The sequence below is a fragment of the Quercus robur genome, chromosome 8 (assembly GCF_932294415.1).
Source record: "Quercus robur chromosome 8, dhQueRobu3.1, whole genome shotgun sequence".
NCBI classification, from domain to species: Eukaryota; Viridiplantae; Streptophyta; class Magnoliopsida; order Fagales; family Fagaceae; genus Quercus; species Quercus robur.
Genome location: NC_065541.1, coordinates 33,189,167 through 33,261,255, shown reverse-complemented (window position 1 = coordinate 33,261,255; position 72,089 = coordinate 33,189,167). Strand labels below are relative to the sequence as shown.

General features: G+C 36.7%; 1 protein-coding gene and 1 pseudogene across 1 annotated transcript; both read left to right on the top strand.

The window, feature by feature from the left end:
* Positions 1-21,578: 21,578 nt before the first annotated feature.
* On the top strand, positions 21,579-24,793 carry LOC126696188 (triacylglycerol lipase 2-like; annotated as a pseudogene).
* Positions 24,794-40,305: 15,512 nt separating this feature from the next.
* LOC126695259 (protein disulfide isomerase-like 2-3) lies at positions 40,306-45,843 on the top strand. The gene is made up of 9 exons (XM_050391934.1): positions 40,306-40,554; positions 41,480-41,638; positions 42,104-42,217; positions 43,523-43,680; positions 43,844-43,943; positions 44,639-44,815; positions 44,895-45,040; positions 45,262-45,408; positions 45,486-45,843. Exons 1-9 carry the CDS (start codon positions 40,429-40,431, stop codon positions 45,658-45,660), a joined length of 1,302 nt encoding a protein of 433 aa, XP_050247891.1. The 5' UTR covers positions 40,306-40,428; the 3' UTR covers positions 45,661-45,843.
* Positions 45,844-72,089: the final 26,246 nt, after the last annotated feature.

The following is a 72,089-nucleotide window of genomic DNA, read 5'->3' as shown; positions in this document are numbered from 1 at the left end:
TTTTTTCCATGTGTATATATTCATATGTGCTGTGATTTTTTTCTTTTAGTTTTAATTATTTTGTAATACTTATAAATTTGGATAGTTTATAGATGTGGTGATTGCTTGAGGCTTAAAACGCAATGTAATTTAAGGCATTACTCAAGTTGAATAAATCAGGGTGTTATATATATATATATATACTAGCCTCATCACATGCGCTTCACATGTGATGAGGCTATTTTTTATTTTCTATTTTGATTTAGTGTCATAATGTTTAAAAGTGAGATAAAAATAGTGTCCAAATTTTTAGGATCATTTTCTACATGAATTTTTTCTTTTCTAATTAGTTATTTGTATTTGAGTTAGTGGCTTATAAAAGTTTGAAATTTTGAATTTAGAATAAAATGTGGTAATTTAGATTGGAGAAGAGAAATTAAATGCTTAAAATTTAGGATTTTTAAAAAAAATAGTAAATTACTCTTTTAACCAATTTGTTTTTTAAATTTTAAAATTAGGATAAACTACAAGTTTGGTCCTTGACTACTTTTACATTGTATGTCAATTTGGTCCCTAACATTTCACAAGTGTCAATTTAGTCCCTAATCATTTGATATTGTGTCAAAACAGTCCTTACCGTTAAGTGATGAATGGAAAAAACTAATATAGTTAATAGTTAAAATAAAATATTATTTTTATGCCACATAGATTGCCACTTGTATTGCCACATCATCATAAACTTTAAAAAGATAAAATAAGAAAAAAAATAAATAGTGAGGACTAAAAAATCTAGAATTTTCTTTTCCTTTGCTTTCTTGGGGACCATTTTGAGGTTAAAAACCCAAAATTGAAACTCAACTTCATTAATTTTCCCATATTTTCCCAACAACCAAACGTGGAAAAAAACAGAACTTCAAAGCTCATGGAACTGTTCTTAAATTCCCATTCCCAGATTAAGCAATAAAACTTAGTGAAGATGGTAAAATGGATGTAGACGGTCTCATTCTACTGAACTAGTCACGAGCAATGGTACCTTTAACTCGTGATCAAGATGATGGAAGAAGACAGGGGGCGTGTACACAAGAGGACGGACTCTCCATGGTGGATGAATAAGAAACTTCAAAAGGAAATATCTTGTGCCTCACGATTAACCCTAATCAACAAAATCGTTATATGGAAAGGATCCCGTAAAATACATACTTTTATGAGGATCTTCCTTATAAGGAAAAATTAATCTTCCCTAAGGAAGAAAAAAGTTAGTTCTACACTACTATAAAAACCCCCAAAGCACTCCCAAACCAAGGTATGCATAATTTCCCCAACTTCGGCACTTTAGAGTTGTGAAAGTTCTCTAACTTAACCTTTGGAGGGTCTTTGGCCAGTACCACACTGGTACTCTCTTAAGGTCTTCTTTTTCTATGTTGCACAGGTATTATCTTGAGCACGTGAGGGCTATGTGACTCACTGACGATTTTTGGTATCATCAGTTGGCGCCGTTTGTAGGGAGAGAAGGTACGACTTGTAAGCCATACTACCGCTTCCCAAACGAAGAGTTGCATGGTGCCTACTCGCTCGATGGCGACCACCAACAATGTTCAAGGAGACGAACCACCTACCACCCACGAGAGACAGGTTCAAACTCCTACTACTGCCGTAGAATGCCTCACTAAGCAAAACCATGATCTAGAGGAGCAACTGCGTTAAAAGAACGTGGGGCTGAACACTCAGGAGGAGGATCAAGAGGGCATCAACGTTGAGAGAAGGGACCAAGAGGGGCCGAAAGGTAGCAATACCCCAAGCAAACCAAAGTGACAAGACATGGTTATGGAGATGTAGATGATGAAGGAATAGATGGACCTCATGATGAACGCTCTCAAAGGACGGTTGTCTAGCAACCTTGATGACTTGGTCCATCGAACGGATTCACCATTCACCGCACTTGTCACTTCATTCCCCTTTCCACCAAAGTTCCTTATGCCGCAGGTGGAGAGCTACGACTAATCTAAGGATCCCCTAGATCACTTGGAGTCTTTCAAGACCTTGATGCACCTACAAGGAGTGGTAGACGAGATCATGTGTAGAGCCTTCCCCACTACACTAAAAGGCCCTGCGAGAGTTTGGTTCAGCAGGTTGACACTCAACTCTATTGGTACCTTTAAGGAATCGAGCGCCTAGTTTACCTCACACTTTATCGGGGGACACAGGTATAAAAAGTCCACTGCCTGCTTGATGAGCATTACACAACAGGAGGATGAGACACTGAGATCTTACATAGCCCGCTTTAACAAAGAGGCCCTCTCAATCGATGAAGTTGACGATAAGATCCTCGTGGCCTTATTCATAAATGGGCTCCAGAAGGGTATGTTTCTATTTTCTTTATACAAAAATCACCCAAAGACTATGTCGGATGTACTCTACAGGGCTACTAAGTACATGAACGCAGAAGACGCCTTGCTAGCTCGCAAAGAGAAACCTAAGAAGAGAGAAAGACAGGAGGAAGCACAGCGGGAAAGGGGACGAAAGATAGCTAAGACAGGAGATAGAAGGGAAGATAAACCATCCAAGCCTCCCTCCGAAAGATTCACAAGTTTCACCCTTCTAAACACCCCAATTGATCAAGTCTTGATGCAGATCAAGGACGAAAGAGCCTTGATATTCCCTGGCAAGTTGAAGGGAGACCTTAGCAAGAGGTCTAGAGACAAGTATTGTCGTTTCCACCGTAATCACAATCATGATACATCTGATTGCTATGACTTAAAGCAGCGGATAAAAGCTTTTATCAGGCAAGAGAAGTTACAGAGGTTCATCGGTAAGGAAGGGACGAACTAACCTCAAGAGCAGCCTGCCCAGAGAGAAAACGAGCATCCTAGACCCTCACTGGGAGACATAAGGATGATCGTAGAGGGAACCTCAGCATCTGGCTCGTCCAAGAAGGCCCGCAAAACCTACCTATGGATGGTTCTGAACGTCCAATTGACGTGCTTCGTCCTGAAAATGGCACAAATTGACAACCTTGTAATTGGGTTCACAAAGGAAGATGCCAAGCATCTCCACCACCCACACGACGATGTGCTCGTGGTTAGCATACGGGTAGGGGACTATAACACCCACCAAGTCCTTGTGGATAATGGGAGCTTTGCTGACATTCTCTACTACCTAGCGTTCCAGCAGATAAAGATTGATAGAGAACGACTGATTCTAGTTAACGCGCCACTCGTCGGATTTGGAAGGACAAGAGTACACCCTTTAGGAGCAATCACTCTGCCTGTAACAGTCAAAGATTACCCACAACAGGTCACCAAGGATGTTACGTTCCTATTTGTTGATTGTTCATCTGCTTACAATGCCATATTGGATTGCCCCTCTTCAACTTACCATTTGATGATCAAGTTCCCCACCTAGTACGGAGTAGGAGAAGTAAGAGGTGATCAAGTGGCGGCGTGCGAATGCTACATCGCCATGCTGGAAATGGACGATCATTTGCAAACTATGTGCATAAAGGAATAGCGGAGGGTGGCAAAACCGGTGGAAGGACTAGAAGAAGTACTCCTTGACGATTCTAGGCCTAACCAAATGACCAGGATCGGCACTCTGGCAAGCCCGCCAATCCGTCTGGCACTCACAACATTCCTAAGGGAAAACCAGGACGTATTCGCCTGGAGCCATGAGGACATGCCTGGAATTAATCCGTCGATTGTAGTCCATAAGTTAAATGTACCACCCTCTTTCCCTCCCATCCAGCAGAAAAAATGGGTATTCACACAAGAGCTAGACAAAGCCATAGCAGATAAGGTGCGTAAGTTACAGGAAACAAATTTCATACGAGAAGTGTACAACCCCAACTAGCTGGCCAATGTGGTGATGGTCAAGAAAGCCAACGGAAAGTGGAGGATGTGCATAGACTTCTTCGACCTAAACAGGGCCTATCCGAAGGACAGTTATCCTCTCTCATTGATTGACATCTTGGTGGACTCAACAGCAAGACATCAGCTGCTAAGTTTCATGAACGCATTCTCTGGTTACAACTAGATTAAGCTGGACAAAGCCGATCAAGAGAAAACTTCATTTGTCACCAGCCAGGGTCTCTTCTGCTACAAAGTAATGCCATTCGGACTCAAAAATGTGGGAGCCATGTATCAAAGGCTGATGAACAAAATGTTCGCACATCAGATTGGGAGGAATGTGCAAGTTTTACGTGGACGACATGCTGGTAAAAAGCATACGAGATGATGACCATTTGAGTGACCTCTGAGAGACCTTCGACACCCTTCGGTCTTATAACATGAAATTGAATCCAAGCAAGTGTGTGTTCAGGGTGACAACAGGAAAATTCCTGGGGTTTATGGTATCCCAAAGAGGTATTGAGGTTAACTTGGATAAGATACAAGCCATAATGGAGTTAACCCCACCGAAGACCATTAAGGAGGTACAGAGCCTAAATGGTAAGATAGCTACACTGAATAGGTTCATCTCAAGAGTAATGGATAAGTGCTTGCCTTTCTTCTACACATTGAAAAAGTCCTTTGAATGGACAACTGAGTGTCAGCAAGCATTCGAAGACCTGAAAGCATATCTTTCCTACCCGCCACTACTCAGCTCGTTAAACCAGGGGAAATATTGTTCCTATACCTGGTCGTCTCCCCAGCCGCTATTAGTGCGGCTTTAGTCAGAGAAGAGAACGGGGTGCAGAAACCTATGTACTTTACCAGCTGAGTACTCCAAGGAGCGGAAGAGAGATACCCCCCAATGGAAAAGCTTGTTTTCGCCTTAGTAACTAAAGCGAGAAAGCTCAAGCCATATTTCCAGGCACACACTATAATCGTTATAACAGACAAGCCCCTGCAAAAGGCAATGAGCAGCCCTGAAGCTACAAGACGGATGACATTATGGGCAATTGAGTTGAGCGAGTTCAACATACAGTATCAACCAAGTACGGCTATAAAGGGGCAAGTGATCGCTTACTTCATTGCAGAGTTCACTCTCATGGAAGGCCAGAGGGCAGAATTGAGGCCACAATGGAGCATCCACATGGATGGATCTTCCAACAAGCAAGCAAGTGAAGCTGGTGTGGTATTCCATAGCTCAGAAGGGGATAAGGTCGAATGCATGGTTTTTCTTGATTTCCCTATGACCAATAATGAGGCAGAATATGAAGCTTTGATAGTGGAATTGGATCTCTCCAAAGTGGCAGGAGCTGCAAATATGGTTTGGTACTGCAATTCCTAGGTAGTGACCAGTCAAGTTAATGGCGACTATGACTGTAAGAACGAACGAATGAAGAAGTACCTTGAGCAAGTGACGAATCGAGTAAGCAACATCCAAGTGAAATTTGTTTTGATACCAAGGGAGGAGAACGAGAACGCCGACCATCTTGCAAAAGCTGCATCAGTGGAGCATATGCTCATCCTCAGTCAGGTGCTATCCTTCGTTCAAATCTCACCATTAATAAACGACATCAGTGTGCAGGATGTAGGTTCCGGGAACTATTGGACGACACCAATAACCTCCTACCTGAAGGACGGTGTGCTGCCTGACGACAAGGAAGCTGCAAGGAAGTTGAAGGTTCAAGCAACACGTTTTATTCTAATTAAAGACGTTCTATACAAAAGGGGTTTCTCCCGACTGTATTTGAGGTGTCTTATCCTTGAGAAAGCAGACTATGTCATGCGAGAAGTCCATGAAGGAATCTACGAGAACCGTTCTGGGTCACAATCATTAGTGCACAAACTCATCCGGGCATAATACTATTAGCCTACCATGCAGAAGGATGCCATTGCTTACGTTAAAACATGTGACAAGTGCCAAAGGTTTGCCAACCTCATCTGGTGGCTGTCAGAAGAACTCACTCCAATGATGGCACCATGGCCTTTTGCACAATGGGGATTGGACATCATGGGCCCGTTCCCGACAGCAATTCGACAGCTAAAATTTTTAGTGGTTGGTATAGACTACTTCACCAAGTGAGTGGAAGCCGAAGCACTAGCCACCATCATGGAGAAAAATGTGCGAAGCTTCGTATGGAAGAACATCGTCTTCAAGTACGGTATACCCAGAGTGCTAGTCTTAGACAACGGGAAGCAGTTCGACAACGATGCATTTAAAGAATTTTGCTCACAACTAAGGATAAAGAATCACTACTCATCTCCCACCCACCCTCAGGCCAATGGACAAGTTGAGGTCACGAACCGATCCTTACTCAAAATCATCAAGACCCAGCTCAAGCGGGTAAAGGGTATATGGCCAGAGGAATTACCAAGCATCTTATGGGCGTACAGGACGATGGCAAGGACACCTACAAGAGAGACACTGTTTCGACTAGCAGATGGAAGTGACGCGGTCATTCCAGCTAAGGTAGAGCTTACACGCTATAGAGTAGGAAACTATGTCGAGGGTAGAAATGATGAAGCAATGTGCCTGAAACTTGATCTGGTGGACGAGGTCAGAGCAAAGGCTGTGCAAAGGTTAGCACGATACCAAAACCTCATGGCCAAGTATTACAACTTCACTATCAAACATAAGGACTTCCAAGTTGGGGATCTAGTCCTGAGAAGGGTAACAGGCACAATGAAAGACACCTCCTAAGGGAAGTTAGGACCTAATTGGGAAGGACCTTACAGGATCGCATCATGGCACAGGAAGGGAACTTACCACTTAGAAACACTATACGGGCAGAAGTTGCACTACCCCTGGAACACAGAGCACCTAAAGAAGTACTACCAGTAGACGGTAGCATGGATGACAATACTCCTCATTTCCATTTTATTGATTTTTAGTTAAATTTTTATTTCTTTTAAGCCTGAAGGGCAGATTTTTCATTTTCCAAAAAACAATTTCTATACGCTTATTTATCACACAATAAGAGGAGTTATTCAGAAATGCCATAAGTATGCTATCTACATTTTTATATAATCATTATCAAGTCCATAAAAAGGACGGGCTCAAGTTTATCTAGTCCACAAAGTCGACGGGTTTCATCCTTAAGAGATGACTTATAACAAGTCCATAAAGTGGACGGGCTCAAGTTTATCTAGTCCACAAAGTGGACAAGTTTGATCCCTAAAAGATGACTTATAAGAAGTCCATAAAGTGGACAGGTGCAAGTTTATCCAGTTCGCAAAGTGAACGGGTTCATCCTAAGGTGATGACTTATAACAAGTCCATAGAATGGATGGGTTCAAGTTTATCCAGTCCACAAAATGGACGGGTTTCATCCCTAAAATATGACTTATAAGAAGTCCATAAAGTGGACGGGTGCAAGTGTATCCAATCCGCAAAGTGGACGGGTTCATCCTAAAGTGATGACTTATAACAATTCCATAGAATGGACGGGTTCATTCCAAAGGGATAAGTCAAATATATTCAGTCTAATAAAGGGACAGGTTTATACTATACAGATGACTTGTATTCGTAGCAATCCATAAAGTGGACGGATTCATCTTGAAGGGATGACTCAAATTTATCAAGTCCATAAAGTGGACGGATTAACCTTGAAGGGATGACTCATGAAACCCAGTAACTGGATGGGCTAAATGGTTGACTTATAATTGCTTAGTCTACAAAGTGGATGGACTCATTCTAACCAATGCCTTGCATTTATTAAAGTTCACAAGAGGGTTCATCGCAAGAGTTGGTCTGCAAACATTTAGTCCAAAATAGACAAATATCTTGCACAAATATCTATATTGTTAAGCATCTAATCAAAATATTATAAAGGCCTATAAAGGGAAATGTATACATGCAAAAGCAATAAGCAATGGTTAAATTAAACATAAATACCGTTCTTCCAAAAGATATTTACACTTAAGAAAGCTAAGTAAAAAGAAAAATGAAAAAACTATTGTTGGACGGTGGGGGTCACTTCATTCTTCTCTTCAATAATCTACACATCTTCAGGCTGACGGGTACCATCCTCAACGGATTTCTCTTTATCACCAGGAACGGCCTCCCCGTCACCTTGAAGGTCGATGGTCATGTCCTCAACAAAGAGCTTGTCGGTTCCTTCTGAATTAGCTGGACGGGCTAGAGTCTGGCCTTCGACGTCAATTGAGATGTGGGAAAGGTCCAAGTCCGAAAAAGAGGCTTTGACCTACTAGAAGCAGTCATCAAAACCGTCAGCAAAGGAGCCGCTAAGCTTCCTTAGGAGGTCATCGGAATCACGATATTCCTTAATCATGTCCTCCTTTTTCTGACAGAGTTGACCCTTTACCTCCGTGATCCCGCCCTCTTTGTCCTTCAAAATTTTCTTCAATGCTTCAACTTGTGCCTCTGACTCCTTTAAGAGCTGTTTGGTTAAGTCAAGCTTCCCTACTTGGACGTCCTTCCAGGCCAACAACTCTTGTACCTCCATCTCCTTAGCACCTAGCTTCTCCTTTAGACGGCTTATGACCATCTCATGAGATATACAACGACCCATCAGCCCCTTCATCATAACCACCCCTGTAGAAATCAAGGACAAAGTTTAGACAAAATAGCATTGGAGAAAAACCAACACAAGTGGACGGAAAGATGTACCAGTGCCAAGCTAAAAAGACCTGTCTCCCCCATGGCCTCTGTAGCATGATTGCCCAAGTCTGAATAGTCATTGTCCTTGATAATGGATGAGAGCTGCTTGAAGGCATAGCTTGAGTCTTCACGAAGAAGGACAGGGTGCTCCTTAGTGGTAGGAACCTGACCCTTCATCAGTCTTTTCCCTTTACCGGGACTAGGCTTAGGGGGCAGCTTGCTGATAGCAGGGGTCTCACCAACAGTTGACCCCGACCCAACCTTTGGTTTCTTGGGTGGACGGTTTACCTTTTCTGATGGTTTCCTCTTGGTGGACGAATTAGCCTGACTTGTCTTAGGGGGTTGACTACACTCCATCTTCTTCCTAGCAGCAACCTGCTACTTGATGAAGGTTCTCCTCTTGCTATTTTCCATTTCTACATAAAAATGGACCGATTAAAAAATAAGCTACTAAAATGCAAAAAGGCAAGTATTAGGAGATGGACTTACGTTGATGGACTCGTGAATCGTAACGACGGGCAGCCTCAATTGGTTCAGGACCGTCGTAGTACTAGTGGAAGGTATCCAAGGTATCCAACTTCAACCATGACCTCTCCGACAGCTTAATGGTTGTAAAGATCCTTTCTGGAAAGCTCCACTCTTCAAGGGTGACTTCTAGACAATCTCGAGTTAAAAACAGAGATGGTTAGAATATCAAACGAAATAAATAGTTGTAAATGAAGACTTGAGACAAACGAATATATACCGGATTGGGGCATTATACCCCAGGTTTTGTCCACAGGCATATACTCCTGATCCCCAGGATGACACATCCAGTCATCCCTTTGAATGAAAAAATAACGACTCTTCCAGTTTCTATTCAAATCAAGAGTGTTACATACTAACCTAAGCAGCGGACTCCTAGGCACAAAACTGTACATGCCCCCTAATTGGGTGATCTCAGACGGACAATAACAATGAAAAAAGTCTTCCACCTTCATCCTTTGTGCCCCGTCGGACATAACCCTGTATAGAACTTCCGCGCCTAAGAAGACTCTCCAATCGTTTAGAGAGATTTGGGTGACAGATAGTCCAAGGTACAGAAGAAGATGACGGTGAAGGGCATTAAGAGGGAATCTCAGGCCTGCTTTCAGCATCTACTCATACACACCGACGTCATCCAGACCTTCGTAATAACACTTTTCACGTTTAGAGGGTAGACAGATTGGTATGTTGACGGGTATCTGGTATTTCTCCCTGAGTGTATTAAAGTGTGTTTGCTTGATGAAAGAGTTGAAGTCATTAATTGTCCACAATGGAATTATGATAAACTCCCTAAACCCATCGGGGCCTATGACAGATTGAATGGGGGATTCGACACCAGCTAAGTCATCATTGGAATCATTCCCTGACTCGTCCACATCCAGGTCCTCATCCTCCCCCACAGAAGGAGAGTTGGTTGACGGAACCCTTTCACTGTTGGAGGTGCTGGGGTCACCTTGACCTGTGGAAACACCTCATTGTAGCCCTCTCCTTCGCAGACCCACAATTGATCACTCAACGCCTCACTAGACATCAATCACCTACACGTGATGGATAAAAACCCTAAGACTCTACAGGTGTATATAGGTGACGGGCATGCAATATTTAAGAAAAAAATTGAAAAAAAGGGGGAAGTTAAGTATGAGAATAAGGGTACTTACAAATTGAACAGTGCAAAGCGAGGGGACAGATGAATTATAACAAACAACCACTCTAGTTGGACGGTACAAAGGCTTGCTGAAGATGACGGTAGCTCTCTGATCAAAAAATTGGTTGCGAAAAGTGAAAGGAACGAGCAACATATATATAGGGGGAACAGCATGGAAGACGAAAGGATGCTTTGGTTTGAGCAATTAACCGCTAAAAATATGACACGTGCCCCTATTGCATTAATGACCCTAGGCTATCCTATCAATTAGAATGCATCTCCCAAAGTTAAAATTAGACCTACACTCCACGGATCCGTCCTAACATTATGCAATAAACAGACCCGTAGAGTGAGGGGGCAACTGAAGAGGGTAAAATGGACGTAGACGGTCTCATTCTATTGACCTAGTCATAAGCGACAATACCTTTAACTCATGAAGACGGGGGGCATGTACATAAGAGGACGGACTCTCCATGGCGGACAGATGAGAAAGCAGACAGATACAAAGTGGAAGGTGGCAAGGTCACATGGCATCCATATGGTTTAAGTAGTTCTCAAGAAATTTCAAAAGGAAATATCTTACGCCTCACGATTAACCCTAATCAACAAAATCGTTATATGGAAAGGATCTCATAAAATATGTACTTTTATGAGGATCTTCCTTATAAGGAAAAGTTCCTCTTCCCCAAGGAAGAAAAAAGTTGGTTCTACATTACTATAAAAACCCTAAAGCACTCCCAAACTAATGTACGCATAATTTCCCCAACTTTGGCACTCTAGAGTTGTGAAAGTTTTCTAATTTAAGCTTCGGAGGCTCTTTGGCCAGTACCACATCGGTACTCTCTTAAGGTCTTCTTTTTCTGTGTTACGCAAGTATTGTCATGAGCACATGAGGGTTGTGTGACTTACTGATGATTTTCGGTATCATCACTTAGCAAGTGGTGGAGTGGAGAGCGGCAACAAGATTTCTCTCCCTAGTCCCTACTATCTCTATTCAATGGCTAGTAACTCATATGGAGGAATTTTGTTGGAAATCTACGGCTTTTAATTGATATTTGAGTGGGGTCACTTGCTAATGAGAGCTATTGTTTCCACCTAGCTAATAATTCATATACAAACTACAAACTATGTATAGCTACCCAAAGCCACAACACCAAAAACATGTTTTCGATTCTTTGATGCAGCAAAAACGAAAGCCAAAACCATGTTTTCAATTCTTTGACAAATCACCTCCCCAAACTCCCTCGCAATCCTAATTTCGATTTTCTCAACAACAAGACTTTCCTAGAAATGGAAAAACATCGTCAATGAGGCCCTTCCCCACCATCCACACATGTTTGGTTGATGGGAAATATGGGAAAATGAAGGAAGTTGAATTTTAAGTTCTAACCCCAATTTGGTTCCCCAGAAAGCAAAAGGGGGAAAAAAAATTTATGAGTTTTTAGTGTCTAACTCTTTTATATAAATTTTTTATGATGATGTGGTAGTATATGTGGCATGAAAATATAATTTTATTTTGATTGCTAGCCACGTCAGTATTTTCCATCCATTACTTATTGGTAAGGACCATTTTGACACAATACCAAAAGGTTAAGAACTAATTGATGCAAGTGAAATATTAGAGACCAAATTGACATCAGCCTAAAGGATAGGGACCAAACTCCTAATTTACCCTTAAAATTATTTAACTGAAATATAAGGGTATTTTAGAGAATTTAAGAATTTGTGAGGATATTTTAGCACATAAAATGATGAAACCTAAACAAGAAATCCTGTTATTAGCAATGTGTGTGTGTGTGTGTGTGTGAGTTGGGTGCAAATTACACCTGGTGTAACTTTAAGCAATGTTACACCACCCAATAACTTGTTATTGAATTCATATTTTTAAAATTCCATTGTTGAATTATATGTTCTATCTGTTCTTAACATGCATACTAATATTCATGCCAATCAGTTATTATTTACCATTTGATCCATAAACTCATCTTTTATTCATTATTTTAAATTACAAAAATTTGAATTTAAACAATTGATTGATAACATGACTATTGATATTTAATCATCTTGAAATTTTGCAAGAATGGAGAATGCATGAAGATAATGTAATCCAACGATGAATTTGTTAAAATTCGCATTCAATTAAAAAATACTGAGTGATGTAACATTGTTTAAAATTATACTAGGTGCAACTTATACCTCTCTCTCTCTCTCTCTCTCTCTCTCTCTCTAACTATATATATTCCTTTTCTTTTATTAGTAAGTTAGAATGTTATACGTTGATACCACATATGTAGGTTTAATGATAGGTTAAGAGGGTGATATAACTATTTGAATAAAATCAAAACTACAAGTCTACAACAAATGATATTTCTTTTAGGTGTACAAATACAATTGATTTTTTTTATCTTAAATTTGGAATTAATTCTTTTAGGACAACCTTATTCATGCAAGTATTAGAAAATATTTTATTGCGAGAGTTCAAATTCCCCTCTTGATTAATAAATATGGAGTTATAAAAAAATTAGAAAATTTTTTATTGATCATTTTAATTAGAGATGTTATTTAAAAGGAAAAATATATAAAACTATGCATTTTGGAAGCAAACAATAAAAGATCATTTAAATATTATTTCTAAAAAATATATAGAGAAAATTTATGACCATAACTGTGCAATTCAAGGTACTTTCACTAGTATAGTGCTATAAAAAGTTAAAATCGAAGATAAATGAATTACCAAGAAAGTACGTTGATATCAACAAAATTACAAAATGAGAAAAATCATAAAATGAAAAAGAAAAAAAAAGTTGATATTAGTGATCGAGCTTTTGAATTTATCAAATTGATAAATTTGATAAGAACAATTATGATTTTGTGTTTATCTAAAAATAACTTCAATTTAGTACAACCACTTGGAACATCCATGGCTTCTATGCCTATCTAAAAATTACTGCAATTAGGTTTAGCTACTTGATGCATCTACGACTTTTAAGCCCAACAAACACACACACATCTAATTTGAATCCCCACCTATAATCAGATATGTGTATTTGGAATCTTTCTATTAAAAAAATAAATCTATTAACATTTGTAATTTATTACGGTACTATATTACATATATCTAGCACATTTTAAAACATTCTTTTTAGGTTGCCCCTAAAAAAATTGCATTTTAAGTTAATTAGGAAAAAAAATTAAGGGAAAAAGAAATTGAAAAAAAAATTATGGAGTATTTAAAGGAGCTTATAGTGAATATTTACTCTTATAAAGTAATGCTACAGCCACAAACTGTTTTACAACATTTTTACAGAATGTTGATGTAACCAACTTCTTATTGATTTTCATCTAGACCCACCATTAATATCACTTTTTCATTTACCAATAACACTCACCATATTAACAGTTTGACAAATTTTTTGTAAAAAAAATTGTATCACTAGCATTATGCTTTATTATAATGATAGAATTTATAGTGTGCATTCAATGACTTTTTTATTAACTTTTTTTTATTTACTGTTGGCATATGGCAAAAATAATTACATGTACCAATAATTATCTGACATGTGGCATTAATTTTCCATATCATACCAAATTGACGAAGAAAGTTGCAAAAGATGAGATGTGTCATTGTTTATATGCATTGTCAAAGGGACACATATAATTATTGTGTGCGTCAACAAATTTTGGGATCAACTTTTATAATATAATAATTGTGATACTACATTACACATATTTAGCACATTTTAAAACATGTCTTTTAAGTTACTTTTGAAAAAAAATTAATGGGGAAAGAAAAGGGAAAATAATTGATGGAGTTTTTAAAGAAGCTTATTGTGGATATTTATTATCATGGTAGAATTTATAGTATGCCTTTAATGAAATTTTAATTTTTTTTTAATTTTTATTTATTGTTGGTAGATGGCAAAAGGATTTACATGTACCAATAATTATTTGCCACATGGCATTAATTTTCCATATCATACCAAACTGATGAAGGAAGTTACAAAAATGAGATGTGTCATTGTTTTATACATAGTCAAAGGAGCACGTGTCATCATTGTGCGCATCCACTAGTTTTCGGATCAAACTTTTTTAATATATATTATATATTATGGTACTACATTACACATATTCAACACATTGTAAAACATGCCGTTTAGGTTGCCTAGGGAAATTAGACTTACCCTCTAAACTATACCCCCTTGTACATTTAACCCCTTTAAACTATGAGAAATCACGTTTTACCCCCTCTAAATTATTACCCACATAACACTTCCCACCACCACCCCCCCCCCCCCCCCCCGCGCGGGCGGCGCCTAAACCATTTTCATAGTTTAAAGGAGTAAGTGAAAAACGGATCATAGTTTAAGAGGGTAAAGTGTAATTTTTCAGGTTGCCTTCTAAAAGGAAAAACTATCTTTTAGATTACTTCGAGAAAAGAATTAAGGGAGAAAGAAAAGCAAAAAAATTGATAGAGTATTTAAAAGAGCTTATAGTGGATATTTATTATAATTGTAGAATTTAGTGTGCACTTAAGGACATTTTATTTTTTAAAATTTTTATTTACTATTCACACATAAGATAAAGATCTACATGTACCTATAATTATCTGTCACATGACGTTAATTTTCCATATCTTTTTCTTTTTTTTTTTTTTTTTTTTTTTTTTGAAGCCGGAACCAAATGAATATCATTAATGAAGAATACTAGAATCCAAATACAGAGCATCAACTGCTGGTGGAGGATCCTCCTCTAACCATATAGTTTCATTATCAAATAATCTAGCAAATCTAGCCAATGCATGAGCAACACCATTGGCACTACGCCTAACACAATTGACTGAAAAGGATCTAAAACCTGCAATCAAACGCCAAATATCTTCATAATAAACCCAAGCCAAGCTAGATCTGGTTGAGCCTGTGCCACTGTCTTCAATACCCTTGTGTTGTCACCTTCCAAAATCACCTCCATAAACCCAGCATCTATAGCAAATTCAAGAGCTTTACGGCAAACCATCACCTCCACCTCTTCACTATCCCTCACAGCCCCACCTTTAGCCGATATAGCCGCCATCACTTCACCATTCCCATTGCGAATCACAGCCCCATAACCCGAATTAGCTCCATTATTAAAACATGCTCCATCAAAGTTCAGCTTGAAGAAATCTCCTTGTGGTGGTTGCCATTGCTGACTTACTGAAATCGGAACTGTCACAGGTACACTCAGATGCTCCTACACCTTATGAAACTCTCTCAAATAATCCAAAGCCCGCTGGTATGACCATGATGGATGTTGAAAAGCTCCCCCATGCAAGACCGAGTTCCGCCGAAGCCAGATTTGCCAACAAATCACCCAAAATAAATCCAGCTCCTCATGTGACAACCTTGGCATGAGCCTAGCAACCAATTGCCCAAAATCCACTTGCACTGTACCAAAATTTTGAAACCTGATTGCACTACCAGCCCAAACGTCTTGTGTTGCCCCACACTCTCAAAGGACATACAACACCAATTCATCAGCTTTATGACAAAAACAGAATCGAGCATCCTCCAACACCCTCCTTTTCACCAGATTGTCTTTTGTAGGCAGTATATTATGGCATGCTCTCCATGAAAAAATTCTGATCTCATTTGGGACCCTAGCCTTCCATATCCTTGACCCCAAAGAAATATTTGATGGTTGCACCGAAGCCTCTCCACTGTTAGTCTCAGCCAACCTTAGTTGCTTGGCCACATGGTACCCAGACTTCACATTGTACCTACCATTCTTTGTAAAAGACCAAGCCAAGACATCTTGCACCACCCGCCTACTCAAGGGAACTTGAAGGATAGCACAAGCATCATACGAGTGAAACAGAGCACAGATTTGATCTCTATCCCACTGGTGGTTCTGCCAATCAATCAAATCTGAAACTCTCCACTCCCAAATTTCCTCCTCAGGTTGGAAAAGAACTCCCTTTGTTGGCTGATTAGGTAACCAATGATCCTTCAAAACATGGATAGAAGCACCATTCCCCACTCTCCAATAACACCCTTTCCTCAATACTGGTTGAGCAGCTAATAAACTCTTCCAAACATAGGAGCTGTTTTGACAATCCTTTGCCTCAAGGCACTCACACCGTAGAAAGTACTTCGCCTTAAAGCAGCTATACAAAAGATAGTTTTTGTCCTACAACAATCGCCATCCTTGTTTAGCTAGCATAGCTAGATTAAAAGCTCAAATATCTCTGAATCCCATCCCTCCCTCCTTTTTCGATTGTGTTAGAAAACTCCAACTCTTCCAATGAATTTTCCATTCCTCACCAATTTGGCCTCACCAAAATCTAGCACACATAGCATCCAATTCATCACATAATTTTCCCAGCAATTGAAAAACCCCCATCGTATAAGTGGGAATAGATTAAGCCACAGCTTTTATCAAAACCTCCTTTCCAGTCCTTGATAGCAACTTCCCCTTCCAACCTTGTATCTTTTTCCAAACCCTTTCCTTAATGAAAGTAAAAGTGTCATATTTCCTTTTTCCAATCAAAGTAGGTAGCTCCAGATAAGAATCTAACTTCCCCAACTCCTTCACCTTCAGTTGGTCAATAATCCATGCTTTTTGCTCCACATGCACATTGCTACTAAAATAGGCTGAAACCAAATTGATGAAGGAAGTTACAGAAAATGAGATGTGTTAATGTTTTATGCATTGTCAAAGGGACACGTGTCATAATTGTGTGCATTCATTATTTTTGAGATCCAACCTCTATAGTATGCATTTAAGGACTTTTTTTAATTTTTATTTATTGTTGGCACATGGTAAAAAGATTGAGATGTGGTCTGAATGTAGTATGCGTTTGGCTTTTTTGTGTTTTTTTTTTTTTTTTGACCAGCGCCTCTTGCACTATTCATGGGACATGAACAGTGCATTAAGGCAAATGAACAGTGTTTTGTGAGTGTGAATAGTAACCGGAAATCTTTTTTTTTTTAGTTTTCAGTTTTTAATTTTTAGCAAAATAAGCTGTATCCAAACAAAGTAGTGTTATTTTTTCATATCATTATATATATATATATATATATATAGAAGATTTTCATATTATCTATATATATATATATATATATAACTGAAACTTTTAAAGCTCCCACAATTTTCTACGTCGGCATTATTTAAATAAAAAAAATAAAACCAAAATTTTTAAAACTCTCACAATTTTTCACGTCAGCATTATTTTAAAAAAATAAAACTATTAAAAAATAAAATAAAACCCTAAACACTGTAACTATTTCTAACCCAATATCTATTTCTCCCCAAAACAAACCCGATAATCTTCAACTTCTAAACAATACCTGATACAAAAATTTATTTCTTAATCTTTGTCTCTCCTTCAAACGTAAACTCAGCCCAACAAACACTGCAAGACCCATACCCTTCTCTCCCTTTCTCTATCTCTCTACCCTTCTCCTTCCCCAAAACGCAAACGCCAATCAGATCTAACAGACTGCCTCTCATGGGACATTGGGATAAATCAAGTTTCAAAGACTAAAACAATTCCGTTGGAGAGAGGCTATAGTTATTTCTCTTTATGGGTTTTCGCCAAAATCATCTGGCCATTGGGGGGATGATATGGTATGTTAGGTTTGGTTTTTGATTTTGTTATTAATCTTGATTTGCGTTGCTTTAAATTTTTAGATCCCATACCTTTTTATTAATCTTGATTATGGCTAGAACTGGAATAATAGGCAAACCCAATCAAAACCCATTTTGCCAATCAGTTGTTAGATGTTGAGCCATTGATATCTACAAGGTTTGTATATCAAATTGAGGCATACTTCAATTTTATTTTCTATGTATATTTAAAAATTTTGGGGTTAATTATTCTGTGTTTTTCCATTTGGCTATTGAGTTTGAGTTTATGGTCTGCAATTTTTTGAATTTTTAGTTATTGCCATTGGCTGTAGAGAAAAGCTCAGAAATTAGGCCCACTCTGTGATTTCTTTTTACCACTGTCAGAGACCAGTCTTTCTCAGACACTATTACCAGTAAGTTTTCTAATTTTGTTTTATAAGTTTTCCTGTTAAATATGATTTAGGGTTTTGTTTGGGAGTGTTTTCTCTTTTAGATTGATGGGTTTGGAACCCGTAGTGGGTTTTGTTAATTTCAATCAAAACTCTGTCTTAATGTGAAGATAGTTTTAAATTTACGGTTCAGATTAGTTTTTATTGTAGTATAGCTTATTTCTTTTTTTTTCCTTCCTTCATGTTGTATAGTTTCTTCTCTTGCTTTTGTGCCGTTCCTTCCCTACAACAACAAAGGTTCCATTCTTACATTGTTTATGCCTTAATGCTTCTATATTGTTCACTGTTGTTAAGATTCCATCTTCCTAATTAATTTATGATTTCTTATTTTCATTCTTTTTCTTCTTTTCTCCAATTGCAGTATACCGTGTTTTTGTACCAGACATTGGGTCTTATGCCAAAAAAAATAATTGAATCAGGGTTAAAGGTACCCTGATTTCCCATTTTATTTTTCCAATTTCTGGGGATCTGTTTTGTCGATTATTATTTTTTTGGTTAGAATATTTTTCCCTGCTTGGTATACTTTTGTGAGATTTTAAAGTTTTCTTTATTTAGGTTATGGTTTTGTCATTGTTAGAGGATTTGTTTCAATTTCTTTATGCCATCTTTTTCATTCAATTTTAAGTTTTGTCATAGGAAGTTCTGAGCATCCTAAGACTCTTATATCAACATGAGTTGCAAGTGCTGTAATATATGTGATTCCAATTTTGAATCCAACTATAATTCTTTCTTAATGTTGGTTGCGAAATTTCAGTTATAGAGATAGGGTTTTTTAGGTAGATTCTTGCTTACATCTATCTTTGTTGATGTCATTTTTTTCCATCTTTTCATTTCCTATGTCTTTGTCCAATTGAAGAAAATTGAAGTGCAGATTGCAATTCATTTGCCTCTTTGTTAGATTTCTGCTTTGTTCAATGTAGCCTTATTTTGGGAATACAAGATTGATTGAAAATTGAGACTGCCATGAGTATTCATTTTGATAGTGCATTAAAAATCTTCTAATTATAAGTTAATAAATCTGAGTCCTAATTTTAAGTAATGAGTGTGATTGTTGTATTATACATGGTTTTAAAAACCGAACCGGTGAAAGAACCGTTTTTTTAAAAATTTCCGGTTCAACCCCGGTTTTTGACCGGTTTTTGGCCGGTTTTCCGGTTTTTGACCGGTTATTGACCTCCGGTTCCCGGTTGAACCGGTCGGACCGGCCGGTCCGGTCCGGTTTTTTAAAACAGTGGTATTATATACAAATAAATAAATAAATAAAGGTCATGAACAAGGAAAATATTTGGAGTTGAGAAATTCAAAATGCAAACCTTTGCAGGATATTGCCAACTTTTAAAAAACTAAGGGGTCGTTTGGTATAGGAGTTTAAACACATGTTTTCAGTTTTTAAACAATATTACACGCATTTTCACACATTTTTTCACCCACATGTATTTCCAAAAAATACAAACAAAGTTACTAGAACAATGTTACCAAACGGCCCCTAAATATCAGGAAAGATATTAATTTGTTGTGGCTGGTCTCTCACTTCTTTCCTTTTTAAAAGTTCATGTTGTTCAGGTATTAGGAAAGTTAATTTGTTTAATAAATAAAAAAGAATAGCATAATATGAACGTATATACTCCATTTTAATTTGATCATAGATTGATCAAATCAGTTGGTGTTTGTTTGCAATGCATCTATGATTTTGTAAATTTTATAGACCCAAAAAAGGAGGAGACTAAACATGCATTTAGAATTCATCTCTATCTAAATTGCACTATGATTATTACACAATCATTGATTTAACTCTCTCCTTTTTTGTTTTTGTGTAGGTGATTTTGTAGATTTCCATGCACCAATGTATATCTTACATGCCCACATTGCTTATCACGAACCAAAAACTTGTGCTACAAATAATAAAATAATGTTATGAACAATATTAATGTTGTAGCTTCATTGATGTATGTACTTAAAATGATTTCCAGTAGCTTCATTGATGGCATGTACTTAAATGATTTCAAGCAATTGCTTCAAATATTTTTTATTTTCTTGCTCATAGAAATAACTATTAATACATTATTGCATTGTCTCTATTTTTATGAACCTTACTATATTTAAAAAATTTTCCATAGAGAGTTGCTTGGCTAAGCCTAATAGCACTGCTTCGAATAATTGTGTTTTTGAAATTGATTGTATGTCTTACTTAAGATGTATCCAAAGAGTTAATGAAATTTGGTTTTAATTGTTTATAGAGATAGTTGAAACTGAAATATATAGGCATTTCGTTTGATTCCTTTCAAATAGACACTCTTTGAAACTACTATTATTTGCATCTGGCACAAATATATGTTGCTGCAAATGATCTCCTCAATAGTTTCCAAGAAGCCATCATAATCAAAATTGGGGGCCATAAAGAGTAGATAAGTATCTCATCTGGCACAAATATATGTTGCTGCAAATGATCTCCTCAATAGTTTCCAAGAAGCCATCATAATCAAAATTGGGCTCCATAAAGAGTAGATAAGCAGAGATACTTAGACTATTTGTTAGCTGTTTCTTCTCAAAGTTTTGAATATTGTGTTTATGAGTTGCTTCTTATAAGAGATAGTGGCATAGTGCCCCATGTGTTTATGTGGCATATTATTCCCTGGCAGCAAATGCATGGTCTTGCTAATGCTGTCATGAGATTATTTACACATTTAAATATTCATTTTATCAATAAATTTTTTTATATGATTTATATTGGTGGTAGACTATAAATTGATTTGCAATTGAGCATTATGTGAATTCATATTATGCCCAAATTTGTGTATGAGCTATTGGAATGTTGGCAATAATTTTTACATCAATATAGAGAAACCAAGGTGTGATCTTTATGTGTTATGTGAAACACCCTACATTTATAATCAAAGAACATATTTTACACGCTTTGTATGATTATTTGTAATTGTTATTTAACCAACTATCATGTGCATCGCATAGGTTAGCGACTAGTACTTAATAAGGAGGAAGATACAAAAATATGATGTGTCATTATTTTATGTATTGTCATTGTAACACTTGTCATTGTTGTGTATAGTATACAACATTTATAATATATAATAAATGGTACTATAATATAATATGATTCAGAGATAAGGTTTAAGGAAATGAAAAACAAAAATGGTATTTTATTTATAGTTGATTCTAAAAAAAAGTATTTTATTTATAGCAATTAACGTGTTTCTTTAAAAAAAAAAAATATTATATTAAAATACGTACATAATAATGAAACATATGTAATTTAGTATGTAATTCAAGTTACCAAACAACATAATCTTTGTATGAATTTGGATTCTTCAAGCATAAATAGCGGGAAGTGTGAAAGTTGTTACAGCACTGAAATGAAAATGGATTACACTTCAAACACTCTACTTCTAGCGGTTCTACTATTTGCATCAGCAGTTGCTGTCAATAGTCAAGATAGTCTATGCAAATCCATGGTGGAGACAAATGGCTATGTTTGTGAAGAACATAAAGTATCTTTCTACGAATTCCTGTGGGGAGGACTAATACGACGGCAAATAGGCCGTCGATTTTGTTACAACATGGGATTTTCATGGTCTGACTAATATAATTAGGACGTCCCTTCTACACCATATATTTGAATTATGTTTCTTTTTGTATGTGCGCTCGTGAGGTATTTCTTCCATACATGGAACATTAGTCTGATAACATCAATAACTAACTGTTGGAAAACACCAATATGCATCACATACAAAACCAAAATAGAGGATGCCGTAGGATCTACTTCTATAATACAATATAATACGCATGAACTATGAATGTTAGATAAATGGTTTGATACACATACCTTGCTCATTGAATTGACTCCATGAAACACCACCATAGTGAAACGACGTCATAAATTAATTGCCACTTTATAAATTACTTTTTTACTCCTTGAATCCTTGATTTAATCTTTTAGTTATTCTTATATTTATTATATTTAATTTTATTAAATATAAACTTTAGTTTTTATTTACTAAAGTTTGATGAAGATCAATCCTTATTTAACTTATCTTTAAGACGGATCTTTTGTATCGTCTTTTATTGAGATTATGGATTCCATCTCGATAATATGTGTTTCTGCGACACTACATGTGATTGCCCAATAAACTGAGGTTTTGATCGTTATATAAAGATCTCACTTATTTATTTATTTATTTAGGAAGATTTCACTTCTAATATATCAAAGCAACCAACATTTTTATGATTAGGTTCACAATTCTTTCAAGATTGAGAATCTATAAAAATAAAAGTCATAAGATTTATTGAGTGATAGTTGTTAATAGAATAATAAATTAGGCAGTGGTCTAGTTTTGTGTCTTACTCTTTTAAGACACACCAATACATCAACTAGAAGTCTTCACTTCCATAATTAAGACAAATCATCTTAGTTGATATGTTATAGTTTTTATATATGAAAAACACAATTTCATCACCAACTACGAACTAGAGTTTTGAGTTTATATCTTACGTAATTAAATCACATACAATGCATTTCATGGGCCATAATATAATATCCAGTTAGTTCATGTAGATATTGTATCATATAATTAAACATTTTAATTAATCATATCATGTCATACAAATTGGATTTTAGGGCACAACTCCTAATTAATACTAACACAAGTTGTGGCAGGTCACAGGATGCAGCAACATGGTTGTTCAATTCTCCAGATAAATCTCTGGCATTCATCTTAGCAGATAATGGATTTGATGTGTGGATTGGAAATAATCGAGGCACAAAAACTAGCTGTGGACATACTTCACTCACTGCTAATGATCCGGTTCTCTTTCATTTACCAAAATGTCAAATGCATTATTATATATGAACCACATTCAAATATTTTGTAATTTTAACCTTCTTATGCTATAGGCATACTGGGAGAGGACGTGGGCGCAATTAGCGAATGATGACCTTCCTGCTATGTATGACTATATACATAATCAGACAGGGCAGAAACTGTACTATGTTGGGCATTCGTAGGTATATATGTGGAATTGTTGCTTCCATTCTAGTTAAGGACATTATTTATAATTTGGAATTTTGTTCGGCATGTGATAAGTGAAACTAAGGTAATTTTTTTCTAAATTGTAGGGAACTTTGCTTGCTTTAGCTTCCTTTTCCCAAGAGAAGCTGGTGAACCTGACAAAATCCGCAGCTTTGCTTTGCCCAATTGCTTATACTAGTCAGACGACCTCGGTGTTTCCAAGAACTATTGCCAAAGCATATCTAGCTGAAGTAAGACAAATTATGAAGCTCTCCTGTTCAATTGTGAAACCCATATTTTGTTAATATCGAATTCAATATCATAACTATTTTGTAAAATCTAACAGCGCGCATACTGGCTGGGTGTCCATGAATTCATTGCAGGAGGGTGAGGAAGCAATTAGCGATCTTAATTGAGTAACATCTTGCACATGCTTAAAAACAAAAACAAAATCTTGCACTTTGCTTGCAGTCGATGAGTAATTTTTCAATCAAAGAATTGAGTGTGAGTTTTATCAATGATATTTCAACATTATTAATCAAAACGGACAAGTACTAGTATAAGTATTCTCACTTGCAGAGATTTGTTTAAAGATATTCTGAAACTTTCCAAGTTAAGAAGTTACCCAAATTGTGAATCAAATTAAGACTGATGTTTTAGTTTATCTTTTAGACTCTCAAATTCTTGTGAGCCCAAATTATGAAAATTACACACAAACAATCTTTTTTTCCTAACAAACAGGTCGGCCGTTGGCAAACTTCTGGTAGGTGTCTGCCACTTACCACTCATTGATTGTAGCAACCTGGTATCCGCTATTGCAGGTTGTTCTCACTTGCTTAACATGATAATATGACCTTCCTTTCCCTTCGAGTACTGATTTACATGTCTTCTCTATTTATAGGCCCGAATTGCTGCATAAAGCCTCCCACGTATGATGTTGTACTTAATCATACACCCCAGTCAACGTCAACAAAGAACATGGTCCATTTGGCACAGAGTAAATCTCTGAATTTTCAATTTTGTGTACACTCTGATAAGCTCATTTTAGAACCAAAATGAAAAATAAGCCTACTATGTGCATATCTCTCTGTCATTTAGCGGTTCAAGTCCAAGGCCTACAAATTTACACTGCCAGTAGTCAAAGTTGCTTTATTTTATTTCGATTCTAATTAGGAGCAATAGGTTTATCTAATTGAGTTCCATAGTCAGTTCACATGGATTTTATAATTATTAACTCTTTTAAAACAACAACTTTGGATAGTGCTCAGAGCTAGAAACGTAGCAGAGTATGACTATGACGATGAAAGTGAGAACAAGAAGCACTACGGGCAGCCCACTCCTCCTCTGTACAATCTGACAAGCATTCCAAAAGACATTCCTCTTTTCATTGGTTATGGGGGAAGGATTCGCTTTCTGACGTTAATGATGTGAAGCTTTTGCTAGACAACCTTAAAGATCGTCAGAACGACAAGCTTGTGCTACTGTACAGAGATGATTATGCTCATTTGGATTTCATTGCGGCTCAGAATGCGAAAAGTGTAGTAGATGATCCTCTGATAGCTTTGTGAGGACTCAAGCTTGATTTTCAGAACTCTTTTAGAGATCCACTACAGATAATTCTTTGTTCCAGCCAAGAGTTTCTCATTTTAGTTGTACTGCACCTTAGATTTGATTTTAACTCTATGTTTGATTCAACATTGTTTTTTTGGCACAATATATACAGGAGTTGTAAGTCATAAAATAAAATGAATGTTTCACCAAAAAAAAAAAAAAATGAATGTTAACTTAGCCGTTTTGATTGAAAAGCGTGCTACCCTTTCTTATAAATCATACAATCAAAGAGAATTTATTTATTCCATTTGTGGTTTCTTAGTACTGGGGTGCAAGGATTCTTAATTATAATGGCTCAGTTCATCAAGGGTGATCTGTCAACCAGTAGAAAAGAACACTACCATTTCTTTTACTTAATCAATCTAAGGACACCACAATTTTAAGAATCTTATTCATAACTTTTGAAATGGCACGTTGTGTGTTGCTAATAAACAAGGAAAGAAATTGATGCTAATTTTTTTTTAAATGGCATCTCTTTAAAATTTTAAAGTATAACTTTTATAAATTGACATGGCAATGGTCATGATTGGTGGAGTTTAAAATCATAATATAAAAGGAGGAAAATGTTAAAGGTATTATAAGTTTTACTAAAGAATAATGCTAGAAATACAAACTATTTTACAAATTTTTTTTATAAACTATTGATGTTGTGAATGGTTATTGGTAAATGAAAAAGTAATGTTAATAGTAAGTTTTGATAACAACCAGTAAGAAGTTAGTCATATTAACAATTTGTGAAAATATTGTAAAATAGTTTGTGACTGTAGCATTACTCTTTACTAAAACATAAAACTTACAAATTAATATGACAAAAAATGTGATCAATGGGTTTCAACTAACTTATAAATGAATATTTGAACCTTTTTTTTTTTAGTAACTTATCAGTTTATAAGCCTCTTTCTTTCTTCTTTTTTTATTTATTTATTTTATTTATTTATTTATTTATTTTTATAAAATCCAGTTTGTAAGCTTTATATAGTAAAATTTGTAATATCTCTAGCATCACTCGTAAATCATGTCGAAATCAAATCAATCAATATATTACTAAAAGCTGAAGCGTAGCATTTAATGTTGCTACGCTTCCATAGAGCCACGTCAGCAGCTATGTCATTATCAATTTTTTTATACAATTTTTTAACATTTAAAGTGAATTAAAAACTCTATTATATTACAATTATATTACAATCAAAATATCATATTTAATTTATCTTATTTTTAATTATTCTTATTTATTATTAAATTTTCAATTCCATTTTAACTTTTCATATCCCCACTATTCTCTACCTTAACTTTCTTCAACCTTTCTCATTCCATTTCAACTTTTCATATCCCCACTACTCTCAATATTAATATTATTCTATCTTTTTATCTTCCTTTATTTTTTACTCTTCTTATTCTTATCCTCATGCTATAAAATTGTCATTCTCCCTCTTATTCCATGCATAATTTCTATTTTTCCACACACAAAAGCCTCTCTCTCTCTCTCTCTCTCTCTCTCTCTCTCTATATATATATATATATATATTTATATTCCTTCAATTTTTGGTATATATATATATATATATATTTTTTTTTTTTTTTAATTTTAGTGTAATAAGTTGACCATCAAAACATACTGATGCAGTATTGAAAGCTCCACTAAATGCATCGCAGAAATCAGTTTTAGACTACTAGAAGTCAATTAGTTTGCTAAAATTGGAATTAACAGGTAATCCAGCTTGATACGATTTAGTTTTATATTTTATTTTGTTATCTTTTTTATTCACATTGGTTGTTAAATGTTATATTATTGCATTATAAAGATAGTATATAAAAATATAATATTATTTTATTACATAGCTTAACTAAAATAATATGGTGTTTATTGCTATACATTTCATTTTTATTATTTTATTCTCATCTTATTTTATTCAACATTTAAATTTAGCAACATCCTCCATATCATAATTATTTATATTTTGTCTCATTTTTTAAAAAATTAAACGTATAATATTTTATTCAATAAATAAAAATTGTTCTTATAAAGTCTTCCCATGAAATGTTACAATGCATCAATGGAAAAATGAAATACAAAACAAATATCAATTTAGAAACACTCAATTTAAAAAAAAAATTAAAAAAATAAATAAATAAACAATTTTCTTATAAAGTATTCCCATAAAAAGTTACAATGCATTAATAGAAAAAGAGAATGCAAAAAACATGCTATTTTAGAAACACTAAATTTATAATAATAATAATAATAATATCAAACCAAACATATCATAAAATAATAAACTAATAGTTATGGATGTACTAACTTCATGGCAACAAAATGGAGTAAAAAAAAAATAAAAATAAACGTTACAATATGCATATTTAGTACATTAGAATTATCATCAAATTTGGGAAAACAATAGGATGTTAACAAAGAGGGAGAGAAAGAAATTAGTAAAAGAAATCAGACGTCAATTAAATAAATTAAATTAGTAACCGTTAATTGGAAAACAAAGAGACCAACGGCTAAAGGAGTAAAAAATTAATTAAAGATGACCCTACGAATGTTATTATAAACTTTACAATGCAAATAAATAAATCGTTAAATTCACTTAATTAAATCATATAATCAACAATTAAATAAAATTAGACAAAATTTAAACTTGAAACTAATCAGACTCTAATCTAGAAAATCATATTTATTATCAAAACTAAAAGGAAAACGCTCTTTAGTAATAATAGAAATATATAAGAAATAAAGATGAAAATTTTCAAAATCTTTTTTTTTGACATTTCATTTAACATTATTTATAAATAATAAAATATATAAAAAAGTCCTTAAATGCTTATATTCTTCACACACCATGACTTTTAAAATCTAATGAAAGGTTCGAAGAATTTAACTCTCATTTAATGCCTCTATTATGAAAATCAACAGCCAGTAAAATATGATAATAGTAAGAAACATTATAAATGAGAATATGAAAAAACTAATTAGCCACTATGATTATGGAATAGATGTCTTTTTTTTATGCATCTAAGAAAATGAACTATATAAGGTTTACTTATTAAGGTATATATAAAGATTCACGTTAAAAAAATATGTAAAGGTTTTTTGAAAAAAAAAAGTAGATGTAAGGTTTTTATTAACTTAAAAGACAATGAAAAATCAATTTTTAATTATTACAACCGTCGCTACTCTATAAATCATACACAACACTATATTCAATATCCTAAACAACATAGCTAGGCCCTTTTGGATATACATCACCATATTCAACTTATAAATTACAACTCAAATCAATCATACAATTACACAATCAAAGCATGAACATGTAACATGTATTACTTTTTGAATTATTGCTTGGAATTTTCACAATTATTGAAAGAGAATCTCCAAATTTAATTTTTAGAAAACATCAAGACAAGGTGAATTTTATTCTTTTTAACTTCCATAGAAAAAAAAAATATTACGCACATTATTTCAACCCTTATGGAAAAGAAGGTTTACATGTAGCATGCAAAGCGTGTTTAATTGACTTAGAGATGTAAAAATTAGTCAACCAACTATGGTAGAATTAAGGTTTCAAATTTTAAATAAAACAATTCTACAATAATAAAAAATTATTTTGTGATAAATATGATTATGAAATGCATTACTTTTCATTAAATTAGTTCAAATTACAAAATAATAATAATGATGATGAGATCACCATAAAAAATAATCACGCACAACGCGCGGGTCTGTGATTAGTTTTTGTAATTTGTAACACATCAACTTGTAAAGATTTGTAATAAAATTTGTAGTGTCTCTATTATTACTCAACAAACAATAGAGTAATCCTTTACAAACTGATCATCAGTCGGATCTTAAGTCTAAGATTTCATTATATTTTAAAAAACAGTTAAAAAAAAAAAAAAAAACACCAATTTTTGGAGAGCGTCCATCTTCTTTGACGTCAGGCTGAAATCTCGACCCAGTCACTTGGGAAAATTTAATAGATTTATAGGGCCTTATAAACTGAGAAAACATAACTACACAGCGCTAATCTATTTTAGAGAGGATTTCAATTAAACCCTATAGTTTCATAAGTTACAAATTAAATCTTATAGTTTAAGGGGTTTCAAACGGTTGGATGATTTATTGTTGAAACAAGAGATTTATTGGGCTCAACGGTCAAGAATTCCCTGGCTAAAATATGGGGATAAAAATACAAAATATTTCCATTCCAAAGCAAGCCAAAGGAGGAGAAGGAACCATATAAATGGAATTCAAAATGAGGAGGGTCTATGGGTGGAGGAGATGGAGGATATAGTCAATGTAGTTGCAGGGTATTTTGATAATTTATTTAGTGCAGGTTCATGTGATCAAATGGAGGAGTGTCTTGATACAGTCTCTAGTAAGGTGACCCCTGAGATGCAACAAATGTTGTCCAATTATTTTACTGCTGAGGAAGTGGAAGTGGCGTTGTTCCAAATGGGACCAACAAAAGCTCTTGGGCCGGATGGTATGAATGCTCTTTTCTACCAAAAGTTTTGGCATGTTGTGGGTGAGTCTGTTACTATGGCTGTGTTAGATTTTTTAAATTCTAGTAACATGGTGCCTGATATTAATCATACCAATATTGTTCTTATTCCTAAAGTTAAGAACCTTGAGAAGATGTCTGATTTTAGACCTATTAGCCTATGTAACGTTATCTATAAAATTATATCTAAGGTCTTGGCTTATAGATTGAAGCAGGTTCTCCCCCAGATCATCTCTCTAACTCAAAGTGCCTTTGTGCCTGGTCTTCTCATCACGGATAATGTGTTGGTGGCTTATGAAACTTTGCACACTATGCGTTATAGGAAGAAGGGTAAAAAAAGGGTCTTTAGCACTGAAGCTCGATATTAGTAAGGCTTATGATCATGTAGAGTGGCCTTTTTTGAAGGAAATTATGCATAAGCTGGGGTTTCCTGACAGGTGGATTGATAGAGTGATGAGTTGTGTCACAACACCCTCTTTTTCTATGCTCATTAATGACAAACCACATGGCAATATACACCCATCAAGAGGAATCCGTCAAAGAGATCCTCTTTCACCTTATTTATTTTTGTTGTGTGCAGAGGGGTTCACTTCTTTACTGGCGAAGGCAGATTTGGAAGGGAAACTCTATGGTGTTTTTGTTTGCAGAAGAGCACCCAAAATCACCAACCTGTTATTTGCTGATGACTCATTGCTATTTTGCAGAGCTACTAAAACTGAAGTGAAGGTGGTTACTGATATTCTTAAAACATATGCTCAAGCCTCAGGTCAAAGTATAAACTTGGAGAAGTCATCTGTATACTTCAGCAGCAATACCCCAAATTCTCAAAAAATTAAACCTTACAATTTTATAAGTTACAAAATAAACCTTAAAATTTTGTATTAATATAAATCCTCTCTCTCTCTCTCTCCATCACTGACTATAGAAGCATTGGGTAGTTCAAGGAAGCTAATACCTGGCCTTCATGTGTTGGACTATTGTGACTTGTTAGTGATGGAGGTTGGCCCAATTTGATCTAAAAGTTGGGAAAGGTTGAGTGAGGGGGAATGGGACAAGCTATAAGGTTGTTGGCCCATAGCTTGCTATTTAGTTAATAGACAGCCATCACTAAAGTAAACATTACAAATTGTGTTAACACCATGTATATTTTACTACAAGGTGTAGGGTGATCACAACATAATTTTGTGCATCCTTATACGTGCAATAACCTTTCACTAGGTGGATGGTGTTAATTCATAGGCGTAGAATTGTTTTGTGTAGAGAATTAATTATAAAACGGTATTTAGGTAAAGGTATGACTCTTGTAATAAGTATATCTATTCATAACAGATATGTCCATTCTCAAGGTATGACTTTTTTTAGTTTATGATTCTCACCCAGATAGGATTGCTATCTACATTAGGGACTAACAGCTGTAGACACCACATTTTACAACTTGCATTTAACCAATATTAAGGGCAAAGCAGTAATTTTGCACCAAGGGCAAGATCGTAATTTCAACAATTAGATCTTCAAGTTTGTGATACAAACAAATCTTGATGCTCTAACGATCACAATGGTATGTCATGGGTTTTGATCGAACCACCTGATCAAAAGTTATCATACAAACAATTTTCAATGATCGTGGCTCAACTTCACAATGAACCCGATCACATCCTATTTTAAACACTTAATTTTGATTAGTTCCAACAAGAATTAATTTAAAATTAATTAAGTGTGAATTTTGATTGGATTTCATTTTATTTTATTATTTTTTTTAAAAGAAATAATAATAATAATAAAAAAGGTTTTCCTTTATGGCATCTTATTTGCTCTTTTGAAAAATTTGGATAGAGGAAAAGATACATTTTAGGAAAAATTTCAAAAAACAGAAAAATGCTCAAAAAACGTTACTATTTTCAGTAGCAATTTAAACTCTCATTTTTGGCTTGGAAAACTTTGAAATTTGGTTTTCTCTATTTCTGGAAAAGTTGTAGCGAATTAAATTTACTTTCAAAAGAAACCAATCAAGAATCAATTGAAATTTTGAGAAGAAAGTTGGAGCCAAAATACGAAACAGGTGCAGAAGATAACACAAGTTCAACATCATCTTTCCAAATTCAAATGGGGATCAACACCAAATCCGTTCCAGCTTATCTAAATAGGCTTATTCCCTCCCTTAGCATCAGAAGAAAGCTAATAACTTAGCTTTAAAGCTAAGCCATCCCTTCCCCTATAAATAGAGAAGACCTCTTCCATTTTCGGCACCCAATTTCCGCTAGAAAGCTAGTGAGAGAGTAGAAAAGAAAAGCTGTTGTGCAACCATTGTTCTTACTTTGGTTGTAGTTTAGTATTTCTTTGCTTTTTCCTTAGCCCTTTAAGTGATCACTTCCCCCTTTAATTTATGTTCTATGATGGTAAGTAGTTAATTATGTTCTTTAAGTTTTTGCACATGCTTGAATAAATGCTTCCAAGTCCTTATTTGTTTCTTTCATGAAATGCTTGGATGTACATGCCTCTATATCTCACTGATATTCCTTTTACATGCTTAGATGAACACTTCTAGACTAATGCGCAACTTTCTCTTGAATGCTTAAATGAACATGTTTAGGTAGTTGTTTTACATTTTTTAAATGCTTAAACGAACATATCTAAGTATTTTGATTTTCTCTAGGTGAATATGTCTAGGGGATTTTTCTTTACTTTTTTTTTTTTCATAATTACTTGGATGATCAAATATGCTTAAATGTTTTGTTTTTCTCTTTGCAATTGTGTGGATGACAAATAGCATGACAATTCTCTGTTTTCCTTCATAGGCTTGGATGAACACTTTTGAGTTATTATTTGCTTTTCATAACATGCTTAGATGAACATGTTTAGGTAGTTATTTCTCTCTTTTTTGAATGCTTAGACAAACAGGTTTAATTAACATTATAGTTTTCGCTTAAATACTTGGATGAACATGTCTGGGTGATTTTCTTTGTTCTTCTCATGATTGCTTGGATGATTGGTAGGCCTAAAAATAAATTTTCTTTTTCAATTATGTTGATGACAAATAACATGACAATTTTGTTTTCCTTCACATGCTTAGAAGAACATGCCTAGGCTAGGAATTCCTTGTTTACATTAATATCTTGGATGAACATGCCATTACTTTCATGCTTTCTTTACATTTACATTGTTATCGAACAAATTTCACTTTTTGTTTCTCTTTATGTTGAATTCCCCAACACTTATTTGTTTACAATTCTTGCAAATTAACATGTTTATATGATATATTGTTTGTATTTGTTTGACATGACATGATATTGGCCATCTTTACCTAGGAGACTAGTTTTACCAAAAGAGATGGGTACTTAATCCCTTCTCATCTCGTAAATTAGCCACCGAACCAAGATCAAGGGTTCTAAACTAGGCTCTTTTATATGCAATTTTACATTTTTTTAGAATATAACTAGGAAACAAAGCAATGTAATTTACATTCTTAGATTGTATCTAGGACCATAAAGCATTGTAAATTTGTGTTACAAAATTGATGTAAATTGTCATATATAATAATACAACAGAAGCATTTTTTTTTTTATAGAGAAGATTTTCTTATTTATCCATTTAAATTAAATAAGTGGTGACTCTATGTAAAATCCTCGATTTAGGAGGGTACATTTTACAATGAATTCGATATTTTGAGCATCACAATCCCACCCGTTCGCGCGGGTTAGGCCCAGTTTGAGAAAAAAATTGGTGGGTCAGGGTCGCAGTCACTCACAACAGCAAAATGTAAATAACTTATTTTGTATCCTACACAACTTAAGCCCTTATTCCTCATTGACAACATTGAAAGAACCCATTCCCAAGGCCTTTGTCAAGCAAGATGCAAGAGAACTATTTTTTTTTTTTTTTTTATATATATATATACACAAAACCCTAGCTTTGTACACGCACAATTTGAAACCTACATGTGCATGGTATCAAGCCTACCCTCGTAGGTTAGAGCTAGTGGTGGAGCTATTTAAAGAAAGTTTCTATTCGAAATTAGATGCGAAATTGATTCCACACTAGTGGAAGATGGTTTTGCACTCCAATTTTCACCTATAAAAGCCTCATTGGCATTCTTTTAAAAACAACAAGCAATTATTCACTAAAATATGTATTAGAATAATTGAAAATTGATTCTAGAGTAAAAAGATGGGTTTTTCTTAAAAATCCTTTGAAGTTCTTGTTGTTTTTGCTTGGCCAACACCTTTTTCAGGTCTTTGGCACTTTAGTTAAAAGTTTACTAACTTGTTTATTTGTGTCACTGATGTTTCCTAGGCTTAGGTTCCTAAGGTTACAAATATTTAGGTTAAATTAAATAAAGAGGAGGGTTCCAATCTTGAGGTACATATGCAAGCTTGACCGCATGTATGTGTCTTGAGAAGCTTGTGTGCATAGCCTTAGTCATGCATAAGCAAGCTCATCTAGAAACCTAGATTTTCCAAATTTCTTTTCTTTGCTTAATGTTTGTTTGATTTCTAGTTTTCAAAAACGTGCTAGTACCATCTCTAGGGTTTTAATACTTCCTTAGTAACAAGACTAGGGCTTTTGATTGATTAGAAACATTTCAAGATGCTTGAATCAAATAGGAACATGTATAGGATTTGGTTGAAGAACATGCTTAATTCACTTTCAAATCCTATGTTGATTCTTGTGTGTGAGTTGGGTTGATGTGTAATTAGGATAAAGCCCTAATAGGTGACCTTATTGGAATGTGGCTATGGAATATATAAGTGGAGGCTAGTTTGCTCGGCCAAATGGGCTTGGATGATTAACACCTTTCCAAATTTGTACCTCTCTCTCTCTCTCTCTCTCTCTCTCTCTCTCTCTCTCTCTCTCTCTCTCTCTCTCTCTCTCTCTCTCTCTCTCTCTCTCTCTCTCTCTCTCTCTCTCTCTCTCTCTCTCTCTCTCCCAATGCTCTAACCCTTTTAGGGATTCTCCAGAACATTCTCCCAAAGATCTCTCTAATCCTTTCAAGGACACTCTTTAACTCTCCTGAGGACATTCTCTAACCCTCTTACGGACTATCTCTAAGTCTCCCGAGGACTCTCTCTGATCCTTTCAAGGATACTCTTTTAACTCTCTTGAGGACGCTCTTTAACCCTTTTAGGGACTATCTTTGAGTCTCCCATGGACTTTCTCTAACCCTCTTAGGGAAACTCTTTAACTCGCCTAAGGACCACTTTCTGATTCACTCGAGGACTCATATGGCACCTAGCTTCAACAAAGCCTCCTTCAACCAATAAATTCATCCTAGAAAAGTCAACTAAACCAATTTTGGATCCACTATAACTGATGTTGCTAGGGAGCTGAACTAAAGCAATGGTGCAACTTAAGATCAAGGTCCAGCCCCTATAGTAGAGTAGCCTATAGCTACACATCAGATAGGGGCTGGATCAGGGTGGCCCATCTCTTAGACCATTCTCCACAATCTATCTTGACAACTTAATTATTAGAGGTTTTCTCAGGATGGCCTATTACAAAGGCCTTTCATAAGGTCCTATTTTAAGACATTGGACAATTAAAACCCTAACAGATCTAGGTATGGTTGAGTCCCTAGCCGCCATTATCTCAAACCTTAGTCCATCCTCGCATTGTAATTATCTAAAACCCTGGCCCATCCAGGTATAACCAAGCCCCACATCGCCAATATTTTAATCATCGATTTTGTCTAGGCATCTTAAAACCTTGGCTTGTCCAGGTATGGCTAAGCTCTACGCTACCATTAGCTCAAAACCCTAGCCTGTCCAAGTATGGAAAAGCTTGGAGCTATCTAAGGTCCCAAAATACCTCCAGTGTCCACTTCCCCTCCCTATCTTGATAGTGAAACTAGGAGGTCCCACTTAAAAGACACATACAGGCACACATTCTCTATTATTGACCACCACATATTCCCTTTATTAGCACCTATAATTGCACATCTCTCTTTAAAAGGAAGAAGACAATTTGGCAAAGGGGGCTACCTCTTTCTCCTTCTCTTTAATTCTCTTATGGCTCTAATCCGTTGTCTCTAACTCTCCTGGACACTCTCCCGAAGACTCTTTTTGACCCTCTCAAGGACACTTTATAAGTCTCCCTAGGACACTCTCTAACCCTTTTAGGGACTATCTCCAAGTCTCTCGAGGACTATGTTTGAACCTCTTAGGGACACTCTATGACTCGCCTATAGAAACTTTACTGAGGACAATCACTAATTCTCTCAAGGACTCTCTGATTCACAGAACGACATTCTCCTAAGGACTTAAGTGGTACCTAGCTTCAATAGAGCCTCCTTTCATTAATAAATTCAGTGTAGAAAAGCCAACCGAACCAAATTTGGACCAACTACTATATATATATATACACTACTATTTAAGGGGCTTCACCTATTTGAGATCCTCAAAAATGCCCCTACACCCCTATTTTTAAGTAGAGACAAAATTAAAGGACAATCTAGTAAAAATACAACTCTAACTTCTGCTAAAACATAGCTTAAAAAATAGGGTTACTTTCCTGCTGATTTTTAAATTGTTTTATTCACTTATAAATTAGATTCTCATAATAAAAATTATATATATAATAAAAACATGGGTTTTTTTTTTTAGTTCAAAAATATCCCTACACTCCTATATTTAAGTAGAGACAAAACTAAAGGACAATCCGGTAAAAATATAACTCTAACTCCTACTAAAACACTGCCTAAAAAATAGGGTCACTCTCTTGTTGATTTTCAAATTACTTTATCCACTTATAAATCAAGTTCTCAATATAAAAATCATATATATAAAATAAAAACAAAGGTTTTTTTTTTTTTTTTTTTTTGCTACAAAATAAACATGTAAATATTTGTTCATTTTTTTAAGCTAGCCTCATGACACTCCTAGTGTTAGTAATTCTAAATTCCTAATATATATATATATATATATATATATATAAGATTTGTATCCCAGATATATATCTTTATAAAAATTAATGTTATGAATTTCGTTTCGTTTCGTTTCAGCCAAAATGGCTAGAATTTCCTGTACCGGCATGCAAATTGGAATGGCAAAACTATATGTTCCACCTCGAATTAAATTTCAAAAAATTTCAGGACCTTTAAACCATTCTAGTCAATTCTAGGTAATTTCGGTTGAAATTCAAATTTCGCCCAATATGAAGCGTAGAGTTCTTTCAGAGTGAGAGTGGAGTTTTGGAATAGAGAGAAGGAGGTGAAAGAGAATTTTGACAAAATGAAACTATGAATGAGATCCAATATTCTTTTGTAGCCGACAATTCCACTGTTGCTAAAATCTTACCATTTACTTTGGGTTGAAGCAGATCTAATCTATTTTGGGGAAGACTAAAAATGTAGCAAAGGCCAGAGGGTAACAAAAAAAATGGGAAATAGAAGAGTTAAAGAAGGAAACAATGGTTGGTTTTGATATTTTGTTTGGGAAAAGGTGAATGACGTGAGACATAAGGGTTTTGGAGACTTTTTTTTTTTTTTTTTTTTTTTTTTTAAATCAAATAAATCTCTCAAGTCTCATCTTGTGGATATGAGTAAGGGTGTCCAAACAAACTCGTGACCCGACCCACCTGCCCAACTCGTTCAATCCAACTTGAGAATCATCTGACTCGATGCCGGTGACGGTCAGCAGTGGGTCTCTGTTCCTAGAACCCGAAAACGGCGAGTCAATTGGCAAGTCTGAGCCTGAGAAACCAATTTTCAACTGACCCGACTATCTACACATCGGAAAGTTGTCGTTCTCCATCGATAATAGTGGTTTGCCAGTGTTTTTGTCTAATATGTTGAGATTCGGCCTAATCTCGAAGATATCAAGTGAGATTTGGTCGAGATTTGGCCTGATCTCGTCAAGATTTGGCCAAATCTTGCAAAATTTGACGGCATTCAACAAAATTTCTGACAACTCGAATCTAAACGAGGACTGAATAGTACTAGATGAAAATTTGACCACCTGAACTGACTTCTTTTATCAGTTAGTGGCGAGTCCAGGTATGGGAAACTCGAAGTGATCGAGTTAGTTTTAGGTTGGGCACAAACCCAACCTAACTGACCCGTGGACAACCCTAATTATGAGTGGCAAATGGAAGTATATTATTATTATTATTATTATTATTATTATTATTATTATTATTATTATTATTTCTGTTCGTAGCTTTAAATAGAATTTCTAAAGTATTCCTATGTATAATAAGTTCTTATTGCTTTAAAAATTATATATTAGAATTGAAATTGTAAGGACACAAAATCTTTAACGGCCCAACATCAATGTTGGGCTCGCACACGGAAAGTCCCTCACAATAATATTTGTAGAGAGTGGGTTTGAAAGGCCAGCGTTGGATCACAGGGTGACATTTCGGGCCGGACTATAGATGAACCAATATGAGAAAGAGCTTTGGGCTGGATGTTCAGGCCCTTCAATCTTGTATCTAAGAGGATTTGGCTCCTCGGATCATGTCCGAGGATCGATGGTGCTATCCCCGGTTACCCGTCGGAGGGTTTTTATGTGTTGTCCGACATATATTATCCAAGCATTCTCTTTCATCAAGTCTTTCTCTAGAAGCTAGATGGGAGCCCCCCCCTTTGGTCACATAACATTCTCTTTTATACTAGCCTACGTTTGTTGTCCTTCGTCCACGTGTAGGGTCGATCTTTCTAGGACAGATATCTGTCCCATCAGTCTAATCCCAAAAATTGCTGGAGATGATCCATAAAGCCTAAGATCCCGGCTCTGTTAGGGGCAGTGTCATGTCAGGGAAGGGTATTAAAGACAACTTCCCCAGGATATTTTCTGATCTTTCTAGCTTACTTGTGTTCCATTCCTATCCCTGAGGTTTTGGGCTTGCCGAGGACGAAACCGTCCTCGGCCATGTCTTCGGGCTATTTTTATGTTTCCTAGTTTCGAGCTTGGGCCCTGGCCTCCTTCAGTTTAAGACCGGTGGGCTTCCCATAAGCGTGTGGGCCGGAACCATAAATTATTGGACCCCACATTAGCCCCTCAAAATCCTGCTGTCCAACATCATGGTAGGACAGGTGGATTTTGATGATGTCAAGCCCTTATTGCCGTTCACTTTCTTCGGATCTTGATCAACAATGGCGACTCTTCCCCTCCCCAAGGAATGCACCGGTCTACGAACCGTTTTTCCTGGATTTGCGCACGTTGCCGTTATGCCGCGTGGTTATTTGCAGCGTGTCTTTAATGTTTTCCCATTTACGAGGCCTCCCAGATATAACGGTTACTGATGGTGTAGGAGAACGAAGCGGCGCGTTATACTCTGGATTTCCCTGGGGATCTGAGTGCGTTACATACCCTCTTCTTCGTCCCCTATATAAAGGGAGAAGACAGAGGGTGCCTCTCTCATATCTGAATCCCTCATGTTCTTCTCAGAATCCACTTCCTCCATCCGGTTACTCCCTATTCAATAATACTTCTCTCATAGTAATCCGCCATGAACAAATCCTTCCTTTCCCAGAAATGCCATGTCCTGACAAAACTTGAGATGGCTCGGTCAGGGCAAGGATGGCGGAGGCTTAAGATTTGCCTCCCCATTCTTTTAGCCAAAATTCGACACAGGGACTCGATTCCCACAGACGGCGCCAATTGTAAGGACACAAAATCTTTAACGGCCCAACATCAATGTTGGGCTCGCACATGGAAAGTCCCTCACAATAATATTTGTAGAGAGTGGGCTTGAAAGGCCAGCGTTGGATCACAGGGTGACATTTCGGGCCGGACTATAGATGAACCAATATGAAAAAGAGCTTTGAGCTGGATGTTCAGGCCCTTCAATCTTGTATCTAAGAGGATTTGGCTCCTCGGATCATGTCCGAGGATCGATGGTGCTGTCCCCGGTTACCCGTCGGAGGGTTTTTATGTGTTGTCCGGCATATATTATCCAAGCATTCTCTTTCATCAAGTCTTTCTCCAGAAGCTAGATGGGAGCCCCCCCCCCCTTTGGTCACATAACATTCTCTTTTATACTAGCCTACGTTTGTTGTCCTTCGTCCACGTGTAGGGTCGATCTTTCTAGGACAGATATCTGTCCCATCAGTCTAATCCCAAAAATTGCTGGAGATGATCCATAAAGCCTAAGATCCCGGCTCTGTTAGGGGCAGTGTCATGTCAGGGAAGGGTATTAAAGACAACTTCCCCAGGATATTTTCTGATCTTTCTAGCTTACTCGTGTTCCATTCCTATCCCTGAGGTTTTGGGCCTGCCGAGGACGAAACCGTCCTCGGCCATGTCTTCGGGCTATTTTTATGTTTCCTAGTTTCGAGCTTGGGCCCTGGCCTCCTTCAGTTTAAGACCGGTGGGCTTCCCATAAGCGTGTGGGCCGGAACCATAAATTATTGGACCCCACAGAAATTTTTGTAAAATTGTTATATATATTTTTATATATTATTACTAAAAAGGTTTTGACTTTGAAAAAAATACTATGTTTACAATATTTTAACAACAAATTTTAAGTGACAAATTGTTACTAATGGACAAAAATGTGTTTTCAATTGTGGATTTAAATTAAAACTAATAACAACTTCTACTTATGATTTGTTGTAAAAATATTGTAAACTTAACATATATGTCATTGTTTTAAAAACCAGACCGGATTGGACTAGTCAGTCTAACCGATTCAACCGAGAACTGAACACCAATCTGGTTAAAAAAAATCCCTAAACTGGTAAAAAACCTAATTAAATCGAAAATCGGAGGCAAAACCGGTTTTTGTTCCGATTTGGTTTTTTAAACCACGATGTATGAACTCCTTTCCTACTTACAAATTCTGACAAATAAATTACCGATTAGCAAAGAATAAATAAGTTACTTACTTGAAGACGTGGCATGATATAAGGATTTTGACAGACCTCACCCAATCACTGCATCTAAAATATGGCATTTTAACGAGGAGCTGAGGTGTAAGTCGCTGATTGGTGAACACACGTAGCTCGACCCAGCAGAAAAACCAGAGTGAGGTTTCCGTCTTCTCTCTCCTCTTCGATTTGGAGTCCCTTATTAGTGTGTGTGTGTGTGTGTGTGTCTGTGTGTAATTCATTGATTCAAAGCAGAGAGAGAGAGAGAGAGAGATAGCGAACGAGAATGAGAAAGAATAGCAGAGCCGTGGTCATATCTGTGTTTATTTTCATCGCATTCAATCTCTGTGAAGCACTGTACGGACCCTCTTCTCCAGTTCTTCAGTTAAACCCCTCCAACTTCAAGTCCAAGGTTTTTCCTTTTTCTTTTTCTTTTTTCTTTTTTTTTTTTTTTTAAAAATTTAAATACTATTTTTCTTTGTAAAATTTCTTCACATTTCGCGAACATGTGAAATCGGCATCGTTTCTGCTGAAAGATCACCATCCGAAAATCTTAGCTCGGGAAAAAAAAAATATATATATATATATATATATATGTTGGAATGTGTCGAATTAATTCTTAATTCGTATTTGCTTGTCATAATTTTCGATCTGATTTTACAGTGTCATAGTGCAGATGTTATTGTTGTTGTTGTCGTTGTTGTTTTCATTGTTGTTCCACTTTTTTTTTTTTTTTTTTTTTGGTCTAAAAGAATTACTTTTTAGGTGATGAGATTTTGGTTTACTATAGCTGGGTTTGGAAATAGTGATTAGTGTTGGGAGTCTAATAGATAAAAAATTTCTTTTAAGGAAAAATATGATTTGGTTGTTTGTGGATTCCATCTCCATGTGAGGAGTCATGTGTACCCTTAATTGTATAATATGTTAAACTTTTTTAAATGGGTTTGCCTGGAAATGGATCATGTAATGTTCATTCATGTCTTCCATGTTGTTTACTATATAAATTCTTCTCTTTGGGGCGTTTCCTGAATACATGTGGCCGACCTTCACTAATTTGATCCGTTTCCAAAGGCTTTGTTGTTGGTGGTGGTGGGTCTCTATAAGTTTTTTTAAATAGTTTTCTCACTATCATCCTTTTGACAATCTAAACATATGAAGTCAATATTATTTTTTTACGTGAATGGTATTAAAACATAATGATTTTTCTTTGTTTGGGGTGCTTCCATTTTTGAATTTTGAAAAACACCTCAATGCATTAAGCAAGCTCTGAAAGACTAAATAGAGTTTAAATCACATCCAATTATGATTTTCTAAGCAATGTCTTGGGAACATGACAGGTTCTGAACTCCAATGGAGTGGTACTGGTTGAGTTCTTTGCACCATGGTGTGGGCACTGTAAGGCTCTAACACCTACATGGGAGAAGGCAGCTACTGTCTTGAAAGGTGTTGCCACTGTGGCAGCGCTCGATGCTGATGCACACCAGTCCCTAGCTCAGGTTTGGAATTCTTTTCATGACAATAATCTGTTCCGAATACCACATAATTAGAGTTAATAATAGATTTGCAGATATAGTTTGCTGACTGCTGGTATTTTAATTGATGGCAAATTACTTAACTGGAAAAGTGATAAAAATGGTAGTGAAATATTGCCAAAAGCCTTGTAACTCAATTGGTTGGCATCTCCTGGTGTTTTCAAAGGAGACATCTAGGGTTCAAATCCCCCATTTCCCCAACTATCAAATTATAAATAAATAAATAAATAAAATTGGTAGTGAAATATTTACTGATATAAAGAAGGAATCTGTGTTCATGTTTCATCAAAATTTAAAGATGAGAAGGGTCACATGTTTTTTTCACAAAGATATTAGTGCTTGATCTGAAGTAATTGTGACCTATGGCATTCTATCGCTCACTCAAAATTAACCAGAGTCTGTTTGGGTATGCATGTGATTGCTTTGTAGGAATATGGGATCAAAGGATTTCCTACCATAAAGGTGTTTGCACCTGGGAAGCCTCCAGTAGATTATCAAGGAGCTAGAGATGTCAAACCCATTGCAGAATTTGCACTTAAACAGGTTTGTTGTGATTTTCAGCCCTTTCTTTGAATTTATTAAGAGAATTTATAGACTTTCCTAATTTCCTTCCTCCTTTCGTGTAAAATCCTTTGGATAAAAGTGTAGCAATTTAATGTTATTAGTAAATGATGAAAAGGGTTAAATTTGGCTGTGTGTACTAGAATTGGAAACTGGACTGAAATATAGTATGACATGGCTTGTTTTGAGTCTAAAGAAGACAATGTTTAGCACATTTATGAAGTTACAAACAGTGGCTAAAATTAGTGGGCTGCACGCTAATGTGCTGCTGCATTGATTCTACCTAAGTTTGGTTGGTTTTAGTGACCACAAAATGTTACATCTCACATTAGATGTGCCCTTTAATTTTGCTGATTTGGGCCTGATGTCATCTTCTAGAGGGTCAAGCAGGTACTTTACAAGATAGACTACTTTAGCTGTTATCTCCCCCAAAAGAAGTACTTCATTTACCGTTCTTTTTTATTTTAACGTGAGAGAGAGAGAGAGAGAGAGAGAGAGAGAGAGAGAGAGGGGGGGGGTGTGGAACCTGCTGACAAAATACTCACACTTCAGTTTTACGTTTGAAGGTATGGGTATTTGGTTGTTCAAAATGAAATGTCTCAGTACTGAGTGGAGATATCTTTTGTGTGTGTGTATATATATTTTTTAATTGTATATATATTTAGTTATTCACTTGTTTATGAGATATTGAGGATCATCTATCTCACTTGAGCCTGTACTTAAGAGTTTCTGCAACTTGCATTATGTGTTATATTCTAATGGTCTATTTGGGGTTCACTTATTTTGCTAAGAAGTACTTCATTCACCGTTCTTTTTTATTTTAACATGAGAGAGAGAGAGAGAGAGAGAGAGAGAGAGAGGGGGGGGGGGGGGTGTGGAACCTGCTGACAAAATACTCACACTTCAGTTTTACGTTTGAAGGTATGGGTATTTGGTTGTTCAAAATGAAATGTCTTAGTACTGAGTGGAGATATCTTTTGTGTGTGTGTGTGTGTATATATATATTTAGTTATTCACTTGTTTATGAGATATTTAGGATCATCTATCTCACTTGAGCCTGTACTTAAAAGTTTCTGCAACTTGCATTATGTGTTATATTCTAATGGTCTGTTTGGGATTCACTTATTTTGCTGAAAGTATTGTAGATAAAAGTAAAAATTAGCTGAAATAGTATAGTGGGACGTATGAATAGTACCAAAAAGTGTAGTGGGTCCCATGAATAGTAGCAAAAATAAGATGGCTAAATTAATCATGCCAAATGGACACTAAGTGTGTGGTCTTTTACAGGTAAAGGCACTTCTAAAGGAACGATTAGATGGAAAAGCAACCGGAGGATCAAATGGAAAATCTGAACCTAGTGCTTCAGTAGAACTGAATTCCAGCAATTTTGATGAGCTGGTGCTTAAAAGTAAAGAACTTTGGATTGTGGAGTTCTTTGCACCGTGGTAAGTGGTTTTGTCAGAATATCTTTTTGAGTCTATTTAGATTTATGGTCTAGCACATTGTTAGCATAAATTAAATGTAATATAGTGGGCCTGGCCATACCTAAATTACTTTCATATTTGTAGTTTTTGGTGATGATTCTTGTCCAATTTTCTTCTTTAAAAGGTGTGGACACTGTAAAAAATTGGCTCCTGAGTGGAAGAAGGCTGCTGGTAACTTAAAGGGGAAGGTGAAGCTGGGTCATGTTGACTGTGATGCAGAAAAGGTAAAACATTGATCTGGAATGGGAAATAATGCACAGTTTTTAAATTCATTTATTAACATATTCCTCAAGGTGTGGAGATGTTCTTCATAGTCTTCGGGCCTATTTGGATTGAGGGGGAGGGAGGAAGAGTGAAGGGGAGTAGAGTATAGTTGGCTGAAAATTGGCTAATTTTAGACCAATTCTTCTCTACTCTCCCTCTTTCTCCCTCAGACCAATTCTACTCTACTCTCTCTCTTTCTCCCTCAATCCAAACGGACCATTAGTTTTAAGTTGAAAGGTAAAGGTTGTTACTAGTAGTGTAGATATTGTGCCACAAAGGTCTACTCTTCCACCTAATTGGTTAATATAATATGCCTTTCAAAGTAAATATCTTGTCTACATCATTTGTCCTTGTAGTTCTGATGTTTAATTCTTATGGACTGCAGCAAATCACAATGGTTTCTTCTCCACTTATCTTTGTTTATAGTTCTATTTAGCTTTTTTTTTTTTTTTAAATGTGAGTGAAACACATTGTTTATGCACAGTTAATTCATTATTTTAGAGGTCTGCAAGTTCTCTAAATTTTTTTTTAATGATTGTTTTCACATAGCACACTGGTACTTCAAAACCTTGGATGGGAGATTCATGAAGTATATGTATTGGATTCATCATTTTGTTTCTTAAATCATATGTTTCTAATAGGTTGGCTTTACCAGTCTTTAATGAGCAGGTTCAATGTTCAAGGATTTCCAACCATCTTAGTATTTGGTGCTGACAAAGATAGCCCAATACCCTATGAGGGTGCAAGAAGTGCCTCAGCAATTGAATCATTTGCTTTAGAGCAGCTGGAAACAAATATTGCACCTCCTGAAGTGACTGAGCTGACAGGCCCGGTAAGCCCCTTGCTTTACTTCCAAAACTTCTTATGGAACCATAATGGGAGTGCATTAATTTTATTCAAGTTCTCTATAGGATGCCATGGAAGAGAAATGTGGGTCAGTCGCCATCTGTTTTGTATCTTTCCTCCCTGACATTCTGGATTCCAAGGCAGAAGGGAGGAACAAGTACATCCAGCAGTTATTATCAGTTGCAGAGAAGTTCAAAAGGAATTCATACAGGTATCTTGGAGTTCTTACCATTCTGATTTACTCTTTCTTTTACCCCAAATGTCATTTTTTATTCTATTCCTCTCTGAGTTAGGTTCTTAAGATTTTTTTGCTGGCAATCCAATTTTATTTATGCATCAACTACTTTATTGAATTCAAATTATTCTGAGAAACTTCTTTGGCTTAATGGTTGAAGATATCATACTGAAATTAAATTTTCCTGTATCTTACAGCTATGTCTGGGTGGCAGCTGGGAAGCAGCCGGATCTTGAGAAGCGTGTAGGTGTTGGTGGGTATGGGTATCCTGCCTTGGTAGCATTGAATGTGAAGAAAGGTGCATTTGCGCCACTTAAGAGCGCATTTGAGCTTGACCATATTATGTAAGTTCTGTTGTGCTTTACCTCAAATACTAATATAGATATGGACAGGAGAATGAATATAGTGCTTGGTTTCGCAGAGAATTTGTGAGGGAAGCTGGGCTTGGAGGAAAGGGCAATTTGCCTCTGGATGGCACTCCCGAGATTGTGAAGACAGAACCATGGGATGGTAAAGATGGGGAGATCATTGAAGAGGATGAATTCTCTCTCGAAGAACTCATGGGGGAAGATGCGGCAAGCAAGGATGAGTTATGATCACCTTGAAGCAGAATATTAGAAAACGAGAATCAGATTTCAGTCTAAGAACGATTTTGATGCAAAAAACAATGTTTTTGTGCCATGAGACATTTTATAGTTACTATTAAATGACTTATTTCCCATAGTGAACGTGCTCTAATTCCTAATGACTTATTATGAGGAATGTTCTCCAATTCTTTCCTTGCCTGTTTTTGATAGTCCAGAGGTTTGAAGTACGATCACCATCTAAAGGTTTATTATTGAGGAGCATCATGTCATGAAAAAAAAAAAAAAAAAAAAAAGCCAAAGGATTTTTTTATTTTTTTATTTTTAATTCTCATTTCCATATTCTTCAAACGTATTTTACAATTTTTTGAACTGAATGAAACATGCATGTTCCGTGTCTTAAGAATTAGATCTTATCATATTACATGCAAGTTCTTCAAACACAATTTGTGGGATTTTTCTTTTTCTTTTTTTCTTTCAAAATAATATCAATTTGCAAACAATTTCGTTAGTTAGCACGTTTTCAAAACTATTTAGCAAACTAATATCTCAAGTGCAATAGACTTAATTTTGGAGTGCTAAATCGAGTTCACTAAACTCGATTTCCTTGTGAGCAGCAATACAAATTGAGTTTGTACACCTCGATTTCTCAGCAAACCTGAGGAAATCTAGAGAATTTAGACGCAACAACACTCAACAACAGCAAACCTAGCGAAATCCAGAGAATTAGAGAGACATGATTTTTCACTCACCTCTTCGTCTCTCACTCCCCTCCAATGAGGGAACAATACTTCGTCAACAAACCCAACGAAATCCAGAGAGAAACATCAACAATCAAGAAACCCAAAGACCCAGAGAGAAACATCAACAACAAGAATCAAGAAACCCACCCAAAGATCCAAAAAGAAACATCAACAAACTTGTCACCACCACCTGGATCCTTCGCCGCTGCCTCCTAGAGCCTTCACTGTCACCGCCTAGGTTTGATTTTTTTTTTTTTTCTAGCCTTCGTAGTTTGGATTTGCTCTTCCCTTCGTAGTTTGGGTTTGTTCTTCGTGGGAAGAACGCTGAAAATCAAGCCTTACAAACCTAATTTGTATAGTCCAAAATCGAGCTTTACACACTCAAGATATTAGTTTGCTAAATAGTTTAAAAAATGTGCTAACTAATGAAATTGTTTGAAAATTAGTATTATTTTGATAAAAATCCCAATTTGTGTCTATTTATTTGGCAAAAAGCAATGGTTCTTTTGTCTATTTAGCAAATTTTGCAAATTACCCCTACGAAATGTGCAAGGATGGGTAGCTTTTAGTTTCACTCTTTCCTTATGTATTCATAGCAATATGTAAAGTAGCACCCCTTTCAGTGTACGCGAACTTGAAAGCCCGTATTATTAATTGAGTTGAGTCTTTTGACAAACAAAAAAGGATGGTGAGCTCAAACATGAAATGTTGGTTACTTTGATATGTATCAAAGTGAACTTGTACTGTTAAACCCTGGGTAATTATATGTAGCATGTTGGGAACACACTATTCCTCATCTTTATAGGTGAAAAACTTAATTTTATCACCAACTATGAACTAGGGCTTATGAGTTTACAAGGAATTTTTTATTTTTTTATTTTTTTATCACCAACTAAGAACTAGGGCTTATGAGTTTACAAGGAATTTGTGATTTAGATCTTTTGTATAAGAATATCATTCCATACCTAAATCATATATCATGTATAATGTATCTCATGGACTAAATGTCAAAAAACCTCATGCACAAATAAGTCTAAAAGAATAAAATGCTTTTATTAATCAAAGAATGTCTTACAAATTAGATTTTAGGACACTATTAACAAAATGATCGTGTGAGTGAATCACAGTATAAGAATATGTGAACTTTATGTAGATATTTTTTATGTGTACTAAAACAATTGCTCTAGCGAGTAGCGACTAGCGAGATCATTGACATATTAACAATAATATGCACTAAAACAAGCCAAAATGAATGTTTTCTATTCCTAAAAGTTAGTAATCGTCCTAGCATAATTTTAAAATTTATGTCTCTCCAGAAGTGACCATTCAAATATGTCTTTTTATCTGAGTTCTTGCTAGTTAACTCAATTAGTAAAGTTTTTAATGGTTGAATAAGAAATTTGGGGTTCAAATCCCGCTTACCTCAAAATCTAATTAGTGTCTTGATCTGATAATAAATGATAAAGAGCACATTTATCAGAAGAGGACACCATAAGTTGAAACTTTATAAAAAAAAAAATTGTCTTTTTATTAGTATCTCTTCATTATTCATTCATATTCTCTTCTTCTTCTTTTTATTTTTTTAATTTTTGCGTACCTTCAATTTCAAAGAAGTTCATAGAATTCTCTATATTTGTTATCTCTAAAATTCTGGCTCAGTTGTATCTTGAAATTTTTCTCTATTTTTCTATCAAACACAATTGAGTGGGGGCAAATATTATTTTAAAGAAAGCAAATTGTTCAGTTCTAATTTCCCAACAATTTCTTGCTCATAACATTGAAAAATGGTCTGCCTCGTGTAATTTTGATGAACCTGTTACTATCTCATCCTTCCCTAACTAAATTTTTTTCCAATAAGGTGAAGAGGGGGAAGGTCCTCCTCTTGTATAATTCTTTCGGTCATTATTAAAACTTCTAATTTATTAGAGAAATAAAAAATGTGTGGATGATCTGAATCCATCTCATAATAGGTTTAGTATGTTTGTTTGTCTAAACAAAAAACAAGAAGATTGTATCAGTAACATAAATTGGCATCCTCTTCACTCTTTCTAGGGTTGTAATTAATGAATCAAGCTTATTTTGAACAACTTGAGTTCACCTTGGGAAAATAGTTGTTTATGTTAATTTGGTTAGCAAATTAGCCAAGTTTGGGCTTGACTATTAAACGAGTCAAATTCAAACATAACATGTTGTTGAGGTTCAAAATGTTACAAGTATTGAGATCCAAAGCAAATGGGCCCTCAAAACCAAGGAAGGCCCAATCCGTGAGCCAAGGTTTGCCCATTAAGAATAGGCAAGAGGGAGTCCAAGCCCATGATAGGGTAAGCCTTGGGCCTTAGAGAGGAAAGAAGAAAGTAAGGGAAGTTTGGCCCAGCCCTTTGTAAAAGGGGATCCCTAGGGGTGCCTAGGGAGAAGAAAGAAACTGGACTAAGATACCTTGGAACTACTAGAGCCAGGGGGGATCCTCGGGAAGAGCCAAAGGAGGCCAACCAGGATGTGGATGGCACAAGGAGGCGTGCCCTTAGGCATAGAGACCAAAGGGGTCATGTCCTATCAGCCACCTTGGGACCAATACTTGATAGGAAGAACCAGAACATTGGGCATAGTAGGAAAGGGTGAACCATGAAGGAAGGTGGCTGGGAGCCTTTCAACATGTCAAGAAGGAATACACCTATTTGAAGGAAAGGAACAAAGGGTGAGGCAACCAAAAAGGCTCTGAAAAGTCTTTTCAAAAGCTTTGGGAGAAGGATTGGAAGCCTTGACCTAGGAAAGGCATTTGAACTTGCCCCATCAGGATCTCCCAAAAGATGAAGGTTAGCTGGGAAATTTTGGGAGATAAACCTCAAAAGAAGGATACAATGAAGAAATAAGGAAAGGACCAACCACCAATGTTGTCGACACAACATTGGTTCTGGTACTCAGGGCAGCAAAAGGAGGGAAACAATGGCATGCCAAAAACCCTTGAATGGTACTATAAAAGGAAGATAAAGGCATCAACAAAAGGCATTCAACAGCTATTAATCAAAGTATAAAAAGAGCATCAGAGAGATTCACTAAGCTTCAGAAAAATAGAGAGAAAAGTGCTTGAGAATACACCTGAATTCAAACCTCACAAGTCTGTGACTTTTGAACTTATTTGAACCTCGTGGCATATCCTAGTGAGAAATAGGGTCCAATGTACCTAAAAACTTAATATAATGAACTATCGCTCTGTTTTCTGAGGATCCCTAACGTTCTTGCTCGCATTTTTCTTGATAATTTCTTTACTGTTCCTTAGCCACTTATTTTACAATATATATATGTGTGTGCATGTATGAATGTATATGTGTTGTAGGGCCCATGTTTTGTGCACAAATTGGTTCATAATCAGCCCAACATAGTTGTAGTGAACCAAGCCCAATCCATCAACCACCAGCCATCAAACATTATTTCTTTGGAGGCCCAGGATCCTTATCATCATTCGGGCCTGGGTACTGTCCAAAACAGGAACCCACAAATGTTTATAAAAAACTCAAGAATGAGGCTTGGTTTAATTATATAAAATATTATATATTTATTTATATACTTGTCTAAAAGTATACTTATAAAAAATTGAAATTTGATTATATAAGTTTGTAAGTAGGTTCAAATGATATCAAATTATTATTTGTAATTTATTGTTGATATAAATACATCCCTCAAAGTAAAAATTAATGGATTTGTAAATAGATAAAAATTTTAGTCATGATTTTATTATATATAGGAAAAGAATAAATTTATCAAGTAGCTTGTAAACAAGTTTGAACTTTTTCAACAAAAAAATGAATCAAACTTGAATATGAAATTTTGTTTGGTGATGAGCTTGGCTCAGCTTGTGTTCAAAATAAAATTAAATAAATATGCATGAACTTTTAATATCAAGCTCAACTCACTCTCTATTTTTTTGTTTCTAAGCATAGACGCAAAAGTTCCAATATCAAGCATTGAGAGAATAAAAGTATAGTTGAAAAAAAAAAATACAATAGGTTCCAATTTACACGTGCAAAATGATAAAGTATTTTGTGTAGGGGCGGAACCAGGAATTTTTATTTAGGGGGCCAAGATTAAATGATCATATTTTATCTATATATGTATTTCTTGACCCACTCATCATTGCAATAATGAATTTTAAACATCAATTTCAAGATTTGCTTCTTCAAATGCCACAAAAACAATTTTATTTATTTATTTTAGTTTTGACATGTTTATGAGATCTTTCAGATAAGATTAGTGGTACCATATATTGGACTATCAAGATTTATGTTGTAATATAGCACTTAATGTGTTCATCATACCAAATCCTACTTGTATCTTGTTGTTTGAGTATGTTAATATAAAATACTAGATAAAAATAAAGAACATCAATTGGTTTGATATTTAAAAAGAAAAAAAAAAAACCATAACCCATAAGATAAATAAAAAGAAATTGAAGTAAAATATAAATAAATAAATAAAAGGAGAAGAAAAAATTTTTACTCTTAAGATTTTTAAATCATTTCTCCTTAACTTTAAACAAGAAAACTCTTTCTTAGGAAAGAGTGAGGAGCTTAATGAGAATATGACTATTTGGGAGAATGAGAGCACTACATAAAGCAATAGAGAGATTGAAGAGAGTTAGTGCGAGACTATGAGGACACTTGCATTGAGTGATGAGGTCATTTGGAAGGTGATTGGACATTTAGGCTTCCACCTCATCAAAATTTGCATTTATGTAAAACATTTAGTTCACTAAATGTGTCATAGACATTAAAAGTATTTTTTATGATTTTTTATATAAAAAAGTTATATATATATATATATATATATAAGTAGAGATCTCATATGGAAGAGCATGAGGTTCTGCCAAGTGGAACATTCCTTAAGACTCCCTCGTTTAGGCTTCCATCTCATCAAAGTTTACATTTATGTAAAACTTTTAGTTCATTAAATGTCTCAATGGAGTAAATACATAATAAAAGTATTTTATATGATTTTTTAATAAAAAAAATAATATAAGAAAGTGAAAACCTCTTGTAGGAGACCATGCGGTCTTGTCTTGTGACACTTTACTAGAGTAATTTTTCATTTAGCTTTCCATCTCAACTTCTTTACATATTTTGGATTATAATAAAATCTTATTAATAGAATATTACTATTTTCACTAAGTGTTTAATCTACTACTATTATACTTCAATAACATAAGCGTCACATCATAAATTTGGATGGCATTTCCATAAGCCAACTAAACATTAACTTGAAATTACAAATTTTTACTAACTCCAAGCCAATGAAGAAACAAAAATTATGATTAAAATTTCAGCCAAAAAAAAGAAAAAGATTAAACAAACAATCAACTTATTATACTACATTTTTTTGAGAAGATATTACACCACACAATAACTAATTTCTAATTTATATAACATTTTCTCTATAGTCTAAATTCTTCATCCCCTCAATTTTGTATTACATCATTAATTTAACAAAAACCTTTTCACATTATCACAACATTATTTCACGTTATTACTTTAAAATATTTTGAACATTCTTTATAAGCTTTTCATTATTCGCGCATCACGCGTGGCCATTGCTAATTGATATAAGTTGTGGGCTGGAGAGATGGAGAAAGACTATTAAAAAGGTGAAACTAATTGTAAACACCACATTTTGTACCCTTTACGACTCAGGCCCCCGTTCCCCAATGATGCTGAATTCTAAGACCTAAGATTGATTTAGGGCCCAACCGGAAGTTAAATTAACCTGAGAAGTGTTAAAATGAGAAATATAACTTTTAATGAGCAAATAAAGCAATTTTTGAAAAATAAGACCCAAGGAAACCCTTGCTATGCGCATGCATGAATCAGCCTGCGCACACAGCTTTCTGTATGTGTACGCAGGCCTGATCTTACGCACATATAGCGATTTCCATAAAATTATACAAGACATGTTTTCTGCATTTATGTTGAGGTTTGGAACAAATCCCATATCGTCTGGGAATCGTTCCAAACCCCTTTTTTTTACACTATAAAAGCCTTACATGGTATATTTTCAAAACACACAGAGAGATCTCATGGGAAAATACTAAGATTCACTAGAAATAGTGAATCAAAATGGGAGTTTTTCACAAAACACCCTTAAGTCAATTTTCTTTTGATTAGGGCCTTTTTTGGCCTTGATCTTTGAGTTTAATATTACTAATCACTCTCTTATTGGTTTATGAATAGATTTGACTAAGTGGAACAGTCAAAAATCAAGCTTGAAGAGCTTTTCTTTGAGGTATTAGTTCAAAGTTTGCTTTTTTCCTTTTCCTTTCTTTTTTATGCTTTAATTCTTTCTGTTTGCTTTGTTTTTTTGTTATAACATGCTTTAAAATGTTTATCTAGTCTAGTTTTACACTTTTGTATGTTTAAAATGCACGTTAGGGTGTCAGTTTTAGTGTTTTAGGCTTGGTTATGTTTTTAAAGCTTTCTGGGCAAGAGCTTACCTACGCAAAAATTTGCCTGCACATGCAGGCTTGATTATGCGCATGTAGGCTTGTTCTTGCATGTGCAAGCTACTGCCTAGAAACCATAATTTTTGTTTCATTTGTTTTGCTTCTACTTTCACATGCCTGCTTTGTTTAGCTTCCTTTTCCATGCTTTTATGCTTCCAAAGTCTCTATTTCACATGTTTGTTTGCTTGTTTGCTATCACATGTTAGAATTAGGGTTTATTTTGTGTTTTCCTTGTTTCAATGATATGAACTTTCATTCACATGCTCATGCATAATGCCATCGGTGCTGAGTTGTTGCAAGATTAGTAAAGGTAAGTCATGCATCTGTAATGTACATGCATTTGTGACATGATCTTGTTTAGGTTAGAGGTTATGTTTGTGATCTTGATGCATTTGGATGATAACATGATATGCTTGCTATATCTTTGCTTTGATTTAATGTTACTTGTTGCTGCCTTGAGTATGATATGATGCTATGCTAGATGAATGCTAGGATGATGTGATGAGATGTATGTAATGGTATGCTATGATGTAATATGATGAAGCATGTTTAGATGTATGATGCTAGGGTTTATGTTGATGCTTTGATGCCATGATTAGATGAATGCTAGGGTCTATGATGATATGTTGTGCCATGATTAGATGTATGGTAGGTTTTATTTGCAAGCATGATTGATATATGGTTAGGGATGTTTGATGCCATGTTGATTGTTAGATGTATGCTTAGTGTGTGTGTGTGTGAGTCAGATACAATGTTGAATATGCCTTTAATAGGGTTAAGACATAAGACACAATGATAGGAAGCTAACCCTAGGGTTGGGCGGTTTTGGATGCCTAACACCTTCCCAAGACCGTACCTTAACTCTGAACCCATATCTTTGGTAGTGAGATCAAAAGGTCCTTCCTTAAAAGGACGTTATATATATGGTTCTTAGGCCATTGCAAAAACTAAGTGGTGACCCCATTTTCTATTGTATCCACAATGGCGGCTCCACTGGGGATAGTGAGTTTAATTCATATGTGTCCTATGTATTAACCTTAATAAAGGCTTATTCAATATTTGTTTTGCACACATATTCACATGGTTCTTTTGTCACTTAAACTCGATTGGTGATGAGTGGGAAGATGGAAGGCTCCATTCAAGCCCGTCTTTCAAAGTTCATCCCACCAACTCACAATGTATACCATTTCCTATGATGGGCTTTGAGTAAGTTAACAATTTGCCACCAATCCATAAAGGTCCACTTAAACCCTCGGTTGGAATCATGGCCCACCTAGTTGTGAGTGACCTACTTATCTATCCCTTTAGCCTTAGGGAGCCTACCCACACTTAGAGAGATCCTAGATCCTATCAAAAGAGGATACCCTTTATATATCTTTTGTTTGTTCATCCATATATCTTGTGCTCACCTAATTCTAAAGGACAAATAAAAGATGTAAAAAATGGAAGGATGACTCTAAAGTTATGGCATACCCTAAGACAATTGGGATAAAAGAAAAGAAGTTCACACATATAAGAGGCTTATCCCCAAATCCAAAGGTATGTTTTAACTTGAAAGGTTCATAAGACCATAGTCTAATTGTTAACATAAGCCCAAATCAAAAAGCCCTTTTGAAAAAGAGGACTTTGGGCCTAAGATAACAAGTATGATATGGACTTAGCATCCAAGTCCTACAAAGTCAATATGAACTTCCCTAATCTTGGGCCTCTTTTTTGCATGCCTAGGCCCAAAATGATGATAACTTCATGGACCTTGAAAGGAAGGTTACAACATATTCTAGCTGATGGACTACTCCAAAAAAGAGAGAAGATGAATAATGAAATGAAAAAGGAAGAGCCCAAAGGTGATGAATATGCTGTAAGCCCATTTTTGAGACAAATGGTTGAAAATCTCTAAGTACATTCTAATGAAAACGCATGAGAGTAAGGTGAGAGCATTGTTGTAAATGGACCAAAGCCCAATGAAACAAAGGGCAATGTCCATGAAAGGAAAGTGAGGGATTTGTAATTGGGCCTTCATTAAAATGGACTTAAATATTTTCAAAAAACACCTAAAAACAAAAGGAACCTTTTAATTGGGACATGGACTTAATAAAAATGGGACTTCTTGTCAGGCACCATTGCACCACCAAAGTTAAGAAAACACATCTCCATTGCAATTTGGACTTGAGAAAAGATCGGAAGGCGTTTGGTCAAGATTGAGGACAAATATCAAGAAGTGTTCCAAGAAGGGGAATCTTCTCAAGCTACAATGGCGCTCCAATTAGTGATGAAATTGCACAAAAGATATTCAAGGTAATGGAAAAACAAAGTGACACTCTCAAAAAGATGGGGAGTCACCTCACTAAACTTGAGGAAGCCAAATTGAAGAAGCTAAACCCACGTGTAGAGATTCTCGATGAGGAAGAATAGGAAGATTGGGATGAAAGGGACAAAGCTAATTATGAAAGGAACAAGCAATTTGAAAAACTCACGGTGGAAACCATAGGCATGAAAGAAAGATGGAGAAAATGCAACTAGCCTTTCGCAAGGCCCAAGGGATGGATGATTGTCTCTACAGCATGGGGGGCACAAGCTCCAAGACTCCCATTGCGCTACCTCCAAAGTTCAAGATTTCTGATGCAGAAAAATTTGATGGGACTGGAAATCCAAAGCAACATGTTAGGAGATACCTAAGCATTGTTGAAATAAAGGGGTTGGATGAGAAGCAAACCTTGCATGCTTTTCCTCTTTCACTTACGAGAGGCGCATCAAGATGGCACTATAGTTTGGACCCTAGCAAGACTAAGGTGTGGAATGAACTAGTAGAATTGTTTGTGGATCAATTCATCTTCAATACCATGATTGATGTGACTTTAAGAGACTTGGAGACCACTAATCGAGGAGTAGGGGAAACATTCTCTGAATACATGACATGATGAAAGGGAAAGGCATCTAGGATGGTTAATAGGCCAAATGAGAAAGATCAAATCAACATGATTATCAAGAATTTGCTTTCGGCGTATAATAGTAGGCTCTTGTCATTGTCTATTAGTTCTTTTGGAGAGTTGTGTGATTGTGCAACTAGGATAGAGGATGCCATTAACAATAGACAATTGGAGAAGGGTGAGAGAAAACCTCCAATCAAGAAGACATATGGAGAAGGAGCAACTACCTCTAAGGCTCCCAATCTGGTGAATCTAAGTGCCATCATACCTCAACAAACCTTGACTTACTCAACTTTACAAAGAAGGCCCGCCGAGAATTTTCCGACCTAGGAATGACCCTTGCCCAAGCATATGAGAATCTATCTTCCAAAGGATTCATCAAGCCTCTAGATCCCACACCTATGCCTAATCTCATACCTCCTACTTGGAACTTCAATGAGTATTGTCACTTCCATAAGAAATTTGGCAATAAAACCGACAATTATTTCTGCCTCAAACATGAGATACAAGACCTAATAGACAATGGAACCCTCCCAAATCCCAACATCACCACTAAGCCTAACAATAGGAACAAACTTTTGCCTGATGTTGATACTATATTTTGTCTGCCCTCAATTTGCATGCTGACCTCGAAAAATCCAAAAATATCATTTTCTCTCCATGGGGCCATGAGGACATCCAGAATGACATGGTGCAACCCATTCGAACATCGGAGCACCCAAAGTGCCTTTTTCAGCCAAAATGACCAAAATGCCCCTAGTTAACCCTGAGTTATCCAAAGGTAAAAAAATGTCAAAATCCTAAAAAAAAAACAACATTTTTCATGGTTTTATATCAAACCCAAGCTCCTCGAAGAATTTCGGCAACTTTGACCAAGTTTGGCAAGGAGTTGACTCTAGTGGGCCCCAAAAACTCTAATTTTGACCCATCTGTCAAAAAGAGTTGAAACTAATGCCATTGTGAATATAATCAAATTCTCATTTCAATGACTATTCATGGGTCGAAATCAGAGTTAAAACGGTTGAGATATTGAGAAAATTGTGAAAAGCCTGTCAGCACGCTTCCCGTGGTCATAACTTTTGATCCAACTGTTGGATTTTCAATTTCTTCAGCTTTATGAAAACTAGACATTCATAGCTTTCCAGGGCCACCAAGATCGCCTCAATTCTATCTTAAATCTCCTTGCTTTTTATGCCTTATGCCGTCTTTTATGCTTAGATCTACATCCTTACATGCTTATATGTTTAGATCTACATGCTTTATACTTTGTGCCATCTTTTATGCTTAGATCTACATCTTTACATGCTTATATGATTAGATCTACATGCTTTATGCTTTATGCCATGCTTTCTATGCTTAGATCTATTTTCCCATGTGTTGTTTGGCTAGATCCTCATGTTTCTATGCTTGTTTACATGTCTATTTGTCTTTCCTACATGTTTTATGCTTTATGTTGTATTTTCCTATGTTTTGTTCCACTTTTGCTCTATGTTAATATTAGGGATACATGCTCACATACTTGATACCATGTCTATGGTTATGCCTTGCTTAGATCCACATGTTTGTATGCATGATCTATGCTTCTATGCCTATGCCTTCATATGCTTGTATGCTTGGATTTGTGTTCTTCCATGCTTTTACGCTTACACCCACATGCTTAGATGTACATTCCCATGCCTACATGCATATTTCCATGCCTATGTGTCTAGATCTATGTTGTCACATGCTTGTGTGCTTGGATCTATGTTCTCCGCATGCTTTATGCCATGTTTGTGTGCCTAAACCAAAGCTATGTTTGTCATGCCATGTGCTATTGTAGGCCTTTTGTCACTTTTGTCTTTCTTTCTTGTGTTTTGGCTTGATGGTTAGGACCCGATCTAGACCCTATGGTTTTTGTCACCGTTTGCACACCAAGGCCCACATCAAAGGGTTTGGATCACCCTATTTGCATGTCTATGTTTGCTTGCTTCTATGCTTTATGCTTGTGTTGGCCTCTCTAGTTCTAGGCCTTTCTGCGCTTGATGCCCTTAACAGGTTTATGGTTGTGTGGTTACATCCAACGTCTATAAGGCATTGTTTGGATGTAACCACTTGGGATGCATCGCCACGATGCCGGTTGCTTCGTTCATACCTTTCCCCTTTCCACTCTGTGCGATGATCTGCTTGCCATGCTTGTTTGTACCCCCGTAGGCTTTGTTTGCATTTTTACACATTTGTTTACATGTTCATGCATGAGTCTTGCTTGCTAATGTGTCGTCCATGCTTCAACACAATGAAGTTGTGGATATCTGATTCAAACATACATTTGTCCCTCGCGGATACCACCTTTTGTTTGCTTTCTTGCGTGTTTGCCTGTTTGTCTTCTTGCTTTCTCATTTGTTTGTGTATCTTGCTTGTCTTATCTCTTGCCACATGCTATGCTTGCCATGTCTATCACGTTTGTCTTGCATATTTTCCTTCCATTGCTTGTCTGTTGGTTTCTTGTCTTTGCCTTTGCATGTACGCACATGGAGCGAGGACGCATGGAGTTAGGGCACGGTCTACCAAGAACAAGCAAAAAGGGCGCGGGCACAAGCATGTCGATATGAGCCGAGCGGTGGTAATAGGTTTAGGAGTTTAGCCTCTCCCATTTGGTTATGTACTCTTTTAAACCCTTTCCTTCTCCTTTTTTCCCATAGATGGTTTGTATTAGGTATATCACGCCGTGTACCATTCGTCCTCATCTCTAGAGTAGAAAGACCCTTGTTTATTTTCCTGCACTTATATTTTGGGCCATGCTCTAGGGATGCAGGCATTTACTTTCTTGCTGTGTGCTTGCATTGTGCATGATGTATGTATATATATACCTGCTTGCCCCTTTCCGGTGTGATTGTCACAATTCATGTCACCTAAGGCAAGCGATGCCTAATCTCCACCGTGAAAGTAAGGTGACATGTTGCCGGATTTTCATTGTGGAAATTTGGTACTTTGTTCGAATGCCTTAAGAAAACATAGATTTGGACCACACCCACTCAAAAGCCAAACCTCAAAGCCCCCATGCATGCAAAGCCTCGAAAGCCAATGCCAAAATCATGTTTTTACTACCAATTTCTGAAAATTAAGGTTTTATCAAAACAAAGGACTGTCCTTGGACAGGCGTTGTGGGGTGCCTAACAACTTCCTCACACATAACCAAACTTCTGAACCTAAGAATCAAGATTTTTTTCCATCCATATTAGATTAGGAAAAATGACATTTTTCTTAGCCTAGGATTGGTAATAAAATCAACTAGAAACAGGTGACCAATCACACCTTATAAAAACCCAATAATTGGTGGCGACTCCACTTACCTTTTTTAATCACTTAAAATTTGGCCCAAATTCCTGCCATAATGCCAAAGGTAGACCTACCTTCCTCCACCAAGAGAGAGAGAGCACCTGAAGCTTCATGCAAAGCACACATGTGCACACACCACCATATATACCGAGAGGGTCCCTTCAATGGGGCCCGCACGAGCGTGATCTGTCGCCACGGCAGGTGGTTTAACGAAGGCCCACGACGGCGGCGATAGTTTTTCCATTTCCGTTCTCGATCGAGACCAGGCGTTGATAGACTAGCGACTCCACTGGGGATCGGTGAGAGTTTATCCTTTAGAGCTTTTGATAAAACCATAATCTTTGGACATTGGCTTTCAAAAACATAGAGATTGGCATTGGCCTCTGGGGCTTTCCTTTCGAATAGGGCTTCTACTATATCCTAGTAGACTATTTTCAAAAGAGCAAAAATTGTTTTTCCAAAATAATCCTTTTCCAAAAGGGAGGCTTTGAGGTATTTTTGCATAGAGCTTTACAGTTTTCCTTCACATGCAAACATAGGGTAGCAAAATTTAATTTCCGCTACACCTTTATCCACTTTCCATATATATATATATATATATATATATGTTGCACTTTGAAAAAGTCTTTCCCCTTCGAAGGATTGCATGACACATACACCCCTTTTGAGCCGAACCTGGGACTCGCACTACTGGCATAGTCTCATCTCTTTTAGGGATTTGATCACCCCATCTGTAGATGTTTGGACCAAAACATCGATAGTGTTACCCATAGTTATATTCGGGGTTGATATTATAGGCAATTCTAGGTCCATGGGTGGACAGGAGTTGATGAAAAGGCCCCCTCGATTCTTCCTACCCCATAAATTCCATGAAGGGAGGCGTATGGCGATTGAGTACCCTAGAACAGGAACCACCTACCAATTAAGCCTTTGCATACAGTTGGCCTAGTTATGTCAGACCCATGAGGACTAGATCAAGCCCAGAGCCCATTAGGACTAGGTGAAACCTAAAGAGTGAACATCCAAGCCTAGGAAAGGATACCCTTATAGGGCTAGAGGTCAAGGGAAAGTGTCTTGTAACAGGTGCGCCCTTTTTGCTTATGCCAAAGAAATTGTGTTCTACTCTAAGTTCTTTTTATCCTGTTTGCACAATATTTGTGATTAAACCCCTGGGAAAAGCAACACCGTTGCTTGTTGTTAGGACATATGTGTTTTACATGTTAAGAACATATGTCATGATTTTATGTAATTGGCTTATCCTTTGACAAAACGCACTTTACTTGTATTTTGGTAGATTTAGGATGTCTTTAAATACTTCAAGAAACCTTATTTCAAGATCAAGTATTGAAGTCTTCAAGTTTGTTTAAGAAAACAAGTTCAGAGTGCAAATTCATTAAAGCTCGAAAGCTGGCTTGACAACTGCATCTATCGAGCTTAAGGAAGTTGTTCTACATTCAGTGTGCTCAACAGCTGCTCGACACCTGCTATCTGTCGAGGTTTAAGATTTTCAGAATTTCAATATGATTTTCTTGGGTTCCGTGAATGTGTCTTTGGGCTTTCTTTTCTCCTAACCCTAGACATATAAACAAAGTGTTCACAAGTTGCACAAGCTTTGAGCAAACTCTGTTCAAGCAAATTGTGATCGGAGACAAAGTTCTTGCCCTAGTTCATCTCTTTCTCTTGAAGAAGTTGCTGTGTATGTGCACCGTAGGGTTTTGTGACCAAGCATCTTCTTGATCTTCATCGTGTGGATGAACTGAAGAACTTTGCAACCAACAACCTTCTTAGTTGGTGATTGAAGTCACGTACTGGGATCCGTACAATTGGTTAGTCATGTATTGGGAGTCGTGCATTTGAAAGGGGAATTGTCACTACAGAACAAGTCCAATTGGGTATTGAGGTAAGGGTTCAACTGTAGGTTGATAAGGTACTTGGATTCCTTTACTTGTAACCGCTTGTTGTGATAATAGTGGAGTTTCGGGAGTGGTGACCTGAAAATCACCCGGTGGGGTTTTTGCTGTTAGGTTTTCCCCATTCGTAAACAAATCAGCGTGTTATTTATTTTTTGCTGCATATTTAGTTTATTGGTGATTTGTTTGTGCTACCACGAGTTTGCATGATAAATTGATTAATTAATAACTTGGCTAATTAATTAATTAATTTCTATCACAAGGGGTCATTCAGTTTGTGGCCTATCACTTGTACATGCTATATCATCCTATCCCTAAGGGTTTACAACCCTACAAGGGCACTCATGCATACACTAATTAGTTCTATCACCTAATTGTGCAAAGATAAAATTTGTGGCAAGTAACCAAAACTCCATTCAGGAGGAAATGCTGCCAAAAAGCTGTTAAGAATCTCAAAAGATATCATGAGTCCAAAGAATTCTCTCAAGGAAGATCCACAAAAGATTGCTAGGAGACCAAGGTCCTTAAAGAGATCCAAAGGCCCAAGAGATTCATGCTACCCAAATTGCCAAGAGATCCGAATTGCTAAGACGTCAAAATTGCCAAAAGGTCCTAGAGGTCCAGAAGATCTACTTGGATACCTGGATAACCTTTTTGTGGCTCTAGTGGATCTAGGATACATACGCCCAAAGGAATTGAAAGAGCAAAGAAGTACGGGTGAGACTTGTAAATACCATTTAGGAGCATAAGGACAATCATTAGGAGATTGTGATGAGTTCAACAAGGAGGTCCAGAGCCTAATTGATCGAGGAATTATTAGGTGGGGAAAATCAGAAGAAGTTAAGTGTTGTATGGCCTCTAACGAGCAGCTTACACTTTCCGGGTTGAATGCAAGGATTGAGCATTTGGAAAATTAGCAAGATAGACTTCTTCACCTTGTGCATCAGCTGATTGACCTTCGTATTGACACCTCAACGAGTAACCTGACCTGTGGAGCCGATGTTATGGATGCCTTAGCACCTATAGGACATGCCAATGAAAGATTATATGTTGAAAAGAGATCTGAGGGATCTCGAGGGCAAAAGAGTCACGTGGCTCCCATAATCCGAACTCCTCAAGGAATAGGCCAACCAAGGCAAAGCCAATCCAAGCAAAGTGATGTCACTCCTGCGAGGCAAATGGTACCAGCCTGAAAAGTCCAAGAGGCACTGGAAAGTTTCCTCCCCTTCCTATGCCTATTTTGCAATTATATCACATATTGTTGAAAGAACACCTAGTGGCCCCAATTTTGTCGAGGTGTATAATTGATTCCCCTCCGGTTGAGGCTGGCCCATTCAAGACAAGTGAGCACCACTTTGGTAGCCCAGGAAATAGCCTAGAAGAGTGCAAGTCCCTTAGGGAGACAATCCAAGGCCTGATCAACAATAACATCATTCAATTTGAAAATTCCACAATCACCGATTCATCTCTAACAAGCTGTGAAGGTCAGGTTAATGTGTTGATGATGTGAACCTCGTCAAGAATAACAAGACCCAACAACGAAAGGGAACCCAAGATCGTTCTATGGACAGATTCAAATGGGAGACCTCGACCCGTTGTTTATGACAAACAAGAACCTTGGTATAAGGAAGACGCCACAAACGGTGGTGGAAACTCCGTTTGATAAGTCGAGATGAATGCCATGGGAATTCCCGATAAGTTCGACTAGTTCTTCAAAGAACCAAAGAGAATAAACCTCACAAGTTTTATCAATAATCAATGTCTCTATTTTCCATTACTTATGCACCTATTTAAGGGCTGAACATTACAAGAAAAAAAACCCTAACATATAAAACCTAATTAAAGCCGAAAATGGGTAAGGAAAGAAATCCTTACCTTCCTAAAACACACAAGACATATAAGGCAATAAAGGCTGGACGCCTAGAGTCATATAGAAGGAAAAAAGACAACATAAAAGGAAAGAAAGTGGCGCCTAGAATAGCCATGCAACCCGATCCTTCTAGAATAGACCGAAAATATTTCTTGCCAATTCTTAGCCTTGATCGGATCCTTCTAGAACTTGAATCAAGGTGACGATTTTTTGTTGCCCACGTGGATCATGCTCAATGGGCCTCCACGAATTTGCTTGAGCCCATAACTCTTGGATGAGTCCGTTGAGTACATCCTTGAACTTCTTTGCTCATGCTCTCGTAACCGGCCCAATTAGTACTTGAACGAGATCCTTCAAAGCGGTGCCTTGATCTCCATCAGTTGATTAAGAGCAGAGGTCAAAGGGGCTCATTCATTACAGGCCTCCCTACAACTCCATATCCTCATGGGGTACCGTATCCTTCTCGATTACTGAACAAAGGCAATCCAGGGAGCGACATTTCCCAATTAAGTAGCACAACTGCCTTGGACCTTTTATCAGTCCCGTTATCCATGTTATTGCCAATACTGTTAAAGGCAAAGTTGGTAGAATTGATGGTATCTGAGATCCAAGCAAGACTTTCATCAGAGACTTACAATTTTGAAAATCATTGCGACTATCGTGGGGCGATGGTTGGCCACTCTACTGACATGTGCAAGCTACTCAAGCAGAAGGTTCAAGGTCTTATCAAAGGTGGTTGGTTAGAGCCCGAAGTGCATATGTCCACACGACCAGAGAACTAGATATTCAAACGATCCTTACAAGGAAATCAAGATCTAGAATTGTTCCTCAAAAGCTCGAGCTTATACGCCTCAGCCATTGGATAGCGGAGCCATGTTTCACAAGAGCACACCTGGCTTAAGGCAACGCCAAGTTTGGGCATATGATGTGGAAAAAGTCCCCAAAACCAAACATCATCTCACTATCTTTATGCTTTTGTTATTCTCGCATTTCCTGTTTCCTTTATGACATTATGTTTGAGCATGAGACAATTTATATTTAGTTTGTAATTAAGCTTTGAGACCCTTCCTGAGCCCTAAGCACACTACCTGAGCGCCATGCGCGATGATGATCCTTTTTATTAGTATAATATTTTGTTCTGCTAGGGTTTGTTTTTCTTGGACGGTTTCTAACCTCCCTTCTTTGTTTCCATGGTTGAATCAATAGGGTAAAATATGAGAAGTCCCAAATCTCTATGCGAGTGTTACCAAAATCTTGAGGACGTGATACAAATTTAATCCCAAGCACAAAATAATGAACGAACGACAGCTTCAAGATTCCGATCTTGGTGGGAGACACATGGATTTAGCTATTCTCATTATGATACTATGGCAGATTTTTAGTGGTCTCATTCCCATAAGACCACTAAAAATCCATCTTGTGCACCCCCACGTTATCCATGAAAACTAGCTACCACAAGCCCAGGAGCAAAATTTTGCCAAAAATCAAAGTTGATTCATGTAGTTTGCAAGCTCCTTTGTCAAGGCACCTCAAAAGGGTGAAAAGAACCCAACATCTCTCAAGCAAGATCAAACAGCTCAAGTTTCATTAGCATCGGCCTGCCTCATTAGGCTTTTCCTTTGAGTCTTCCTCAAAAAAATCTTCTTTGGCCTTCGAGTAATCTGGGTGTTTCCTTTGGGTTTCCCTTAAACAAATATTCCTTTAGGTCTTCCTCAGAAAAAACTTTCTCTCACCTTCGGGTATTCCTAAAAAATCCTCTCTTTCTCCAAGTATTCTGGGATGTCTTTGGGTATCTTAATACGTGAATCCTCACACCCTTTAGTTGAAAATCTCATCAAGTTGTGAAAATGACCGAGAGACCATGGAAAATGCCACATTGGGGCAAATTATTTCGCACGGTCTCTCCCCTTCGAATGGACTTCTTTTCAATAGTCTCAACAACATCTTGAACTTTAGCGAGCACCATAGTCGCAATTTCACTGCAAGGCCATTAGAAGATCTTTTAGCTTGCTTAAAGCATTCCTTGGAAGCCTAACTTTTGTGTTGACAATAAAAAATGGCGAACCATGCCTACATTCGGGGAGAATCATGAACTATCTCCAGTTTTATCGAATCTTTCCATGAGCAAAGCATTCATTTAACTTGGACCATTTCCTTCTCAGGAATATTTAGACAGTATAGGGACCACCTCAGTCATGGTGATTCACTTGACAAATATCAAATCCATGAGAAATCAACTCTGGCTACTTCAGCAATACAATGTCAGAACTTGCTCATAATGAGTGCCCACATATGAACCATGGAGGAGGAGTAAAGGGATTAAATTTGGTTAAATGAGAGCCAAAATGCTTCCAATTTTAACAAGTTTGTCATAGCTCGGACATGTCATTAACTCCCTTCAATCAATTTCCTTTTCAGGGACATGCTATCAAGCCAAATAGATGTCATTCCTATTGCATGCTTCAATGAATAGTGACAACCAAACATCTTAGCATTTGTGATAGAGCCATTCACCTGCTCAACATCTGGGTGACAGTGCCCCATAAAAGATCCCAAATGTGGCATGTTTGCCTTGACAGGCCAGTTCAACAATTGACATGGAAAACGAAGTTTGTTACTTGTGCCTCACAAGAATCTTCACCACAGATCAGAAAATCTTCATCCCAAGAAGCATGCCAAGCGTGGAATCAATCACCTAAGGCTTCTTTACAAGGGGAAGACCTCCATCCCCTAAGTGGATCTTTGCGAAAGCTTTTGGGATATTGGGAATGCCACCCATCCACAAAACTGGAACCCAGATTTGGCCTTGTCACTACAACCCAAACACTGTCTCAACAAAACCTTCTCTCATTTCGATTGGCTTAGGTTTGTTGCAATCTTGTGCACATTTTTCAAAAAAAAAAAAAGATTTGTCAAAATAAGATCAAAGCATAAATGTTCATATCAAACATCAAATCATGAAAATCTATGTTTTATAGTGCATGCATCTTTTAGGAACGGCAAGTCAACGCCAAAGCCTCTTTTGTGGGAAAAGAGTTGTTTAAGTGAAGTGGTTGTCCCTTACCAGGAACAAGGGGCATGTGACCCCCAAACACTCACCTCATGATATCCCATCTCAACAACTCCACATTCCTGAAACATTCACCACTTTTGCAAAGTGCACATTCAATTCTTGACAATCAACCCCCCTTGGGGAGGTCCTACCCAAGATCAATGCGGACCCTGAATCAGTGAATAACCATATGTTCAAGTTTCATTGACCAACTAATTGGATTTGAAATGATGGAGGCATTTGTTTCAACTATCCAAATAGTTGTATCACTTGATAGCCCTTTTGAGCATAAAAGAAAATGTTTTTTCAAAAATCACCCGAATTTATAATTTGGCACATAAGCTCCTAAGGCTAAGAAGTAAGCATTCAAGATAACGGAGAAAGGCATTCATTTCACTACTGTCCCGCTTGTAGAGAAATATCCATTGTTAGCCCAGTTGAGCCTGCTAAATTCTTTTCTTATTTAACCCAACCAAGGATTACCCCCCATGTTGGGGCGAGTTAGATGGTTACAAGGACCTCATGCTAGTTAACTTCCAATATTTGAGTCCATCAAAGGAGTCTCTAATTGAAAAAAAAAAAATTGAGAAAAGAGTGCAAAACAAATGACAAAAGTCATGGGCCAATCAAGTCTAAGGAAGCCCCATGCAAAGAAAGGGCAAAAGGAAAATTCAGCTCTAAACAATCAAGAAACATGGGCCAAAGAAAGTCAAAATGAAAGCCCCAAAAATGGAATGAGAAAAATTCAAGAAATGGACTCAAATTGAGGATATAGCCAAGCATGAGAGGCAACCAAAAAGATTCTCGATGAAGTGTAATCCTTGACTTTAGGAAACCCTTCAAAGAGTTTCACAGCCAAAATATCCCCTCGTAAGCCTAGGAAACCCATATCCTTACATTACGATCCTAAGATAGTCCTTCCTGATTGAGAGCGACTACTTAGCCTATGGAGCTTATGCCAAATAATCACCACATGTGAAAATTTTAAGCCTGATATCCTTCATTTCAAGCACCCAATTAACCCCAAGGCCATGTTACAACCTAATGAAGGACCTCACTGATCACTGACGATCGGTTGGTTGTGGTACATTGAACATTTGGTCAATCATTGATGACGGAATCATCCGCTTATGCCAAGGCGTCATGCCTCAAAAAGGGTAGGGTCCTCTCCCAAGCACCCGATGAGTTTAAAAAGCCAAACACATCATTCATGTTTTCCCTACACAGCTTAAAAATGGACACCCATGCATTTGATAAGCACAAGCACTTTGCTCAAGAAATCCTTCCTTGCGAGCATTTTCCCTATTCAGGGTAAATGATAGTCGTTGAGCACATACACTCTTAAGCCACATAGGAAACATGGACTTAGCAAGCCCTTCTTGTGGTACATGCATTTGAACAGATTTTCATGATCATGAATGAATTTCCAAAATTTCTGGACTGGATTTTCAAAACCAATTGAAACAGAAGGAAAAATAATGACCCTCAAAGATTTCAAATCCTCCAAACTTTTCAAGTCCAAAAACAAATCCTTGAGGGTTATTCATTTCTTCCCAAGGAATTTCTAGAAAAATGAGGTTTTAAGATTGCAACAACTTATGCAAGCCTCCCTTCATCATTATCAAGCACCTTTAAAAAGACCTAAATCCAGAAGTTTCAAATGCTTAACCCCAGGTTTTAAATACCATTTGAGCATTACTCCCCTAAACAATTTTCAAGCCTCTTGAACTCATCCCAACAGAGGATGCTTGAGTCATTGCTTCAGACCTAACCCTTAATACCCAAGGGTTGGCCCTAGTCTCAATCCTGATACTGGGGCAGTTTTATTTCTGACATTTTCAAACCATAGATGGTATTCCCTTTATCCAGTGTGATTCAAGATATCCATTAAGAGAAGGAGAGATCTCTCCTTGTGAGAGCCTGAATAGGTGTCCAGCATGCACAATTCATCAAAACCACACAGAACTCATCATTAAGGCAATTCTTGTCTAGTTATGACCAAGAGTGTCAGCATTTCCAAGAAAGGACCTTCCCTAAAATTCGAATCCAAAATTTAGCAAATCAAGGAACCCATTGTGGTATAATCATCCAGAACAAGCTCAAACCCATGTCAATTCAGTTCTCTGATCTAGAACTTGGCAAAATCCCACATTGGGGCATTTTATTTTGCGCGGTTCCCTTCACTTTGTGCTAATCAGTATGCAAGAATAGGTCCATCCCGCCAGGAACTTTTTTGGTCATGTCAAGGACTGCACAAAACCTACACTAGAGCAGCTTTATTTTATGCGATCTCTCCCTTTTCCATCTCCCTCAGTGATTGATCACTATCAGATTGAATTGGTAAACCCGTGAGGATACGGTGCAATGCAAGTGCTACCAACATCACACATACAGCAGCAGCCCTTTGAAAGGAAATTTCCAAAATTTTACATGTAAATCCTACCTAGAAGCAATGTTTCTTGCACACATCAGTAGCCCTTTTAAAGCCGACATCTAGAATTGTACATGTAAGTCATACCTAGAGGCATTATTTCTTGCATACATCAGCAACCCTTTTAAAGGCAACATCTAGAATCATACATGTAAGCCCTACCTAGAGGCATTATTTCGTGCATACAGCAGTAGCCCTTTAAAAGGCGACATCCAGAATTGTACATGTAAGTCCTACCTAGAGGCTTTGTTTCATACATACAGTAGCTGCCCTTTGAAAGGCGACACCTAAAATTATACATGTAAGTCCTACCCAGAGGCATTGTTTCATACATACTGATAGGCCAAAAACGAATTGACCTCTTGTGATTAATTAATTGATTAATTAACCAAGTTTATTAATTAATCAAATTAACATGCAAACGCGTGGTAGCACAAACAAATCACCAATAACTAAAGTATGCAGCGGAAAATAAATTTGACACAGTGATTTGTTTATGAATGGGGAAAACCTACACGGAAAAAACCCCACCGAGTGATTTTCAGGTCACCACTCCTGAAATTCCACTATTATCACAACAAGCGGTTACAAGTAAAGGAATCTCAATACCTTATACCAACCTATAGTTGAACCCTTACCCCAATACCTAATTGGACTTGTTCTGTAGTGAGAATTTCTCCTTTTGATGCACGGCTCCCAAGTACGTGACTAATCAATTTGATGTGCGGATCCTAGTACGTGGCTTACTCCTTTGCACAAATCCAAGTACGTGACTAACACCACAGCAACCCCTTGATTATTGTAGTTGATTTGCAGCAGCTTCACATAGAAACACCAATAAGATCTTCAATGTTGGTGCAAGAGATTTTTCTTGGTTACAAAACCCAAAGGCGTACAAGAAACGCAGCAAGAACTCTTTCTTCTGTAGGAGGAGACTAGGGTTTCAAAAAGAAAACCTTATGAAGCTCTCTAGGGTTAGGTTTTTCTTTTTCCACCTCATTTTAAATAGGAGCTTAATGGGCTCTCCTATTCCAAATAGGTTTACACAAACCTGGGGCTTTCCTAGTCCAATAGGGATTATACAAACCCATAAACAAATAGCCTTTTAGAGTAAAAACGTTGCTAGCTATAATCTGAAAACCCGTAAGCTCAATCGATCGAGACATTTGTCGAGCTTTAATGAATCTCAATAGATCGAGCTTCTGTTAAGGATGTATCGAGACCTACAGATTGCACTTTTCTTGAGCAGTTCTTGAGTAATCTTCATGTCTTCAATTTAACCACTTGTAATGATCATCTTGAACCTACTTAGATTTACCCAAATATAAGTCAAATGCGTTTTGTCAAAGGATATGCCAATTACATAAAAAAATATGTCCCTAACACATATAGCAGCAGCCCTTTGAAAGGCGACATCCAAAATCATACATGTAAGTCCTACTAGAGGCATTGTTTCTCCCACACCAGCAGTAGCACTCTCAAAGGCAATTTCCTAGAGCTATGCATATAAGTCCTAATCAGAGGCAATGTTTTTCACATATATCGGCAGCCATCTCAAAGGCACTTCTCCTAAAGTCATATATCAGCCCTCTCAAAGGCGGTTTCTAGAGTTATACATATAAGTCCTAACCAAAGGCATTATTTTTCATATACATCAACAGCCCTTTCAGAGGCATTTTCCTAGACCTGTGCATGTAAGTCCTAATCAGAGGTATTTTTTTTCCACATATATCAACAACCTCTTAAAGGCACTTTTCCTAAAGTCATACATTGGCCCTCTCAAAGGCAGTTTCCAGAATCATACATGTTAGTCCTAACAAGAGGCATTGTTTCATACATACACCATGAATCTACAAAGAGATAATTTCATACATCAAGGCCTATTGTGGGGCAATATAATACGCATATGTCCAGACCTATCAAGAGGTGATACATAATATACATACATAATTGGCCCACCATGGGGCAATGTCTACAAGATACATGAAGAATACATACATGCCCATGCGGGAGCTACATCATGCTATCACAGAAAGCTAACCCCACTGGGAATCATCATCCCTAAAGGAGTCAACGGTCTCATCATTAGAAAAATTGTCCCCCTGGGACATAGCATACATGGGGGCCTTCCCCCTATCTCCCTTAGGGTTAGCTCTCTAGGACATGATCTACGAAACAGCAAGAAATTCAGACATCAATGGTAAGCCCATAAATAAATGGCAATGCAGATGAACTAACATTTTTCCTAAATATATCATGTAGGTCTATGTCAAGTACATGTTCTCACAAAGAAGGCAGATTTTTATACATGACTACAATGGGCGATAGCAGCCATGTTGTATGCTCGCATTATCCAGTGGGTGATAGCGGTTGTGCCGTATGCTCACATTCTACAGTGGGTGATAGCGGTCGTGCCATATGCTTGCATTTTCCAGTGAGTGATAGAGATTGTGCCGTATGCTTGCTTTCTACGGTGGGTGATAGCGACTGTGTCGTATGCTCGCATCCCTTCTTAAGGCAATAGCGACCATGTCGTACGCCTCACACCCTCACAGTTATCAAGTTCCCAAAAAAAAAAAGAGTTCCTAGTTCGCATCTAGAGTGGGTGATAGTGGCCATGCTGTATGCTCGCATCCCATCTTGAGGTAATAGAGACCGTGTCGTACGCCTCGCGCCATCACAGTTATCAAGTTCCCAAAGAAGTTTCGAGTTCCTAATCTATAATGGGTGAGAGAGGTCGTGTCCTATGCTCACATCCCATCTTGAGATAATAGTGACCGTGTCGTACGCCTCGCGCCATCACAGTTATCAAGTTCCCAAAGAAGTTCCGAGTTCCAGATCTATAGTGGGTGATAGCGGTCGTGCTGTATGCTCACATCCCATCTTGAGGTTATAGCGACCGTGTCGTACACCTCACATCACACAGTTATCAAGTTCCTAAAAAAGAGTTTCCAAGTTCCTATGCTACAGTGGGTTGATAGGCCAAAAACAAATTGACCCCTATGTGATAAATTAATTGATTAATTAGCCAAGTTTATTAATTAATCAAATTAACATGCAAAGCGCATGGTAGCACAAACAAATCACCAATAAACTAATTATGCAGCGGAAAATAAATAACACGGTGATTTGTTTACGAATGGGGAAAACCTAACGGCAAAAACCCCACCCGGTGATTTTCAGGTCACCACTCTCGAAATTCTACTATTATAAAAACAAGCGGTTACAAGTAAAGGAATTCCAGTACCTTATACTAATCTACAGTTGAACCCTTACCCCAATACCCAATTGGACTTGTTCTATAGTGACAATTTTCCTTTTGATGCATGGCTCCTAAGTACGTGACTAACTAAATGTGCGGATCCCAGTACGCGACTTCAATCATCAATTAAAGAAGGTTGTTGGTTGCAAAGTTCTTTAGTTCATCCCAACGATGAAGATCAAGAAGATGCTTGGTCACAAAACCCTACGGTGTACATACACAGAAACTTCTTCACAAGAATGATGAACTGGGGAAAAACTTTGTCTGTGGTTACAAATTGCTTGAACAAACTTTGCTCAACACTTTTGTAACTTGTGTACACTTTGACGGCTCTTAAAATAATCCTTTTATATATCTAGGGTTAGAAGAAAAGAAGGCTCAAACACATAATCACGGATTAGAGTTAAAACAGAACTGGAATTCTGTTTTTCATAAAGCTCAACA

What these genes read in the sequence shown, in the direction of transcription:
- LOC126695259 (XM_050391934.1), top strand. Translation starts at nt 40,429, where the DNA reads ATGAGAAAGAATAGCAGAGCCGTGGTCATATCTGTGTTTATTTTCATC. An exon ending in CACACCAGTCCCTAGCTCAG is followed by an intron (nt 41,639 to 42,103) that starts GTTTGGAATTCT and finishes ATTGCTTTGTAG; the next exon opens with GAATATGGGATCAAAGGATT. An exon ending in TTTGAGCTTGACCATATTAT is followed by an intron (nt 45,409 to 45,485) that starts GTAAGTTCTGTT and finishes TTGGTTTCGCAG; the next exon opens with AGAATTTGTGAGGGAAGCTG.